Genomic DNA, 72,089 nt, shown 5'->3' with positions numbered 1-72,089 from the left:
GGGTTGGGAGGCTCGTACTCTGATATCATTGATACAACACAGAGGTGACACACAATATTATATAGCAGTTCACATTGTGCCATTCAGTTCATTGACTGTTTTCACCCAAAATCAAATCCCCTTGAGGCACACATCGGATTTCTCCATCCTCCCGCATCACCCACCAAGTGCACCCAGGTCCTCGAGCAAAAACAATCCCACGAATGGGTTTGCCTTTGCCAGAGGCAGGAAGAACCCAGACTGTTTTGCCCAGCATACTTTTTGTGTGCACTACAGGGACTCTATCCCCTTCCACAGTATGTAGGATTTCTGACTGGGCAGGGCCAGCTCGGTTGGCAGATCCCCTCGTGTTGACTAACCACGTGGCTTTTGCTAAATGTGTATCCCAGTGCTTGAATGTCCCACCCCCCATTGCTCTCAGTGTGGTTTTTAACAGTCCATTGTACCTTTCAATTTTCCCAGAGGCTGGTGCGTGATAGGGGATGTGATACACCCACTCAATGCCGTGCTCTTTGGCCCAGGTGTCTATGAGGCTATTTCGGAAATGAGTCCCATTGTCTGACTCAATCCTCTCTGGGGTGCCATGTCGCCACAGGACTTGTTTCTCAAGACCCAGGATAGTGTTCCGGGCAGTGGCATGGGGGACAGGATATGTTTCCAGCCAGCCAGTCGTTGTTTCTACCATTGTAAGCACATGGCGCTTGCCTTGGCGGGTCTGTGGGAGTGTGATATAGTCAATTTGCCAGGCCTCCCCATATTTATATTTCAGCCATCGTCCCCCATACCACAGAGGCTTTACCCGCTTCGCTTGCTTGATTGCAGCGCATGTGTCACATTCGTGGATAACCTGTGCAATAATACCCATGGTCAAGTCCACCCCTCGATCACGAGCCCACCTGTATGTTGCATCTCTCCCTTGATGGCCTGAGGTGTCATGGGCCCACCGAGCTAGAAATAGTTCACCCTTATGCTGCCAGTCCAGATCCACCTCAGCCACTTCAATCTTGGCAGCCCGATCTACCTGCTGGTTGTTTCGATGTTCTTCAGTGGCCCGACTCTTGGGGACGTGAGCATCCACATGCCGTACCTTTACAACCAGTTTCTCTACCCGGGCAGCAATATCTTGCCACAATGTGGCAGCCCAGATGGGTTTGCCTCTGCGCTGCCAGTTGCTTTGCTTCCATTGCTGCAGCCAGCCCCACAGGGCATTTGCCACCATCCAGGAGTCAGTATAGAGATAGAGCACTGGCCACTTTTCCCGTTCAGCGATGTCTAAGGCCAGCTGGATGGCCTTTACCTCTGCAAACTGGCTCGATTCACCTTCTCCTTCAGCAGTTTCTGCTACTTGTCGTGTAGGACTCCATACAGCAGCCTTCCATCTCCGGTGCTTTCCCACAAGGCGACAGGACCCATCAGTGAACAGGGCATATTGCTTCTCATCTTCTGGCAGTTTGTTATACAGTGGGGCTTCTTCAGCACGTGTCACCTCCTCCTCTGGTGATAATCCAAAATCTTTGCCTTCTGGCCAGTCCATAATCACTTCCAAGATTCCTGGGCGACTGGGGTTTCCTACTCGAGCCCGCTGGGTGATCAGTGCAACCCATTTACTCCACGTAGCATCAGTTGCATGGTGTGTAGAGGGGATGTTTCCTTTGAACATCCAGCCCAGCACTGGCAGTCGGGGTGCCAGGAGCAACTGTGCTTCAGTACCAACCACTTCTGAAGCAGCTCGAACCCCTTCATATGCTGCCAATATCTCTTTTTCAGTTGGAGTATAGCGGGCTTCAGACCCTCTGTATCCCCGACTCCAAAACCCTAGGGGTCGACCCCGGGTCTCCCCAGGTGCTTTCTGCCAGAGACTCCAGGTAGGGCCATTCTCCCCGGCTGCAGTGTAGAGCACATTTTTTACATCTTGTCCTGCCCGGACTGGCCCAAGAGCTACTGCATGGACTATTTCTCGTTTAATCTGTTCAAAGGCTTGTCGTTGCTCAGGGCCCCATTTGAAATCATTCTTTTTCCGGGTCACTTGATAGAGAGGGCTCACGATCAGACTGTAATTTGGAATATGCATTCTCCAAAAACCCACAACGCCCAAGAAAGCTTGTGTTTCCTTTTTGCTAGTTGGTGGAGACATGGCTGCTATTTTGTTGATCACATCCATTGGAATCTGACGACGACCGTCTTGCCATTTAATTCCTAAGAACTGGATTTCTCGTGCAGGTCCCTTCACCTTACTTTGTTTTATGGCAAAACCAGCTTTCAGAAGGATTTGGACTATTTTCTCACCTTTCTCAAAAACTTCTTCTGCTGTGCTGCCCCACACAATGATGTCATCAATGTATTGAAGGTGTTCTGGAGCTTCTCCCTGTTCCAGTACAGTCTGAATCAGTCCATGGCAAATGGTAGGACTGTGTTTCCACCCCTGGGGCAGTCGATTCCAGGTGTACTGGACGCCCCTCCATGTGAAAGCAAACTGTGGCCTGCACTCTGCTGCCAGAGGGATTGAGAAGAATGCATTAGCAATATCAATTGTGGCATACCACTTGGCCGCCTTTGACTCCAGTTCGTATTGAAGTTCTAGCATGTCTGGCACAGCAGCACTCAATGGTGGAGTGACTTCATTCAGGCCACGATAGTCTACTGTTAGTCTCCACTCTCCATTAGACTTCCGGACTGGCCATATGGGACTGTTAAAGGGTGAGTGGGTCTTACTGATGACTCCTTGGCTCCTCAGTTGGTGAATGAGTTTATGGATGGGGATCAGAGAGTCTCTGTTGGTGCGATATTGCCGCCGGTGCACTGTTGTGGTGGCGATTGGCACCTGTTGTTCTTTGACCTTCAGCAACCCCACCACAGAAGGGTCCTTTGAGAGACCGGGCAAGGTAGACAGCTGTTCAGTTTCCTCCGTCTCCAAGGCAGCTACACCAAAAGCCCACTTGTAACCTTTTGGGTCCTTGAAATACCCTCTCCTGAGGTAGTCTATACCAAGGATGCACGGAGCCTCTGGGCCAGTCACAATGGGGTGCTTCTGCCACTCATTGCCAGTTAGGCTCACTTCGGCCTCCAATACAGTTAGCTCTTGGGATCCCCCTGTCACTCCAGCAATGCTGATGGGTTCTGCCCCTATATAGTTTGATGGCATTAAGGTGCACTGTGCGCCGGTGTCCACTAAAGCTTTATACTCCTGTGGGTCGGACGTGCCAGGCCATCGGATCCACACAGTCCAGTAAGCCCGGTTATCCCTTTCCTCCACCCGGCTGGAGGCAGGGCCCCTCTAGTCCTGATCATGGCAGTCACAACTCACTTCCTGTAAATGTGAATCAGGAGTCCCTCTATTACACTTAGAAATAAAATCTGCGCTTCTACTCCTCTGTCTGGGGACTTGCTCGCTGGAAACTGGAGCAGCAGCTTTCCTGGAAGAGCCTCCCTGAGTGACTGTTCTTCCTTGCAGTTCATGTACTCGTGCCTGTAGGGTCGAAGTAGGCTTGCCATCCCACCTCATCATGTCCTCTCCGTGGTCACGCAGGTAGAACCATAGGGTGGCCCGTGGTGTGTATCCCCTTCTTTGAGCCAAAGGACGCTTATTCCTAACAGCTGAGACACTGCTCTGTCGAGGTGGGGAGTAGGACAGATCTTCTTTGAGTTGCTGGACCTCTTGGGATAGTTTCTCCACAGCAGAGACAAGCGAGGAAGAGATATTTGTGTCATAATCCCGGAGCCTATCTATCACCTCTGCCACCGTTGGTGTCTCGTCATCTTTCCAGGACATCACTGCCAATGAGTTTGCATGCGAAGATGGTGCGCTCCGTACAAACTTCCGCCACATGGGTCGTGTGCACTCGGCTTCATCTGGATCTTTGGATGACCGTTGATCATCCAGGTCACCATAAATCACCTCAAACACAGCTAATTCCCTGAGATACTGGATGCCTTTCTCCATAGTTGTCCATTTTCCTGGGCGATATGTAACATCTTCTTTAAAGGGATACCTTTCCTTCACTCCAGACAGGAGTCGCCTCCAGAGGCTGAGGGCTTGTGGTTTTTTTCCAATTGCTTTGTCAACGCCCCCTTCCCCAGAAAGGGATCCCAATTGTTTGGCTTCTTTTCCCTCTAGTTCCAGGCTACTGGCCCCATTATCCCAGCATCGGAGCAGCCAGGTGACAATGTGCTCACCTGAACGACGGCTATAATCTTTTCGCATATCTCGCAACTCGCTTAAGGACAGGGATCGGGTGGTCTCTATTTCATTTATTACTTCTCCCTCCTCTCCCCGCGATGGCCCTGGTTCTTCATCATCCCGTTCTAAACGAGTTGATGTCCGCTTCCAATATTTCGTCTTATGTATGGGGGCAACTGATACTGGTACGGGTTTATTTTCTGAGCTAGCTCCGGTACTTGTTGTGGGGGTTTGAGTGGCTGCAGTGCCTGTTGTCAGGGCTGGATTGTCTACAGTGCCAGTCACTTTGCATTTCAATCCAGAGACATTCTCTTCCCCCTGGGGGCACTGAATACTGTTGAGCAGGGCTCGGTATGCATGGGCCAGACCCCAGCACGTTGCAGTTATCTGTGTCTCTCTGGAGTTCCCAGCGTAACAACATACTTTTTCCAAATATTCTACTAGTTTTTAGGATTCTGCACTTGCTCGGGGGTGAAACTCCAAAACACTGGGGGTGCCCACTGCCCTAGGTATTTGCCCATGCTATCCCACATGCCCTGCCACTCGTAACTATCAAGCCTCGGGGCAGATTTCTGAGTGATATTCTTAAGTTGCTTAGTCAAAACCAAAACAACATGCCCAAAAACTAACAATGACTGCACCTTAACCACCCAAGGATGTTCAAGATACAAAAACGTTGTTGTAACAAAGGCACAGACATCATAGAACAAAGTTGCAAAGGTATTATTCTGTATTTCCTCCATATAAAATCTCTCAGAGGAGGAGGTATAATTGCTAATTGCCTCAACAAGGTGGTATCCGAAGTACAGTAACGGTTTCAGCAAAAACCCCAAATACCAGGTAAAGCTGAAAACGAGTGTTTGTATAACAAATCTCGTAGGCAAAACATTACTAATCACAGCAGAACACAGCAGACTCAAACAACCAACACCGATTTTTAACACCCACTGCAAAAAGGACAACATGGTGCTGTGACCAGCAGCTGTTGTTATCTCCAACCCTCGTGCCCCACGTTGGGCGCCAAAAAGACTGTCGTGGTTTAGCGGCAGCTCAGCCCCACACAGTCGCTCGCTCACTCCCCCACCGGTAGATGGGGGAGAGAATCAGAAGGGTAACGCTCGTGGGTTGGGATAAGAACAGTTTAATAATGAAAATTAAAAGAAACAACAGTAGAAATGCAATGTGAAGGAGAACAATGAGAGGCGCAAAGCCCCGGGGGAGGGGGGAAGGGAGGGGAGAGGGGGAACGAACCGCCGGAACAAACCGCACGCGCCGCAGCCGCTCGCCGCCCGCCGACCCGACGCCGCGCCGCCCGCGCGCTGCCACTGCCCCCCCTCAATATACTGGTCATGGTGTCACATGGTATGGAATGAACCTGCCATTGGCCAGTCGGGGTCAGCCGCCCCCACCATGGCCCTGCCCCTCCCAGCCCCCCCTGCCACGCCACGCGGCAGAGCGCGGGAAGCTGGAAAGGTAGCTGACCCCCACAGTGAGGAGAATTAACCCCTTCTCAGCCAAAACCAGCACAACATGTCATTCCCCTTGCCATTCCTCCACGGTTCCTGCCAGCTTCAGCATTCAGAAGCAAATCGTTAATGCTTCCTTTGGTTGTGTCCTCAAACACAACTGCTGACACTTCTGCAGATCTCTAACTACTACCGGCAGCAGATAAATGAGACAGCCAGGCAGCCCTGTCCTTAAAGCATACAGTAATGAGGACTGTCACTGACTGGCTTCTAATACAGGAAACTTTAAGCAGCTGTAGTCTTGCTAGAGAAGAAATTCAGCACCAGGAACATTAAAGCAGGCAACCCCCCACCATGTTTTTTAAGTCTGAATATAAAAACAAAGAAATAGCAAATTAGCCAACTCGCCCTTTTAAAAATGTCAAAAATTATTTTTAAAGCTTAAAAAATAAGTTAATGTTTAAACGTCATGGGAAACTGGGATTACTTTAGGAAGGTAACCAAACAACAGAACCTGAAGTACATAAAAATATCAAAACATTAATTTGAGATTTTACAATGAAATCCAAGACAGACAAACAGCCAGGTACTTCAGGCTGCCCCTCTGCTAGGGAAGCAGCAGCTTTGTCACCTCAGTGCAGTGACAGAAGCCTCATTTTTATGAGGTGGCCACCACTCCTCAGTCAAATACTGTCTTTGGGAGAGCTGAAAAAAAGCACCAAGCAAGCCCCAGGCAGCTATCAGCCCTACCACATCTCAGGGGATTTTATACAAAACAATGACAGATTTCATGCTGGAAAACACATACACCCCAATTATTCTTTCTGACTTTTTAGAGTCATTCTGACATGACTAATAATTTCCAGATATAGAAAAAAGCCCTTGATCCTGCTCTGGCTCAGAAGAGCTTTGAATTGCAAAATCCTTCACCAGACCATAAAATTATAGCAGAGGTTTGCTCTTGCTCAGGGAGTTGATTTCAGAGGACCCATATCTGGGTATTAAGTAGCAGAAACTTTTGGCAGATGATCAGTGGGAAACTAAACTGAAAGCCTCATAACGTACAGATTTCCCATTCATTAAAGACCAAAGTACCTTGCCCTTCCACACACAAGGTACAATGCCTGTTTCATTATTCACCCAAAAAATCTGAACCTGAGCTGCAAACTGCCACTGTTTGCTTCTTGCCAATAAACAACCAACTTCTCTGTAGTGGGAAGTAGCATTTAACAGACTCAAAAATATAACAAAGGTACATAATTACACCCCGAAAACACATTGGTTGCACAAGCCACTGCTCCTAGTTACTAGTTTCCCCTTTCTGGACCTCTGATTAACTTGAACCAGCGATTCAAGCCTGGCGTGCCCTGAGCAGCCACTGGAGTTGGGTGCAACTATACCCTTTCTGGACATGCATGAGTGCCAACCCCACACCAGGGTCCGCTACAGGCGCTCCCCTCAGCTGAAGCCGTAAGCCGCTTTAACTGAAAACTCTGGTTTTGAGAGTTCTCTCAGGAATGTTTTTTAGAGACCACACAGCCATCCCATCGAGGTCCAGAGCACACTGCAGTACATCCAGCCAGCGCCCGCAATCAGCTGAGGGAGGCATGCACTTCACAGCTCAGGCTGCAGGTCAGGTTTGGTCACTGTTGCAATGGGGTGGGTGCACAATCGCCCGTACAGAACCAAAGGTAACACAAGGTGCGTGCTTGCCACCGTCCAAGTGGAAACATTTATGATAGGCTGGACCCCGATACACATCTCAGGTTGTTCCAGTCTGGGTTCAGGGCAGCTGTGTTATTCACTACAGCCAGCATCCTTCAAACCAAGACACCTCTCCAAGTCATCAGTTATAATGATATTCTTACCTATTTTCCCAGAAGTATTAAAATGAGAAACACCCACAATTTCCCTCACAGACATAACAGATTTGAGCACGTCAGACATTATCAACAGATTACTACCATAGTTTTACTGTCACCAGATTAGGTGGGAGAACTTTTTTTCCCCCTCAAACTGAGCTCTCCCTGATTAGTACCTACCTTTTTCAAATGCTGGTCTTCTGTAAAAATCATGGGACTATTAAAGTTGAAAGGTATTGTCTGGAGGTCTGTTATTCGACTTCTGCTCAAACTGGGGTCAGCTATGAGATCAGTCAAGGTTACTCAGAGCTTTATCCGGTAAGGTACTGAAAACCTCCAAGGATGGAGACCGCTCAGCCTCTATGGGCAGCCTGTCTTCTTGGTGAAAAAGTTCTTTATGCTCAGTCTGAACCTCTCATTTCAACTTTTGTCCTTTGTCTCTCACCATGCACTACTGTGGAGGTCCTGGTTCTGCCTTCTCACTGACTTCCTTCCAGGTACAGGAAGGCTGCTCTTTCCCTCTTTCTCCCCACAAGCTTTCCCTTTTCCAGGCTGAATAAGACCACCTACCTCAACCTCTCCTCACAGGGGAAGTGCTCCTGCCCCCAGACCTCCTTGGTTACCCTCCTTTGGGCTTGCTCCAGTTGATCAACATCTTTCTTGTACGAGGGGGGCTCAAAACTGGATGCGGTTTATCTATACAGGGTCTCCCAAGTGCAGAGAAAAGGAAGGACGTTAATCACTTCCCTTGGTCTACCAAGCTCCTGTCAGTACAGCCCAGGGTGCTGTTGGCTGCCTTTGCTGCCAGGGCACATTTCTGGCTCATGTCCAGCTCACTGTCCATCAAGAACCCAGGTCCTGTTTGGCCAAACAGTCCCTGCCTGTGTTGTTGCAGGGGAGTCTTCCTTCCCAGGTACAGGGCTTTGCGTTTGTTCTTGTTAAATTCTGTAAGCCTCCTGTTGACCCATTCCTCCAGCCTGTCAGGGTCCCTCTGGATGGCAGCTCCACCCCCAAGTATATTGACTGGTCCCCCCAACTTGGCGTCACCTCCAAACATGATGAGAGTGCACTCAGTTGTCTCTTTCAGGTTACTGGCAAAATGTTTAACACGACAGGTTCCAAGCTAAACCCCTGTAGCACTCTCCTTGTCGCTGTACCATACCTGGAGGCCAGCCCATCACCCTCCAAGACCAACTACTACCCTCTGAATCCACCTCCCTGGTCAGTGTTTTACCCATGTGGTTCTCTACCCAGACCATCAGGTCCTACCTTTGCTATAAAAACATGGTGGGATAAGGCAGTGAAAGCCTTGCTGAGTTGAGATGAAAACACATCACTGCCCTCCCCTCATGCAAAAACTCAGTCATTTTATCATAGAATGCAATCATGCTGGTCAGGTGTCACTGACCCCTGTAAATCAGTACACTCATGAGGACCATTTCCAGCCACTTCTCTTTTATGTCCCCAGAAACATGTTCCTGGAGGACTCACTGTGTGATTTTCCAGGGACAGAAGCAAGCCTGACTCCCTGCAGTTCCCTGGGCCTTGCTTGAAGACAGGTGCAACACTTGCTTCCCCCCAGTCACCAGGAATTCCCCTGACCTCCACTAAAGACGGTCATCAAAGATGACCAGGCAGCCTTGCAAGGACATCAGCTGGTTCTCTCACCGTCTTGGACAGAGCCTGCCAGGTCCTTTGCATGTGTTCAGGTAGAGTTCTCTGAAGTAATTCCTGCCTCGATCCTCAATCACTGCTGCTGGCTCTTCTCATCATCAGAAGTTTTCACTAATCACATGAGCCTGGGAAACCCTGTTGGTCAAGACTGAGGCAATGAAGGTACTGGGTAGCTCAGCCATACCTGCATCTGCTGTTGCTAAATTGCTCATCCCATTCAGGAAGAGTCTCCTATTCTCCTTGTTCAGGAAGTCATACATAACTCTTGAAAGGCAAAATCAGAGAGGAATCCTCTGCAGCATTTTAATCAGTAAATAGTCTGGAGAAATAGGTCAGATTCAGTCCTAGTAATACGAAGAATTCAAATAGTAGTTGCCAAGCGACTGCTCTGATGCTTCATGTGGGAAACAGGTGTTTGCACATCCAGAGCCCTCCAAAGACACTAGAAATAACACTACTGGGAAGAAGTCATCGCACAGCAGCTCCTGGCGGCAACAATGAAGCCCAGACCTCAGGACTTGGCAGTGACAGATGCCTCCCCACACACCTTACCTTACACAAAACCAACAAAACATAGTATTAGACTCTGGCAGATATTGATAGCAAATTAAGTTGGCTATTGTAATGAGGATTTGGATGATCTCAAGCTGGATGTTCAAGTGACAGATAAACAGGAGAGGTCTTACTGCCTTTTAGTTAGAAAAAATGATCATGAAGTTAGGATGACGAGTTCATAAAAGCACCTAGAGTAGAGAGGTGAGCAGTGTCAGTGTGCAACTAGCACATCAGGTATCCACAAGACAAGAAAAAAGTACCAAAACATTCAGAATTTACAAGCGATTCTCCTTCCTATTTCTCAGAAACACAACTGGCTGAATGGATATTTAAAAAATGGGATTATGGAAGAACAAAGTTACAGCAAGCATGCAGTACTTCACAAAACCTTGGAAAGGTAGCCCTCAGAATGACCAAAAGTCAGCCTTTCAAATGAGAGGGATGCCCGTGTAAGTACCAGTTCACACTGCCAGTATGGTACTTTATACTTGCATTACAGCACTTGTTTTGTAAATAATAAAAATTATCTCCAGACACAGAATGGCTTGGTCTCACAACGAAAGAGGACAGAATGCCTTTTACAGTGAGAAAAAGCCCAGCAGTTCAGGAGTATGACATTCTTCTGAGGCAACGAAGGATGGGTAGATTTTACAGTTTACATGAGAACACATGAACTTTTACTGTTTAAAAGCCACAGCGGGTGTTGCCTGAAAGTTGCAGTAGGAAGGAGAAAAGCATTAGAACTTTGTTTCACTTTCAAAGGTCAGCAGCACATTCGAGAGATTTCCCCGCTCCTCAGGGACACGCTAGGACTGGTGCCCAGACAAGAGGGACTACGTTTTTCTCATGCTAACAGTAATCCTCATTTAGATGTACACTTTAGCTGAGCATAAAGTGTTTAAGCATAACTTTCTGACTGCAAATTGTACACAACACTACCGATATAAAAATTACTTGTTTTGCCTCCTGCATTTGTACTATATTTTAATTAACCTGTATGTAATGTTTTAGATTGCAAGCATCCTTCCTGCTTTTCACATGAATTTCTTCAGAACCACTATTTATAAGTCATCGTTTTTTCCCCAGCTACTGACCACCCAGATTTTACAGAGTTCATAGATCAAAATACTCCGAAATAGCACTTGGCACATGGCCCCGTTTAATTATAGATCAACGGCTTTGTTGCAGTTCTTGTAGTCCGTTCCTGCCCTGATTGTAAGAATAAGAATGTGAACTCTGTACAAGGGTCTTGGTAAAAGCAGCACTTCGAAGCCCTTTAAATACAAGCCTATGCCTACCCGCAGTGACATCTTGCGGTTGTCAATAAAACAGTTCCCTGCGCATTTCACATTTACAGCTGAATTGGCTGCAGACCCACCCCAGGGCCAGAGCAATTTGGTGGCATCACCCCTCCACCAGCCCCGAGCCGCAGGGAAGCTGCAGGGGAGCAGTGGGCGAGCACCGAGGGGCTGCTACAGCTTCGGTTGACCTTTCCATGGCCATAGTGAGCAGGTTTCTTTAGCCATTCCCCCTCCTTATACCTCCACCTTTACTTCACTCCACATGGTTCTTACCACTTTTTATCCCACCTTTCATCCCGTGCTTAGAGGGGGATTCCCTACGCAAGACCACTGCTTTATAAATAAATATTCACAACAAATAGATAACCCACCATTTTCTCCTAGCAGATCCTTCTACAGAAGTACTTGTCTTCCCTATTCAGCTTTTTAAAGTGAGGAAAAACCTGTCTTACGTTTGCATGGTGGACTGGATATACGGTCCCAGATAGGTCTCAAAACACTACTTTATAAAATATTTCTAAAGCATGTAAGCTATTCATATCACTGAAGTAAATTTTTTTACATTTTCATAAGAAACGTGAGATGCATTCAGAAGAGTATTTGTACTGTACTATTGCTTTTTAGCAGCCCAGTTCAAGTGAAATGAAAACGGCTTCTAGTAAGCACTAACTCACGCCGAGGACTAAGAGAAAAGGAACTAAGAGGTTTTATCGTTGCCTCTACTTGCATTTTTGGTGCCTGTACTTCACTATGGTACCTTCTCCCTCACTACAATAATTTCTTGTCAGAAGCATTTTTTTAAAAAATGAAGTAATTCATGAAGTGCTAGTATCACTACAGATTAGTGAGCACTAAGTACTGTGTATCTTAATACGGTTCATAGGATCCGGTTTAAAAAGTAGCTTAACAGACTAGTTATTTGTTTTCCAGCAACAAGGTGATGCCTTTAGTTCTGCGTACTACTTGCTGGCTGACTCAGGAACATTACTAATAATATTACATGCATTAATGCAGTTTAGCTTTTGTGTGGGACATCATCTGACCTTTATATTTAATCCACAAAAATCAAAGTGTCCAAAATAACTGCAGTCTTAGAACTCTAGTAGTACACCTACAGAAAGCAAGCATGGCACACACTCACAATGCTGTTTCTGGGTATTACACTCTCCTTGTTTAATCCATTGCCTTTTCCACACCTGCTGCTTCTCATTTAAGGCTCTCTATCTTCCCAGCTAAAGGCTACTAAGACAGTCCTAACCTCCCTCATTTCTGCACCTGACCTGTTGCATGCATTCAGGCTAGAACATAGGAAAGTACCAAGGCTATTTTCTTCCTCCTTCCCTTTTTTTATCACTCCTTGGTGATTTTTCCCATTTCCTACTGTTCCTCACACAGCCTGAACAAAAGCCTAGAAAGATCAAGAAAGTGGCCTAGGCAGCCACAAAGTTTTAAGAAGATAATTTCATTCCGTTCAACCAGGTGTTCTTGTGGTGAGAGCTCTATGAGAATATCTGAATATCGAGACCACTCACAAGTTTTCCAGCCTTACAACACGTGCCACACAACACAAGGATTAAGATTTCAAATATACTTAACCCCAGTTAAAACCCAGAGCCTGCTTCAAGCCTGCAATTTTAACTTAGCTTTCTAATAGAACCAGGTAAATACAGCTTGTCTGCCGACTTAGGAAGTGGTAAGCACTGTATTTCCCATTCAGGATGCTCTAATCAAGAGCCATAGAATCATTTAGGTTGGAAAAGACCCTTCAATCAGCCTGTCCAACCATAAACCTAGCACCGTCAACTTCACCACTAAACCATGTCCTTAAGTGCCACATCTACTCATCTTCTAAATACCTCCAGGGATAGAGACTCAACCGCTTCCCTGGGCAGCCTGTTCCAGCGCTTGACAACCCTTTCGTTGAAGAAACTTTTCCTGGTATCCAATCTAAACCTACCCAGCCGATCTTAACAATTTCAAGCCTTCAGGTTTTGGTAAAGACTGCTACCCTGCAGCACGTCAGCTGAGCAACCCGGGAAACACCACTGTGCCTCTGCATTTCTAGCCTGAGTGTTTCTTTTGTCATCGTTTTGGAACATGATGGTAATTAACTTCCAAAATCTATGCCTAACTCAAGTGAACAAATGCATTCCCTTCCCAGCAGATTCCTGAGCTTTTCCAGGCAACAAACTTCTAAATACTAAATGCAGATAAGTTTTGGCAGTGCTTGGGCTGTGGTGACTGACTTCAACAATATTCTGTTTGGAATAAGCCCATTAAAGCTTTGCGATGAGATTACATGACAAGGCCAGTCAACGATGGTTACAGCTGCACCACGGGTGAGACGCTGTCACATAAAGTGATGTCAGAAGAGTGTTAGCTAATATTTTTGTTTTAATCCAGACTTGAACTTTATCAATGATGACTAACCACAAGGCCATGCATAAATCAGCTTTCCTTGGCGTAAGTGGGTGTTAACTCCTTCCGAATATATTTTGCTTTATTGACCCTTTCACAACAGCTCATCTCATTACATGCTTCTACGCTGGGCTAGCCAGGTTCACATACGGCATTTATCTGATCGCCTCTTGCCCGACAGCCTCAGTGCTGAGGGCTTCTACAGGGCCAACAATACCAGTCAGCGTAACGAGGAGGTGGCGGAGGAGCCTTCTGCAGGAAGAGGGAGGGCACTGGCCAGGGTGCACTGCACAGTGCGTCCTGCACACTGCAAGACACTGCAACTTACATTATTAGAAAAATGAAAGGAAAACAACTTTGACAGGAAAATCCACCTCATATTCCCACACAGCCCTCCAGTTTTTACAACACTAGGTTACAGTTTTAACCTGCAGCAGAAGGCTGACCGGATGCAGACACGGTTCAGGCAGATGCCCAGTGCAACAGGCTGGAAACACACCAAGCAAATAGTCCTACCTTCGGTTTTTTCTGTACAATCAAGGTAAGTTTTTAGTTATCCATATCAGCAGCTTTAATTCCCCTGAATAGGCCACATCACAAAAAAGAGCAGATTTTAGAGAAGGTGATCTAATACTCCTGGAAATTCTCCTCTTCGCCTGTATATCTTAGTTAGCATGGAGTATTGATGCAGAAGAGTTCCTAGGTCAGAGAAAGGTAGTGCATGAACCAGAGCAGACATAAGGAAATACCAGTGTACTTACATGGAAGTAATTCTTCCCTGATTCTGGACCGCCCATAATACTTCACCAGCTACATAAAAGGGCTTTTGCCTATGAGCAGGTCAAGCCCCCTCACCCAGGGGAGTGGCAGGCTCTGTGGTGTGAGATTCCAGGAAGAGGTGAGTTATTTTGTGCTTTGAAACAGAGATCCAGACCCTGCTCTGAGCTCTAGGAGGAGCAGGAGGTCATTTGTGGATACATTTTAAGTACCACAAGTTCCTGGACTATGAATTTAAGTGATTTATGGAGGTGGCCTTGAACTGAAGTAACTACAAACATAAGTGACAAATCTTTAAGCGCTTCTTCTGCCAGGTAGAGTCATAAGAAACTTTCAGGTTGTCAGCTAAACTGCTATCCTACAATAAGGTGGCAGTAGTAAATTCACAAATAATCCAAGGCATATAGATCAGGGCTACAACTTTTGATAAGACTGACAAAGTCCCTACTTTGCAAGCTCCACACCAGGGACAGAAGCACCATTTTTCATCATTACCTTCAGGTACAATTAGAAAAGCAAATAATTGAAATACCTGAAGCTGTTTCGAAGTCACGAGCAGCTGGATCACCATTACTAGCCAAAACCCCATATTACTTTTCTAATCACTTACTTCAAGTCTGAAGATAGGATCAAAATGCCTACATTTAACAGCTCCTTAAGATGCCATATATAAACCAGTCTCAAAAAGAGACTATAACATTACATGAAGATTTCCCTGCACATCCTCTCCAGCAGAAACCTTAAAAGCACATGCACAGGAATATACCTATTTAATAAGCTTAAAGCAGACTACTATAGCAGCAGGCGGCGGTCCCGCTTCTCTAACTTGTTTATAAAGTTTACCATGTTTACAATGTGACTTAACAGAATGGAGTAGGTTGCTTAGCATTAACCACCTCAAAGTTACTCTGCCTTCCATACAAGGAAAAGCAACGCTGTGGTGCTCTCCACCTTCTCTATGAATTAAGAGTTACATATTGAAAGATCTACCTATGTAAGTCTATGATTTTAAAACCAATCTATCATGACTGAAAGATTAAAAAACAAGAAAAAGGAAAAGAATTATGAAACAAAGATATTTGCACCTCACAAATTTAGTCTCAACGCAGATGCTGTCATTTGTTGTCTTAACTCATTCTAATACCATACCGTTAGTGACTTAACTCCAGAGCGCTTTACATATTTAAGAAAACATGTGGTGTTTGCTACAGGCAGCAATTTCTTACATTTGCCTTGAAAAGTGTAATCCATCTCCCAAATGTACTTGCACTGCAACTTCTTGTTTGAATCTTCTACACATCACTTGTAAGTAGCTTTTCATCAACAAATAACTTTAAATAAAAGGGAGTGAAGTGGGGGAAGCTACCCACTCTCTCAAAACAGCATTGCACAACCTAATGTAAGTTACGTTAAAAAACTTAAATTCTTCTGCAATGCATGGCACTAGTGTTACTTCCAGGTTTTATGCTGTGCTGCTGTAAAAGTAGTTGAAACTTGTTTAAGCACTGTTTTCTCAGCAGACACTTACAGATTGATAGCAGAGCACCTGACAGTAAGCATAGTCTGAACGCACAAGAGTTGCTGATAGGACCACTGACTCCATACTTCAGGTTAAAATGAACAACAGCTTTTATCATCTATCATAATTTAAAGTGAAATGGCATTTCTTTACTTCCACGCTTGAAAAAAGGTCACGCAGATGTGCATACCTGTCTCCTAACTAGGTCCCATCACCTCCTTCTTCCCCCCACCCCCAAGAAATTCAGGTTTTGGAAGAGTCAGAAAGAGGCAATGTGCTTACCCTCAATAATGGTTAGATCATCTTTAATTCTAGCACCTGAAGTTATACAAGGGTTTGCTTAATAATCAAGTTTCAAAGAACTGCTGGACACATTCAGTAAGGTGACAACTGTGCAATACCACTCAGTATTTCAATATCAGGGAACATACTCTTGAATTGTTTAAACACAATCCACAGAACTCAAAATTAAACAGCCATCCACAGTTTAACTAAACAATCAGTTAAAAGTCTTACAGTTTTATAATTCACATAATGGTCAGTCTTTAGTACGGGATACTGAGATTCATTAGAACACAACACTAGATTTTACTCTATGGGTGTGTTGGGCAGGCACGTAATTGACCATTCTTGGGTACAACTGAAAGAGTAAGGACAAGTTTACCACAGTTTGGCAAATCCCATATTTTGTCAGTTAAAAGTGAACTGTGAGAATTAAATACTCATCTTTACATATACACAAGTTATGCTGTGAAAGCATATTTGCTTACAAACATATAAAAATACTTGTTAACTAGTTTGATAAGAAAATAATGTATAAAAGTATATAGCAAAAACATTTAATCATTTCTGACAATGGAAAGATCAAATTCATTTTTATATCACATGAAACAAAAACAGCTACAGTTTTAGTTTTCCTTAATCCCTTACCCAGAAATACAAAGGAAGACACAATTTGTTTCTAAACAAATGATGTGAAATTTCTTAATAAGCTGAAATGCCTCAATCCAGAATGAGCTGAGGTATTTGGCCATATCCTAAGAGTAGTAGTAATCATCCTGTAGCTGTTCTGGATTCATAAAATAAATACAGTAGACTGTTTTGGCCACTGAAATAAAACTGCAGCATAAGTGAGAGATGAAAATTTTTGCTGACAATGAAATTCAGTGTAGGTTTCTTAAGGCTAGCTGAGTACTCAAGTCTAATTTAACTGAGGGCAAAAAAGCCAATCCACCCTGTTTTTAAAAGGTATCCTCTATACTTCAGTATAGGTTTTTGTAATAGCTAATGAAATGTCAGAAGTAAAAATAAATTAATTCACAAGAGACAACTTATGCATGACTTCAACACCTTGTCCTACACGGTTTGGTTTCATCTCCTTTGCGAATAAAACTCCACAAGGTGCAAGCTCTTAAGGGAGAGAAGGAAGGAACTGTGGTATTAAAGAAGCAGCCTTAGTGTTTTGTTTTGAAGTCTGCCCCAGGATGACCGAGTCTTCTTCAAGAACTATTCTGCCAGCTTCTTGGACTAAGGCTATTCTGGTGACCACTTTTAGGACATGCACATATAAGGCTAGACCAATACCAGAAATAATGTAAAACGATGGAAAGAAAAAAAATAATCTGGCAGTTGATAGCTTGGCTCTTGGGATTCTCAGAAAATAACACAATGGCAGCCTTTCTTGTCTTTTTCTTTCCGCGCTGGCTCTGGTGAAGGAGGACACTCTTGTTCTTGAAATTTCCTGGAAATAGATATTTCAAATTAAATCCACAGAATAATTTTCAGTTAAATAAAAATAAATATTTAAAATTATTAAAGTGTTCTCACACTTTTGTAGAGGATGGACTTGCTTTTGACACTCAAACTACTGATTAAATGAGTGATGGTATTTCTTAAAAAACAACAGAAGGCAAACCCCCAAAAAACTAATTTTTACAGAAGGTCAATCTCAGATTTAGTTTACCAGGCTTACTTACTGGGTGATCAGTAAAACCTGTGATATTCAGGTGAAGAAATTCTCTTTCAAATACATATTACATTTATGTAAACATTCTTCCTAATATACAGGAATATTTTATTGTGGACACCATTGGTCAAAGTTTACAGGTAACAGCAGGCAGAATTTTCTCAGTGATTTCGCATTACATTTCAATACATTTGCTGTACCTATCCATTAATGTAGGAACATTAATTATCTGGTCTCAAGTTATCATACCTTATAACTCTGACAAGTTCATGAAAAGCTTGGTCTACATTCAATCTGATTTTTGCTGAGGCTTCCATGTATGTTACTTTAAGTTGTCGTGCTAGCTGCTGACCTTCCTCTTGTGTCACCTGAAACAGACATCAATCATTAAGTTCAAGGCTTCTGCAGGCACGTTCATATCAGTAGACACTCCAAATACACGTTAAGGGTCTATTTTTCTCAAGCAATAATACTTATTTGGCCACAGAATACTTTCCACGCTGTCCACATAATACAACTGGGAAGCCAATCCACATAATACATCTTTTCAAATGCAAGTGAAAACTTCAAAAAGAAGTTTCTGCAATAGACAAAGATTGACACTCTAGAGCATTTCCCTCACTGCAGCTGCCTCTTCTTCATTTCTGCACAAGACCAAGTTTTCCTTCATAGGAAGATGAGAGTCCCTCACTCCTCAAAACAAGAGCTTTAGTCAAAATCTGCTGGATACTAACAGAGCTGTGAATACTATTGCTAAAAATCACCCTCTCCCTGTCCCAGCTAAACTTAGAGGGGGGGGGGGGGGGAAATCAGATGACTACTTTTAAAACAAGAACTGATGTTTAGCTTCTGAATTGTTTATATAAAGTAATTTAAAAAAATCTTTATGACACAGCAAAATATTAATACAGCCAGTTTTAAACATAGCTTAAATGACCAATCTAACAAAAAAAAAAAAAGCCTTCAGGCTACCCAGAGATATGAAAGAAACCCTGTCTACCTCTTGACTCCTGAGACAGAGGAGAGGGAGATGAAGAGGAAATAGTGAGCGTCATGAAGAGTTGGTATAAAATTTGAAGTGAAGAAGCAGAAGGCAGGAAGCTAGTGGACCATTATAGGAAGGAGGAATAAAGTTGGTCACAGGGCACAACCAGGGAGATCACTGCATATTTTTGGATGAAGTAGAAAGCAGCGAGGTCAGACAACAGCAGGCCACCCTGAACAGTGCGAGGCATGCAAGGCTTCAAAGGGAAGGTCACTCACAGGGCCAGGGAGGAAAGGGCAGCTTTCAGTGATAAAAGGAAATACAGCAGATCTTGCCAAGACAATGGCTAGTGGAAGAAATGTCAAAGGATCAACATTTTTCTGTGAAAGCAGTGTAAACCAGCATGTAGAGGACTGATACGATATTGGGGGGGTGGAGGGGAGAGCATTTCTTCTTACTTTAGTTTTGAAAAGGCATTCAGGTATTCACTTAGATTAATAAGCTACACAGAAATGGAAACAGAAACGGAAAAGCATCATTGGGAGCGTTCACCACAGGGCAAGATACAAAAGTACTTTTTAGCTTGCAAAATACTTTCCTAACAGCTACACACATGGTTTGACAGCCTTCACACACGGTGTCTCAACAGTCGATTCATCTGTCCTTAGCACCTGCCACTGGTATTATATTCGTATGTCTACTGCTGAATTGAGGGCCATTCCCACTAAATCCTCATGAAGCTCTACATGGAGCTCCCAGCACCTTGCACCATTAGCTGGAGTAACTCAGGATGCATCTGCTGATCTCAAACACTCACGGAAACTCTATGTTTGGAACAAACTCACTTCTACCTTTCACCCCCAGATGCTGAAATACCCTTATTCCAAAGCTTGAGAGGGCTACATTTTAAGAAATATTCATAGCTGTTTTCTGGCACATTGATAACATTGCAGAATCCCCCCAAACTCTTTATACATCTCTGCCTCACTCACCAGACAAAAGTTAAGAGTACAGATATGGCAGCTTTTTCAAAACTAACCCCCTTTACTTTTCTTCATCCCTTCAGAGCCTACTGTAGGCCCAGAAAGTGAGAGGCTAAAATCTAATAAAAATAAGTAACTGTGAAGGAATGTACAGTCCTGAGGAGAAACTGAACCCAGTCTTTAAACATATATGGTTACTATTTTCTTCATTATTGTACCTCTAATGTGCTTTAGATACAACTAAAACTAACACTGTAATAAAGTTAAGCTACGCTTCCCCAGTTTTCTGCATTTAAAATACTATAGATATAACAAATGCAATAAGGGCTTTAATGTTCTAAGACCTGTAATTGCTTAATTCCAAAACAATCTTTCTGTCAGTCTTACGAGTATCTTTTCAAGCAGTTTGTGGTCAGTTTTAGCTACCTCAAAGTCAGTTTAAAAGAAATATTTGGGTTTGGGCACACTACAGAAGCATTTGCAGTGCCCAAGCTGTAAATTAGAGGCCGGAACATACCAGCTCCATTTTCATAGCTGAGGGAAATGTAGTAAGTACCACAGAAATACCTGAGAACAAAAATAAATTTACATTTTTTTATTCTCCCTTCTCATGTACGACAACCCTGTGTCATGACAGACACTTCAATAAGTGTAATGGGAGAGCTTATTAAATGTTACCAGCAAAATAAAAACTAAGTCCTTTTCCTTTAAAGAACACTATTTTATTTTGACAGAGTAAAAGAATTACAGATTTTCTGGCAGTAACTGTGTGCATACGCATGTGTGCATGCATTGGTTCTGCAGTTGAAAATCTCTCAGTTTTGGTAAGTTTAAGGCTGAAGACCAATGGGAATCACTTATACTTATCCTTTGTTTTAGGGTATTTTACTGCTTGTTTTCAGATATCATTCGTTCATGCTGACTGGACAGTCAGTAAAAGTTTCTCAAATTAAACACTATTACAGAATTTGTAAGTGAGCAAGTCAAACCTGGAAAAGCTTATTCCTCAACTCCATAAGTAAGTCTTCTTACTGAAACAGTTTTCATTTGAGTATCTGCACAAGAATACTGTGAACATCTCTCACATGGCCCTCCCTCTTCACTATGGTATCTCAGAACCGTTAGGTATATATTCATTCCTGGAGTTTCTATTCTTTCCTCTACCTAAAGCAACTCTACAAGGCTGCCTAACCTGACACTGCACCTGTATTTTGCCTGGATACCATGTAGACTAAAGGTCATGCTGCACTCACCTCAGCAGGTAAGTGCTTCCTCAAGTCTGAGAGGAACCCATTTCTACCTCATGGTCACCCTGCAGTGCACCCTGCACAGAAACATTGCCCACTCCTGCAGAGAGCTCCATCACTCCTAAACATGCATCTGTCATCCTGATTTTCTGCCTCACCAGCCAACCCACATGTGCTACTAGTTCACACTTACTGTGGGCTACCATAATGCTTTCCTGTAGGGGTAGTTCATTGTCCACTCATTCTATTTCCTCCGTATTCTCATATAAAAGGTCACTGTGGTACACACAAACTGTGGTTATGAAGCACTGACACATATTCAAACAGACGGACTTGCTGTATTCAAATACTGCATCAGATGCCTGATAGCTAGTTATCCATAAAGCTCAAAAATCAGGCCAGCCATGGGAAGACCTGAAGGTAAGATCCATCTGTGAGAACATCACTGTATATGGCCACAAAATCTACCACCTCAAGAAGTTATTGTCACACTTTCATACAAGTTCATGATAGTTAAGAGAAAGGCCAAAACAAAATTTTAATGATTTCAGGTAGGCCACCAGCCAGGTCCTTGCATCTGTCCACCCCTGGAACAAGCCATCTCACGCCAAGCCATTTGTGAAGCAGCAAGTCTGCAAAACCAATACATTAACTGTTTGTTTGCTAGCATCTAGGCTGATGCTGGTCAAGGTCAAAGCACGAGGCTGCTTGCCTGGGATCATCAGCTTTTCCAATCATCTGTCTGCGCATGAACTGAAGTCACATGAACCTCTTTAAAACCGTGCTTTAAAGGTATCTAGATGATCTTAGCACTAGATCACTGTATTAGTTCAGTCATGATGCAAAAGCAAGAACTAGCATTTAATGAAACCCAAGCACTTTCCTGTTGCAACTTGGAATTTCCTTGAAACCCTGCCATCTGGGGAATGATCAGACTTGACCCAGTTTAAGCTAGCAGTTATCTACAAAGTCATACATACCCTGCACTGACAAGTCTACTCCCCTGGCAGCAGTGGTTATTACTAAAACATCTGGTGCTTTACAGAATTGTCTTACTGTAGAAACATCCAGTGTTGTCCAAGTTGTACGAAATTAACTCATTTAAGAGAAAGACTGCTACACAGCGTTTACTTTATGGAAAGACCAATGAGAGATGGTGCTTCAAGTTTGGTTTCACAGTCACCAACCTGTGACTGACTGGGGACCCTGGAAACACTGGTAGCTTTATTCGTTATCATGCAAGGACATTCTAAAGATTAACACCTGCTCATCCTCTAATAACTAATTTTTCTTTGTCAACCTACCATGTAGATATGGAGGACTTCGCCTCCCATTCCACAAAGGCCACAAAATTACAAGAAGTCTGCTTAACTCTATTTACCTATATAGTTATTACCTTAACCAATAGCTATTCCAAACTTCCTTTCACCTCTCTTCTTCCAAAAACACCTGTGAGTTGGCCTATAGTATATTACAGTCACCACTATTTTAAACTACACCTTCAGTATGCTCCTAACACTTCACTGGGACCATACTATCATCATCTGTGTACTTCTGCTGTACAACCCAGTTCCTTTACTTCCTGAGAAACAGTTGCCTTCTGCCTGCTGCAGGAGGATTTAGTTATGCATCATTTGCTTCCAAATATATGGTATCATAATGATAGTACTCTGTACTGTGTTCAACTACAAAATACAGTTACTTGCATAAAGGTGTGGTCAGACCCTTAAGACATCCGAAACTTTTGTACACGTTTAGCTTTTTTCAGCTGCAGGAAGATTTGTGCGTTAATTCTATTGAGTATCATTTGTTGATCAAAACATGCACTAAAACTTTTACGCTCTCTTACGAGAGGCAGCATGTGTCCTCTGTTATTTCACTGGGTTGCCTCCTGCCTTTTAGGAAAAAAAGGCAGACGCCTAGTATAAGCAGTTTTGCTCTAAAAACTCATACCCAACTTCCTGAATGTCTATAAACACTACTTAAATTCTGAAGCTGGGAATAAAAAGTGCATTTGCCATTAAACCGGTTTGAAAGAGCACAACAACTTCTTGTAGAACTGCCAGATAAGAAAGCAGACCGCAGTGTGACACTAGCCTGACTGACCAGGTTTAGAGTAACTCAAGTGAGGTTTCACACTCCAGTAGACTGAAAATGCAAAAACACAGAGAACTAGCGCTTCTCACATTTTTGCCTGCAAAAGCGTAGGGGGAACGCCCTCACTTCCCAGTCACCCCAGCACGCCTAACCAAGGTGAGGGAGTACTCTTGCCTTTGTCCCCAGACCTCCCATTGCAACTGCCTGAGCAGCAAACCTGTAGCTGGAGCAGGATGACCTTGCTTGTTAGGCTGAAGTTTTTCCATACCTGGGGGAAATGCTGTGGCAGGACTAGCTTTCAGCCAGATCAGCAAGCTGATCCAACTCACTGGCTGGATGCCTGCCTTGAGAGTTCACATGATGGAGCAGAAATAACCCCACCAATGAAGCAGAGACTCTGGCTGGGTTTAACATCCAGCTGATAACATCTAACTGCTTGGCTGCTGCCAAAAGGCGAGGTCTCACTTTCTTCCCCCCACCCCAACTCCTCCCTGCTCTGCTCCGAACCACAGTCCCACCCCTTACCATGCTTCAAGTGCTGGCACTCAATCTTTCTGCAAGCTGATTTAACTCACACAGGTCCCAGAAAGCCATTCCAGCTCGTCTGTTTTCTCCCCATCTAGAGAGATGATTCAACTCACAAAGTGCTTCAAGTGAGAGCTAGGGCCAGCAAAGGGAAGAATGGGAATGTGAAGTCAAGAGCGAGGGCAGCCTCTCCCTTCTGAGGACTGACTCTGTCAGCTCAGCATCACCGAACCTTCAGACTGACTTGAGGACAACTGAAAGACACCACATGATAGGGAAGGGGCAAGGGAGAGTTAAGAACACCTAACTAGCTGTTTCAGCAAACCTAGAAGTGCTATTTCATCTACATTAACAAAGGCTGTCTAAGCCCCCAACTTATGAAGAAAGTAAAAAATCTACCAATTTGCATGTAAATTTTATGAGCAATAGCACCAAAAGTTATGCTTATCAGCATCTAATCAATTAGGACAATTAATGTAGCCATAAAGAGAAAAAGCAGCTTTTGGGAACACATACTTTTATTTGTGTTCAGATATAAGCAGCAAAACTGCAAAGTTAAGCAATTTGAACACGGCTACTTTGAGACTGAATGTGTACCTGCCCATCACGATCTGAAAAAATAGTAAGGAATCAGGTGTGGAGGGTCTAGCAGGAGAACAGGTGACAGGCACCTCTTCTTTTAAGGGAGAAACAGTTGCTGTGTAATAACAACAGGAAGGTGGAAGAGACAGAACATAGATCGTAACTGTTTCTAGAAATTGATCTACAGGATTATCAACGACATTTGCAGTTATCCTCTGAGAACTGGGGCTAACAGCGATGTTATTTCCCTCCCAAAGCATCTGGATGTTTGTCCTTGGACAATTACAGTTTGCAAAACAGTTCAGTTTCACCTACATGGTGTCCACAACCACATTTGTGCATGAGATAAAGTACATTATGTTCCAGGACCTGCAAGGTTAAATTTGGAAATTTTGATGGGGATATGATGGTAACTTCAGAGTGAAAGAGTTTGACTTCTGTCTCAGGGACAGGGCGATAGTTCTGTGCACGTGTAGGAATGTGAAGTTACTTCTGATGAGCTTGTGAGCTAATTCTGTGAAGGCTTCTTTTAAGACATTATATTTCAGCATAGATTTTAATGTTGTCATGACCTTAACTCAGATTCTGGGATAAGGAGGCTGTGACAATCAAGGGAGCATAACTCAACAGGAACTTTGCTGTACTAAAGGTTTCATGCAGTATTAAAGAAATCCATTCAACAACAATGTACCAATCCACTAAACTCTTTCACATTTTGAACCTATCTTGTGTTGTCCCAGCCACTGTTTTTTGACAGAAAAAAGATTTACTTAGCAAAGAACAAAACTTATGTAAGCACTTGTGGACAGAAACTAAGTCATGTCCTGGTACACAAATCTGAGAATATCTTACTGTTTAAAGCTGTGTTTTCCTTGTGAAACTCTTAAAATAATTACAGCAGTTCTAGTAATATTTAGTTTACTCTCAGCTAAAGATCAGTCGTGTTTTCTAGCAGGTTTTGTCATCTTACTGTCTCAGGAGAAAATTCTAAACTTGTGAAAAAAGTTGCTGAAGAATACAAGTTTGACACCTATTCATTTCCTGCTGAGGTAGTAAGACTACTCTTATTTTAGCTCAGTTTGATTCGTGAAAATCAGGAGTAAGTAGGAAAAACAAATTGAAAGCTCCTTCTTTAAATAATTCTAAACTAAATCTTTTAAGCTCTCTTACAACTAGAGGTGAGGTTGAAATCTACTAGTTTCAAAACTTTAATTTTAATCTATATAAATACGACAGTAGTCATGTTGCTGTACTTCCAACTTTTAAAGCTTTAAGTCACTTACGCAGAAGATTAGTGGCTAAATAGAAAACAGCAAATGGCTACTCATTTATACATAACAGCAGTGAACAGCAAAAGCAACAGCACTAAAGTCTCAGGATCATCAGAGCTAGTGCTGGAATGCACTCTGCTTGGCATAGCACGCTATGGTGAGTAACAAAACGGAGGAATTAGACACGTTCATGCCTGAGTAATCAAGTCATGACAGAAAGCTCTCAACTCTCTATGTGAATAGCTTTGGTCTCAACATAACCCCTCTGAGTCAGATGTGCTGTATGTGGAATGCCATCATGCTTCTAAGATTCAAGTACATAAAGCGAGTGCAGTTACACTTCTTGCACTGGAATTAATATGATTTTTTTTTCACTTGTTTCTTGTTCCCACTCTACTTTTGGGAGGAAAACTGAAGTTTCTAGAAGAAAGTGAGCAGTAACTAATAGCAAATGAATTACCTGTCTTTGGTGGTCCAGATCTGCTTTATTACCAACTAGAATCATAGGAAACTCATCACGATCTTTCACTCTAAGAATTTGTCGCTGAAACTTATAGATTTCTTCAAAACTGTAAAAGAATAAAGTAGAGCATCAGTGTACTAATTCATAGATTCTCAGGTTCTACAGAAGTTCAGAACTGATGAGCCACCTATTCAGACTTGCTCTGCCATGCCACACAAGCAGACAGCTGCAGGCACTCCGACAAAGAGTCCACTGTCACAGCATGGCCACCTAGAGAATTATTCAACACTCAAACTAAAAAAAATCCTCAAGTTAGGAGCATGCTATGCACTGGACTTAGGTGGGGCTGCAGAGTAAGCAAAACACTTACTGTGTCTCAACCTAGAGGGACCCGGACATCCATGTGTTGCAGAGAATCAAGCAACCATAGTCCATTCTACAAATACTGACTCTGGAGTGCAACTCTGACTAGCACATTCAAACTACAGCCTAGAGACCCCGGTGATCAGTATTTCAGCTGGCAACCCCCACAGATACTTCTAGAGATTTTTGGGGGAAGCTATCAAAGCTGGAAAATTTTATTTCTTGAAGAACAGAGAAATGGCAGAGCTAAATGATCAGAAAGGTTTGCAGTTACTAAGTTATACAATGTACTGATGCTGTTCAGGCAGTAAGGAATATTCCAGCAGTGCTTAAGGGAAGATGAGCAAAGCAGAAAGCTTCTCCAAGGACAGTATATTAAACAAGCTAATGCTGGCCTAAACAAGGATTTTGAGGGGTCAGGGGGAAATAACTGCTTTCAAGTAAACACTGTTAAAGCTACATCACTACATGAGGGGCTTCATCAGCACAGATGTTTGCAGGCAATCGCACATCCTTTGGAGCACAGACTTCCCAGGCACTGTATTTAATTCCAGGCATATAGTCTGAAGCCATTTACACTTAGACTTGAAAACTAATATTTATAAGCAATATGATCTTCAGTAAGAAAGCTGCATTTAAAAAACAAATAACAGACATGACAATGCCAATCCACCTCATCCATACAAAGCTAACATGAGAAGAAAGGTGAATTAGAAGGTATGCCACTAAGCATAGTTGGACCTCCACTTATATGCAGTTTTAATACTCTGCTCAGAAGTCTGTAGCAACTGGAGGAAGAGAGGTGAAAGTAACCAACTAAGCCATCTCGATTTCTTCATTGACAGGCAAGGTAAGTCTTGAATCAAACGGATATCAGAACAAAAATTAAAACTCTGCTCTTCACAAGTCTTTGAAGGATTTCAGAGAGGAGAGCGATATGCAGGTTTAATGTATCAAAATCTGCTTAAAATCAAGGCAGACCCTTAGCCAAAACAGCAAATAAAAACTTAAGATTTTTTGACAAACCAAGGAGTTCACATGAAGACTTCAAAAAGATCTACAGCCCTCTGTAGCAAAAATATTTATGTTAACACAAGTGCTCAAGATGTCTTAAATCCACAGACCCAGGTCTCTGACAGAAGTGCAAGATTCTCTTTTGGACAGTACATCAAGGTGAATTTATACATTTAGCAGTCTTCTTAAGTGTAAGATGCAGATCCAATGGAAACACACCCATGCTCCATAGAATATTTATCTTAATTATCATTATAGACAGAGCTGTTAATAGGATCAGAAGTAACTTCTTAGAGCCTAGATTAAGGTAGGGGGTGGCAGGGCAGCACAAAAACCATTGACAAGTTTGTTTTGGTTTTTTGTCATTTTACTGCTCTTCTGTTGCAACTCGAAATAAGTGGAAGAACAGGTTCCTGAGCATTTCTCCTTTATTACTACGTGTCTGATAAGCTCAATGGAGGAAGATCACAGCCAAAATATGAAGTGATTGTCTGTATATACACAGCAGTTCCCTACTTTTACAATGATCAGGAGCTACCTGACAAAGCTCTGTGAGCTTTGTAGCCTGTAGTTTAAATTTCTGTCACTTCCAGAAAGCCAGTGTTCCGGACTGTAATGAAGTGCTTGAATAAAGTTGTCTTTTTTTGTGTATGCTTTGAAGCCATCTATTACAAGAGACAGATACTTTCAATAAGTGATGGGTTTAAAATGGGTTTTCATCAGTGCTGAAGGAGTGTCATGCCACAGAATCTAAGAGTGAACATGGACTTAATATTTCTGTTTGAGATTATTTCAACAAAGGATAAACAACAATTTAATATTAACTGTAAGTTGTTTGTCTTCATAACTGGATATCAGGCTTACCTTCCTCTATCAGTGACTGAGAAAACAAGCAGAAAACCCTCCCCTGTCCTCATGTACTGTTCACGCATGGCTCCAAATTCTTCTTGTCCTGCTGTATCCAGAACTGAACATAAGCAAAACATTGATTACTACAGTTTATGTTCTTAGAGTATAGAGTAAGAAAAAAAAATTATTCCTAACTGGATATTGTGAGAACCTCTCCTGTACATCATAACTAAGCAGAAATCACTTTTCACATATATTATTGGATCTTTGCTAAGATTCCCAAGTTCTAAGGCTGACTGAACAATTCAAGACCTACCAAACAAACTGAACAGAGTTTGGTGCACTTTCGCTAATTCAAGACCAGCAGAAACAGCTGGAAAATACTTAGAGAAACTTGGAGATGGGGGTTGGGAGGGCTGCTGTTTGTCCTTAAAGAACTCACTGACAAGGGAGAACTGAAACTTTTAAAGCAAAGCATTTATATTGCACTTGGGAGAGGCAGCACACAACAGCCAAGCAATGTGTTTCTCATTCCACCATGTCACCCAGGTAACTGCCAGGAGTTACATAAATTCTCTGAGTTTTGCAGGCAATAAGGCTTTGGGAATAATTCTTTTTAAAAAGTTCAATTTACTTTGAAGAGACACTTACACATACATAGGCATAAGCACTTCAAATCCCAGGTATCTCATTAATAAAACAAAGCTCGCTAGCTTTTATCAGCCGCACACTTACATAAAACACACATGCTGCACAGTTGTTCACCTGCATTACATTTTATGCATGCAGATGTTAACACAGACACCGACAGCTACACGCTGTTAGTACTATGCTTTAGCTAGGCTACTTACTGTCCAAGCGCGCAGCTCTTTCATCTATCACACATTGCTTGGTGTAGGAGTCTTCAATCGTTGGATCATAATCCGTAACAAAATAGGACTGCAGAAAATAAAACAAGTTTGTGCGTAAGACAAGCACATACAGGACACTCATCGAGTAAGGTGCTAAAACTGTATGGTTCACAGTTCAGGGAAGATGAGCAGGTTTTACCTGTGTACAACCGTTTGCCACTTTATCCAAAAAGATAGCAGGTAATGGCTTTCTTATTCCTAGTAAACTCTCGTAAATTGTATAAATTACTAGCAGAGTCACTGGATTTACTGGATTCCTACAGAACTTCTAGCATTTTTCTAGAAAGTTCTGGTAACTCCTAGAACTTCCCAGCAGGAATCCCCAGAAACTTTTAGTTTCTAGCATCTTTAAGGTCTCTAGTAACTGCTAAGTTTCTCTGAACTTCTGGTAGTGTTTACGAGTTTTTTGGAATTCTCAAGTTTCCAGATTTCCTCCCCCGCTCCCAGAGCCAGTAATTTCTAGGAAGTGCCAGGGTTTTCCCAGCTGTTTCAAAAATTCTCTAGCAGTTTTATAACCATTTCTAGCAACAGCTCCACACAGCACAAGTGGCACTTAGTTTGTACGTGGAATAAAGTTTAGTGGATCATCCTTGTTCCCAGGATTCCACTCCTGGTTTTAATGGCTAAGGACACACACCCTCCAAAAAGACACCTCCTGAAAGCAGAATAAGCCATGAAATGCCTGTGTCACCCACTGCCTAAGCACGAGACTCCACCAGATACTGCCAGTCTATTACTTTTCACCCGAACCACAGAGCAAAACACATTCTGGTACACCTTTCTAGAGAGTGGGTGACCTGGTATTGACTACTGGGGTAACAATACTATCTGAAGGCGACAAGTTTAGACTTAAAGGATTAATTTTTAGCTTGCATGCAGTCATAGCGAAGTTATCTTCACCCAAAACTAAAGTACATAATAAATCTGAACACTGATCAAATTCCTCCCCCTCTGCTTGATGCAGTGGGCGCTGGGGATGTGTACTACCCTGACTGTTCAGAAATGAAGCACATCAGGCATGCATGTACCCAGATGAATGCCACGGGAAGTGAAGGAGTACTGCCTGCATATATTATTCAGCTCTGTAAGCCAGTAAGGAAATAACAGTTTAAAGCATTCCATATTGGCTCCTAGGAAGCGAAAAACAGGGGGTCTTGTTCTTGCATTAAGGAGATATCACCAAAAATAGGGTGCATTTCCTTATGTCAAAACTAATAGTTCTCTCTTAAGCGTTTTTCCCATCACACAAATTCAAAGATACCAACAAGGCACTGCCCCGTTCCTCTAAACTTACCAAAGTCAAGTTAACAGATGTCATGGTAGGGAAAACAAAGGAAAAGGGGGGGGGGGAAGAAATAACAAATTACAGTACTAACCCACTAACCTTCTTCAGATACATCACTCATCAGTGCAGAATACAGTTAACTCCGTTCTTGCAGATACAGTTTTATTAGTGTGGTTGCTCTTGTCCAATTTCAATTGGGAGCTGCCCACAAGGGCTGGCTGCACTACTTGGTCCTGACTTAACCCAGCTGGCTCCCACCATTTGGGGGAGGTCCATGCCAGGTTTCTGGTTTAACAGCATGGACGTGGTTTCCCCAGCAGAGCTCATCGACTGAGCTGCAGCTGCCTTATTGGGAGGAACACATCACAGTTGTAATAAGCTTTGCCAGCTGTGTGTACTATATATAACCTATGCTCATATACCACAACCTCACCATCATGCAGTTGGCTACTGGAAGAGTACGTACAGGTTGCTGTTGATCTACTCATTTAGATCTGGCACCATACCGAGAAACTCCTGACCCCTAGAGTAGAGACACAGAACAGCTCTGCACACCTCCTTTGCATTTTAAGTAGACATCAGTAAGCTGTCCTCTCAGGATACACCTACACAGTAGGCTCAGTCGCTCTGCATCAATGGCACCACTTGGTAACCAGCTACCTTAACATAGCAGTAACATTAAAACAACCACGCCACTCTCTGAGAAGGATAAAATCCTAGCATAAAATTCTGTCCCACCAGAGATAACTGCGACACATGAGAAGCTATAATTCACCTTTTTCTCAGAGTGTTCTGTGTAAGTCAAGTTGCTCATTTCTGGATAAGAAATGGTTTCTCCTTTGTTTCAGAACATTTATCTAGGCTAAGCAATCTTCCCCCTCCAGCCTTCCCCAAAACCCCACTCACCCCCCAAAAAAACCAAATCAAAACCAAACGCCTCTACCCCACCAAAAAAATTCAAACAAACCAACAGGCATGTGACCCTAAATGGAGCACAGAAACTTCCACGTTTTCCAGCAGAAGAGTGCTTATCTGCACCCAAGAGAACATCTCACCATGGAACAAGCCCCCAGAAGTTGCCTCTTTACCTTGCTTCTCTGAAGGCTTAAAGTGGAAAAACCACAGCGTTCAGAACTGTTCTTTTCTTTTGCCTGTATCCACGACTCAGAAGGTATTATCCAGGAATAAAAGAACAGACTTTCTGAGGAATTAATTTATTCATAAGTTCTAAATTAGCACTCAAGTTCTCTGTGGCCTTTAACAATCTTTGAAAGATGGAAGAGAAATTCACTTATGTGAACATACAAATAAGTAAATAAAACCATTTAGAGAATCTGACTTCAGAAGGTAAGATCACAAGGAAGGGTATTTAAGTCCTATGTTTCATTAAGGAGACAAAGTGGTATTTATATAAAAACATTAGGTGACTAAAACGTGGTATCACTATCAGTATATCTAGAAATTCAGGGTTCTGATTTGGAAGATAAGGCACGCACACACTCTGAAGTTACTCCCTATCTATCTCAGGCTTCAACTTTACTTCTGCAGGATAGAGAAATGAAAAGATACTGTCTGACCCTTTACATCTATAAAGCGGTAAACTATGCCAAGTTTTAAATAAAAGGGAGAATGGGGAATCAATTTATTTCACTCTCATGAATCAGTATCAGTAGAACACCTAAAGCAGCAAATTTATATCCAACAAGGGTAATATTTTTCACTGACAGAGGTCAGAAAAAGAGAAAAACATCATAATCTCAGAGGGATTCTTCATGTTTTCTTTATTATCTGTCCAAGGGCCAAGAACTGCAGTGGGTTTTGTGTAATCTCTAGGGCATTTCTGTGATTTCCCTCTACCCTTTTTTGTTTCTTTTTTTTTTTTTTTAAAAAAAAAAAACAACACAAAAAAGGAAACTACACACAAATTGAGAGCACCAGACTAGGTACAGAGACATGGAACACAGTTCTTCCCTCAAAAAAGGGAACAAGACTAAGTTGCCCTGATCCAGCATCAGCCACATCTCAAATTTGGAATGAGCAGATGCCAGAGCTTCCCCCATTTAACAAGCTTCTTCCGAACTATTTCTTCGCTCCCATGGAGTTGCCCTGCCAAATCTGCAGTCACAGCCACTAGAGGAGAGGTTTGCGAGGCAATTAGCATTGTGGTTTACCTCCAGGCACTGGACAAAACTAATGTGCCTGAAATAACTGCTAAATTTGAAGGAGTCTTCCCAAATTGCACTGGGACTATTTGCCCCAAGGAGCACATCGACCGCAGCTTGGGGGCCTTATTCAGTCAGGGTTGATTTACAAAAATTAGGTGCAGCAGACACAGTGTTTATCAATCTGAGCAGAAACGGACCTTACTGCTGCTGTACAGTCAGTGTTTGAAGAATTAAGGGAAAGCAGAGTACGTCCTGAAATACTCCACGAGGCTGTACCTTGACTTCTGAATGCCATCCTGGGACAGTGGAAAGGCACCCGCAGACCCAGCAAGCCCAAGAACACACATCAGTGTAAGTCGCTTTGTAGACGTCAAGGAGTTTGTGGCAGAATCGCTTAGAAGACTGAAAGGACTGCAATTCCAGCAGATGCAAACCACTGCCAGCCTCCTGGTTTTAAACTGACACCGAGTCCAGACAAATTACAGAAGCACGCATATGCTTAGCACAACAATGCTGTCTGATGCCACAGTTTTTTCAATACCCAGGCCTGCCTAGTGCTGTCTCCTTTATGAAAGCTGTATGTGCAAGCCCTAACACTTCAAAGCAGTTGTCCTGCTAAACAACAAAATACTAGAAAGCTTCAGCAGGTGTCTTGGATGCCAGCTGGTACAAAACACACTGGACCACTCTCTGGGGTGATCGATTACAGACCAGCTTGTCAGATCCACTCTTCTAAGAGCAGTGGAGTTTCTATGATGAATTGGAGGAGCTAAGCCTCATTCAGTTGGCTCCACCACAGCCAGACACTGCCTGCAGGAAATAATAAGAAACTAAATTTCTTCTATGAAGATAGTAACTCGAAAATGCCCATGTTACACCATCCCTTAATCACTAGCAAAATCAAGGCTCTTTCTACCCACCTCCTAGAAGGGAAATGAGAAGCTAAGCCCAGTAGTCTCATCAACCATTCAATTTACCCAAATTATTACGCAATAAGTTTTCTAGGTTTCCTCTTTCTAAGACTGCTGAGGCAATTAAGGCCAGAGACGGGAAAGCCTGCCAAGGATGCAAACCCTTTTGCAGAGGAGGAAAGAAAAACCCAAAACAAAAAAAAAAAAACCAAAACCAACATAAAACCCCATCCCTGCACCACCTGTATCACTTGCAGCTGGGCAACGCACCACCACAATCCCTTCCTATACACACACTTATCTTAAAATCTATTCCAAACACAATCTCCTGACCTTTGCAGGAGTTTCTACTTGCAGTGCTCAAGAACAATGACACTACTATACTGAATACTGCTCTAACAGTCTTTCTCCATTTAAGGTAATAGTAATCCCTAAATCATTGTTGTAATCACTCAAGTCTTTTGGCAAGGACAACACGTGAAAAATCAGCTTTCAGTGTATCATCTTCCCCCTTGGTTATGCTGCCTTTAATACACCTAAGGGAATTCCTCCATTAGCTGGACTCACAAGCTGAAGAGTCCTGCTACATAAATAAATAAAAACAACTACTTAAGTGAAGACATCTTACATGGAAAGATGGAGAACCCCTGTGAAGTTTCACAGCTCTTAGGCAGCTTTTCTTATTTACTCTTCATAAGGTCATCAACAGTCCACAAGCCAGAAAAACACTGGATTACATTTAAGTTTTAAGGCGAGAGAGAAGGCAGGCTCTATCAACAGGGAGCTGCTATAAGCTGCAGTCCAGAGGATGGTTGCATAGCGTGCTTCCTTTTATCTTTACACAAAGCTTGAAGGGCACACAACAAAAAGCTGCCCAGCACAGTGAAAGCACACCACAAGTTAAAATGAGTGGTACCTGCCAAAATATATATTCATCCTTGCTGTGCCTACAATCTCCATTTATATTTACTAAGTATACACTCAATGTTTCAAAGAGTCACTAGTTGCTTATTTAAATTTTTTCCACATGTTTAAATTTTTGGTTTCAACCCCGTGAAGGCAAGGAAATAGAAGGGTTTCCACCCTCCAGCTGAAGTTACAGACCAGCTCTGGATTTAAATAACATCTACAATTTCAGCATTGCAAATAGCCCCAAAAATCCTTCCTGGCTATAATTTGTAAGTCAGAACTTAAAACAAACATGTCGGTGAATGCTACACACCAAAGCTTCAGCTGTAGACTGGAGTACTTTCCCAAATACCTGAAATACACGATCCCAAGACATCTCCCAGGCTGTAAGTGGTACTTGACAGAGTAATTCTTTTGGCAGTTTCTCCTTTGACTACCACTAACATAATCTCTTTTCTAGTTTCCTCCTCATTTCCTCTGCACTTCACCAGTAACATTTGTCTGCTTCTGTACCACTTGATGGATGTGAAGTCCAGTTCAGGATCTGTAGTGGCACGTCTTCACACCATGAGCATAGAACAAGTAACGGTATCAGCTACAGCCCTATCACACACCACATTGATCAGAAATACTTAATGCAGAAAAAGACAGAAGCCTGGCCAAGTTCTCTTTTATTTACCTTTCTTCATTTAAATTAGTATCTCTGACATTTGTTCCAAGTTATAGACAAAGTCAGTGCCAGCATTTAAGACCAAAACTATAGTACCCTGGCCAGCTATGAGGACTATACGTAAACACCTTTTTGAGGTACTTGGCATCACGGTAAAAGCTTTCTCAGACCATGAGTTAAGACCTAAATGACGGACTGCATAAATCAGTTTGTAACCTTCAGCTCTTTTACCTAAGAGTAGTGACATGGCAGCCAAGTCCACATGACCAGTGTCACATTGTGCCTCCAGGTTCCTCCCGGTTGCACAGGAGATTAAAGACCATTTTGAGGAGCTTTAATCTACATTTCTGTCCCTGTCCCTAAAGGAACACAAACAGGTTCAATGGCACCACAGACATGCTCCTGGAGGACAGACGGCAGTAGCCTGCCACCTCGCTCAAGCACTATGCTGGCCCAGATACAGAACTAACCAGCCCAGCAGAACTGGTAATTAAGCAAAGCAGCTGCTAGGACCTCAACACCTGAAGAGATTAACTGAAGAACCCCCTTTCACACAACAAAAGGAGGCTTCCCAAGTAATTTCTTTAGAAATATTTGAGTTGGCTGGCTAGAAAACAAGGAAAACATGCAGGAAAAAACCTGAACTGACTTCTGGAAGCAAACACTTAAACCCAGACTGCATTCCAGAATAAAGGAATGGACACAGCAAAACATACAAGTATTTTACAGAGCCCCATGTACTTGGGTCATGGGGGCGGGGGGGGAAGAACCACACCAAAAAACCCCAAAACCCCCAACCAACCAACCAACGTACACCACTGATTAGATAGCCTTTGACAAGCTTGTTACATACTTAAGATGTACCTCCACAAGAGCAGGTGGTTCACTAGGACCTGGTGTTTCCAGTGCCAGAAAGACTGCAGGAGCTACCGACAGCAAGCCAGCACCGTTCTAAACAGAAGTGCTTGAGATAGCATTGAGCTTGCTTTGCTCGCATGAACAGTCACACTTTGTAGAACGAGGGGAAGTATTTTGGTGTTGAACACTGGGGAGAGTGGGGGACCAAAGATCTAGAATTATGCTGATAAAGACCAGACTGCAGAGATAACCAATAAGACACTGAATCATACTACAGAAGGCCAGGTGTATCCTCCTCCAATTATCCCATATTCATAGGAATCTTTAAGAGTTACATTCTTTTAATTACACAAACAGTAAGAGCACCTGTTCCTTTCTTCAGAAAAATACAAATTAAAAGGTAGTCAGTGCTTGTAAGCAATCAGTGATGCTTCCCTCAATTTATACTACTTCCTGCTGTTCTAACGTATACTGCCAGCACTGTTACAGCTATCCAGGGAAACAAGTACCATTTGGAACTACAATCACTGCAATTATCCAGTGATGTGAAACCCTTGATAATTTCACGAACAGTGAAAACCAAGACACAAAGGAAGAAGAGGATTAAAGTGAAGTTATGGTGAAAGGAAAATGCCGTGATCCATATACAAGCTAAACCCTTTGGAAATTAATACACAAGTTGAAGTGTCTTTTTATCTGTTCCTGACGAACTAGCATTATATATACATATAATACTGGTATTTATGATTAAGTATATGCTTCATCAAATCTGAATGGTTCCGTTCAAAAAGAAAATTGTAACAGAATGCAAAGTTCTTGAATAACCCATGGCGCTCAGAGTGCATCCATTAGATTATCCCCAACACATAATCTGAAGACAGAAGAGATACACATCTTAAATTCTGCATAAGATATGGTGGGTTACGAAAATAAACATCTGACTTGGTTAAGTATAGATAAGTCTTCTTAACTTTTTATGCAATGCAAGGATTGTCAAGAGCTTGTGCTTGGTCTGGAAACACTAAACAAAGCATGAGTTAGTCCTATTACATGGCCACAAATTATTCTCTCTCTCCCTCTCTGCCCTTCCATATACAGTGATCACTGAATGAGCACATCAGAAAACAAAAACTAGTAAGAAATCTGTGTTCAGTACATAGGCATATTTATTGCACGTAGCCAAATATAACAGCTCTTTTCTTTATTGGCTTCATTGTGGTCACTACCCAAAGCACCTAAAAAACAAAACAAACTTTGCTTCCCTCACAGGTGTCGGGGAAAAATGAGCTAGGATGGGGGGAAGCATGGGGAGAAGGGGTATAGAGGGTAAAGCGTTCTCAGTCTGAAGACTAATACGTATATCGGAATTCTGCCTACATGTCTTTAATTTTCGTATTTCCTAAATGAACACTTGAACTTCATATCCATAAACACACTCCTTTCCAGTGATTTTTCTCTAGATAGCCTTCCACAGATTTAATCCACAGTTCAGCAGGACTGACTTGCGTTAGGGATTTAACAGCCACATTGGTTCTGGAGCATCAACTTATTGTGCAGGTCACACAGTGGACTACGACTCAAGAAGAAGAAAGACTGAAATCAAACTGACTTTTGTGCTCTGAAAGGGAACATCTATCAGCTCTTTATACCTTTCAACACTCCTAAAAACCTGCCTGTTAGTTTTTGGCCCTCCCCTAATTGCTACTTACAACCCCACCTTGACTGCAGCAGCAAAGGAAAGAACCTCCCTTCTTTTCTCCCTCAAACCTGGCACTCAAGGCATGACCTGCAAAACAGCTCAAGCTTACAGGTAGAAACCTGGAGAGTTTTTAACTCCTGAACAGTTTATTACAAAATTCTGTGAAAAATCTAAGAATCTACCCAGAGACAGAGATTCGCTGGGGGAAAAGAAAGCGTCTGTGAAACAAAACTAAGGCAGCCTCTCAGTGCATGTTCAAATCATAGATGTTTAAGGAATAAACTATTACAACTACTTCATCTGCAAATATTACATGCCTTTTTGCTAGCATCCTGCCAAGCTTAAACATACTGGTAGGGTAACTCTTGTAAAGCATTAATGCAGCCTCAACATTTGAATTATGGACAGAGTGGGTGGTGGTTACATGCATATAACAAGAATACCAATGAGAGTGGGTTTTTTTTAAATACGTATTTTGAAATGCATGTGAACATATTTTTAAATATGATCTTCCTTAAAAACAGCAGACATACTTTTTTTTTTTAAACAGCTTTCCCATTTTGAACTCAAACTGAATCTGCACTGCGCTTACGTCTTCGTTCAGTTACTAGCTTACAGCTCTCCACACTGTACATCAGCTCAGTATTAGCAGCTCACCAACCTGTGAACATTCGCCTCCCACTTATAATTATCATCAAATTTCTCAAAATTAAACCACACCAAACACCAAGTACACTCACACAGAGACCTGTAGTAGGCAATACATGCATTAAACATTGGCCTCTTGAATACTTCCTGGTGATGCAGTTTTCATTGTTCAAGATCAGAGAATGTACACTTTCACTGTCTGTTAAGACTTCTTTGTAATGCCTTAAATTAATGCCTTTTAATGCCAGTAAGCACCTACAAAGTTCTTTGAAGGCAGCTATGCAATTTCTCAAGTTGAAACATGTCTGACTACAAAATGTACTCTACACTGCAAGCATAGACAAGTCTTTATTTGATTTAATTTCATTTTTGCTTCACAGTAAATGTGTGCAAGAGCTGTGAACACAGCAAGTACTTCATCTTCCTGATCTTGGCCACTTGCAATTCAAGGAATGTTTAAAATATTAGCTTCATACTATCTTTTAATCCATAAAATGTTATCAAGTTCAGGCAGTTTTCAACGTAACAGCTCACACAAGCTCTTCAGGACAAACTCAGTTTTTACCTGAAGAAGCCCATTGTATCTTTTAAAAAGCGCGTATCTGATTTTAGAGTATGTGTATAACCAGATAACGAGGAATATAGCTGTAAGTGAAAAGAAAGTAAGGTTACTTAAAAAAAATCCCCTGGTGAGGCACAAGAAAAAATACTGAAATACCTTTTCTCAAATGTATGAGATCATCAAAACATCTCAAGATATAGGGTGTATTTATAAATCAAGGCTCTTACATTACAAGTACAGTAACAGGGTAAGACTTAATCAATTAAAACAGCTCTTCAGTAACTTAAACCTAACTAAAACAGTCAGCAACAGACTCCAGGTTAGAGGCTATAAGGAGACCCACCTTTAGGGCATTTACAGTCTCTTAAGAAAGAAGCCACTTCACAACTCCTTGAGGAACATACTGGAAGAACTGAAATGCAGAATCGAAAAGTTAATACCATGGCAAAAAGAAAAACAAAAAACCACTCTTGAAGAGAGTGCAGGTACTAGTGTCAAATCAGGACCTTTAAAATAGGTTCATATTGCAAACAAATTGCTCATTAATTGGACTTTTCAGATTGTCTAACCTAGGTTATGAACATTTGGCCCCACGCAATTACATTAATGCAGTAAGAAGCTTTACTAGCCCAAACAAGCCAGTAAAACAAAGCCTCACGTCAACAACTCTAGTGCATTTTAGCAAGGTTAACTCCTACACTTCATGTGTTAAGTACCTGAAAATGTTTGAGTCCTGGGACTCCACAGCAAGCTGAGGTAAGCAATTACTGAAGTTAATGCCTTTCTTATTATTAAAGTAATAAGAGCTGTATTAGGTAGTAAAAACCTTTTCCTACTACTACATTTCAGTTTTCTGCAATGCCAGGCACTATTGTCAGTTGTGTAGGTTTGTAATAGCTCGGAAGCAGATGCTGACTTGGACCACAGTTCAGCAGAAAGATCCAAGTAGAAAACCTGAGGAAGGTAAATTCTTCACTTCTGCCTCTTAAAAGATTTGTTTAACACAGATATACAGCCAGGTTAGCTAGTCCATTAAACCCAGAGCCTACAGTTTTCTAGAATGATTTCTAGGATTAAAAATTATTTGCAGGATATTATTTCACAATACAATCAAACTACATTAGCAACTTCCTGCCAGTGGAAGAGGGAGGTTTTGTCACCCCCACTCCAGACCTCGTCTGCAGTATGATCAGGAGAACAGACAGTTCAGATTGCTAACTAAAAGCTTAGAGAGTCCCCCACCCAAACATCAGTCAACTGCAACAACCTTTAAATGTCCAGACACTTCAGGAAAGCTCACAGCATATCTTTTAGTAAAGATGCCTTTTCCCACAACTCATACATATATTTTATATAATGTGTTTATTAATTTATATATTAAAAAGTGCCAAACAGGGACTGAACCAAAAGAGTGAAAGCATCTAGAAGTTTTCATCATACCACTTGTTCTGTTAGAGAAGAGAGACAGAATCATTAACACATTGTAATTACAAGTTAAGATGATCCTTCGGAGCCCGTAACACACCTCATTTATACTATGAGATCACTGTAGTCATAGATAGCAATACACTAGTTCCTGTCCTATTTTTGTTTTTTTTTATTACTGCAGTTAATACCATGGAATTTTTGAACACCAGCCTGGATAATATCCAACATGAAAACATTCAGCTTCATTAGTGAAGTCTGGAGTACTTCATTTTTCGAAGATTTATTGACTGATCATTAGAAGCTAATCATTTAGGGAAAAGCTACAAAATAGCACTTACATCTAATAAGAACTATCATGTCAGAAGGTAAGCACAGTTATAATAGCTTTATTTGCCCAAATTATGTATTTGTTCAACTCCAACCTTTTGGCCTGAGACTAGACTGTCTAGACTCATTTTACAGACTACAGACAATTACTATAATCTTTAAGTTTTCAAAGTACCATAACCAGAAGTGCCAAGAACACTCAAATGGCAGCTGGGATATTTAGCCATTTTCATTAGCAAGGCTATTTATTACTAACCTTCCCCCCAAATCCTTGTCCAGCTAAGAAAAATACACAAAGCAGTTATCTCTTTGAGTCATGAAAATTTTAAATCATAATGAAACAATTAGTTGCCTACCTGTGAAATAATGGCAAAAATCAGTTAACATGAAAACATACTGGGCAACTTCCCCTTTGAAATGGGTCTCTGAACAGCTTGCAGGTGTCAAGCTATCAACAAAAAGTTAATGCTAAAAAAAGCTACAATGGCGATTACATGCTAAATACACACTTTTAATACAGGAGGTTCTTAAGTTCTCGCACCTCAACAGACACGGCATGAAACCCGTACCAAAAAACCAGGCTGATCAACTCAACGCGTGCGAGCCTCATGCCGCAGCCCTGCCAGCTGCGGCAGCTCAGCAGCCGGAGTACCCACTGTGCCCCAACACCAGGTACTTCTGCACAGCCGTATCACTCACCACACTGTATTCTAAGACAACAACATGCTTTCCACCTCCTGAAACCATTTCTCAGAAGTTTGTGGCTAAACAGTAAAACCTCAGACGGGGAGAATTTGTACTGGTCAACAAGTGTTTTTTTCCACGTGACCTGTACTTTCAGAATTAGCAGCTCCTGGCAGGGCCAGCACACAGGCTCCCCCAGGGACCAGGAAGGAGAACAGAGAACCTCTGTGCCAGTCACTCCCGAGTCCAGCAATAAGCTCCATAGCCTTAATGTTCCCTCTGTGAAGAGAAGCTTTTCAAGAGATTGACATTTCAGTGTCAGTTTTTTAACCCAGACTCATTGAGAAGTACTCATAACCTTATTTTGGTATTTAGAAGCAGACAACAAAAAGCTTAAGAGCATTTTTTGTCTTGTCTCCAACCTAAGGTGTCAGGCTAACTACCTAATTGTGAAAAGAAGGGAAGGGGATCTTCTTCCTAGGTAAAGCAGGCTGTGTAAACCCTTTTGTGCTAGGCACAGTGTGTTCAGATCTTCCTGGCACACAAGCAGTCCCTTTGTTTTGTTCAGCTGCTTGGGCATGGCATTTGACACATCTGATTCTGACCGGGGGTGGGGAGGGAAGACCAGACTTGGTCACTGTCAACCAAACTTAGCAGAGCACTGTGAGAAGTTACCCCACTCCTGAAGCAAGACAAAGAAATCCTACCCCATCCCAGCAGAGAGATACCTGACACAGATTTCAGTGATGCAGGCTGACCTGAAATCATTAAGAGGTCGATCCCTGTCGAAAAGCACAAGTATTTTAAACAGAGGTTAGTCTCATGGATGTAGATACTACTGCTTTGTAAGTACTTGTTCAAATTAATACGTGTATTTTCAAAAACTCCAGGTTTCTGTAAGAACAAAAGATTAGAAATCCAAGATATGGAGCTCAAGGAACGTGCAGCATGGACTCGTGTAACTGATACAAAGCTTCAGCTGGACAAACCACTTTGAAAAAAGTAATACTGAGTATTTTCCATCAGATACCAGCAGAATATAATGCTCTTTACAGCCTAATCAGCACTTACAGAAAAGTTAAATCTTAATGTCCTTGGAGAATGTCTTCATAATCTCTCTTACTACCACCAGCAGCAGATTTCAAGATCAAAGGGTATTACTCCCTCACATCTGACAAGTGTAATTCAGACTGGTTTTCTCATCAAGTGGTAAGTTGCAGTACAGTGTATGAGGATTGTTTACAATAGGAAACATAGCATTACATTTCTGACCTTTCAGAAGCAAAGCCGCATGCATTGGAACTTTTACATTAGAGACAATAAGCTTAAGTTCCTGGAAGGAATACAAGAGGTATTAGAGAAATTTTTATCCTAAATAGAAGAAAAACAACAAGCAAAAAACCCAAACCACCAGATTCATGGTTGTGACAGCTTAGAATTTACTATTCCATATTTTGTGCCAGTGTCCCACAAGTCAACCCAAACATACAGTCCTGCAGTAGGTTCAGCCCGTGTTTTATTTCTCTTTGAGGTCTGTGCCCATGCCTGTACTACACTTACATCTACACCTCAGTGGCATCACTTTTAAACTTCACTTTTAAACGAGCAGATTTGTAGACTAACCCCTGAAGTTTACATACAACCTAACATTTTCTGTGCACCTCACCCCCAATCCATACTTCCTTATGCTTAGCTCCAGAGTATCAAACCAGGCAGTACCTATTTTACCCAAATTATTTTTACAGCATACACAGAGTGGCATCAACATCAGAATCGCATGACAAACAAGGGGGAGATGCTTTCCTGGTGTAGGACACACAGGTGGCCCTCCCTTTTGTTTCACCAAGCAAGGGGCTGCACACAGACACACCCCAGCAGCGTGGCAGTCACGAAGCCAAATCATTCACAAGAACATTTACAGAACCAAGTTTTTTGAGTGGCCTTATCCTCCCAGTTAAGGAACACTTCAAAAGCACAACGTGACCGATATTGCTGCAACTTACATATGGGGAAACATGTACAGACTCAAATTCCAGGAACCAGAAACCATTGAGTGGTTTTACAGTTGCTAATCCTGATATGCGAGCAAGATTTCATAGTGCAAAACTGGTTACAAATACTGTCTTGGTAAAATTAGCGTGGTAGCTGATCTACAGGGAAGAGATCCTAAAGCCCCAGTAAGCACAATTCAAATGCTCTTAAGAAATGCCAGAATATTCAGCCCCAGCAACTTTTAAATCTAAAGTCAAAAGAGTGTCAAATGGAAACATGCTTACATTCTCAAATTTTATTAAAAATGCTTTTACATTCAGTATTCAGTCTACTTATTTAGGCAAGCCTCAATTTCCATCTAAAAAAAGCATATTTACCAGCAAAACATTTGCTTATACTAAAACCAACCACAGTGTTTCTTCCCCTTTGTCTCTGCACCTGCAGGTATAGTAGCGCACTTAGTCAGCATCACCCCGAATCACAGGGCAGGGAAACATGTAGGAAACTCAGAGGGAGCTTACTTTTTACTTGGAATTATCATAGACACTGAGTGGAATAGAAGAAGATAGAGATAACCGACATTACTTAACATCTATGGCATTCACAATGTTAGATGAATATTTCACAGGACCTTTGAGCTAGAGGACCAAAACAGGTGTTAATCCTGTCTTTTATACTTCTAGAGAATTTATTATCTTAACAACAAGGACTGTTTTACCTCAGTGAAAATATAATTACCTCCAAACCAAGTGCTGTTATAACAAAGGAAAAAAAAAGCGCATCTCCTATAAGGCACCATCCTCATTCAATTAATAGAACCCAGTGACAGAATACAATAAAGACTAGCATTAGCAGACTTGTTCTCATGTTAAGATCTGCTTCACACTGTACAATGCCACAAACTACAGTTTTATGTGCAAATACCTACTTTCACATTATGAAAAGCCACATCTATTACAAACCACATCAAGAAACTGCAAGCAAACATTCAGCTGAGATGCTACACAAGCAATCACCACACGCAGTCAACAAATGTTTTCACCGTATGGCCATTTATGGTAGCAGTAAAGAAGGCAAACGAAATACTGGAGCAGTTTTACACCAAGCAGCATCACTTCCCATGGTGAAGCTGATTCTAACTAACAGATAAAAAAACATGATATGCATTAAACGCTACATCCATAGACAATCCCTCGTTGTTTGAGGAATTAACAGTTTGAGCCAGAAGCATTTGCTAGAGCCACACAGACCTTAGGATCACTGGAAGGCAAGGTCTAGTATTTTCTTCTCTAATATCCTGTTCAGCCATATGTTAGAGCAGGTTCCAGAACAGCTCTCTACCCAGAGTTTGTGAGTGAGGTTTCTCCAAGGGGAGGGAGAGCTTAAATATCAAACTGAGCGCAAACACTATAGACACTATAGTCTCATTCAGAGGCACACAAACTACTAAAAGGAAACAGTGCTTTATTTCTTTTAAGAGCTGGATGCTCAGGCAAAACTTCAGCTCTCCATTAAAGAGCTTTTCTCATGAAACTATGGGTGTTGCTTTAGCGAAATGCCCTGTCCCAGCTAGAAGAGGACAGAAGCACGCCCTATTTACCTACAACAGACATCAGCTCAATTCAGTTAGGCAAAATATTTTTCTTCTTGTCCTTTTACAACATTGTGGCTTTCTATGCTTATTTAAATCTGTTTGAGCCCAGTCTTCTGTCGGAATTTCTTATTAAGAGGAACACAGCTGAACCTTCAGAGGCACCCACCTATGTCCGTGCAAAACTTTAATGAAGTGAAATTTGATAAAGAGCTGTCCTTAGAGTCAATTATTCATTCCCTCTCCTGCTACTGCTGTTGTGAATAAAACACAATCTTGTATTTTAGCAGGCTTCCAAGTTTTGTGATTCTCCTATACCATACTCATGTTGCCCAGTCATCCCATCCTCAAGACTGGCAGGCTTTTGGAGTTTTAAGCCTGTTGGAAGTGTGAACTTCAAAATTAAGGGTTCACATTCAGATACTGCAGTTTAGTAACAGCATATAGTCAAGATTTGGTCTGGGGGTTTCCAGCAAGGTGATTTCCCTTCTGTCCCCTCTGTGCTCTCATTCTTACAAAGAATTTACATAAATTCTCAAATAAACTTGTTTTCTAAACTTACGAGCCGCTGTCAGCCTGCAGAGCAACCAGATCACATGATTTACTTCATTTGCATTAGAAGATACATGCCACCCTCTCTATTTACTATTCCTTTATAGACATCAGTTGAGGAGAAAAGCATCACTATCTGGAAAACACAGGTGCACATCATACGAATACAGGTTATGAAAAGCATTAGTAAACATTATCTAAACCATGTACAAATATGATCAAAGTGAGGAAGGACAAGGGCTGATGAAAAATAACTCAATCGTGCTAGTTGTATTTATCCACTTAAGACAAGTTAGCTCCACTACCTGCGGCGCGCTCTCTCCGATTTTATGATTACTAACTTGTAGGAAATCTTCACTGAAGTAAGCTACCTTCTTGAGGACAGATTCTGTCAACAGCCACTGCCACAAAAGCAACTTAGTGATTTGTTCATTACTAAGATATTTTGCCTTAAAAAAAAGTCACTTCTACCAATATTCTTAGAGCAGACAAAATGCTCAGAAAAGAGGATACTAGTATGAATCCAACAAACAGCACAGAAAGTATTAGATTTCTACACAGGCTAGTAGCTACTTACAAGGAAGACCCTTTTTGTTTATCATCTTAATGTGACAAAATGAACTTACACTATCAAATGTCATGATCAGCTACACTATGCTAGTACACTGTCTTTCAACTTGACAGGTCCCATAAGAATTTCCAGGAGGAAAGCTGTTACTCCCGAAGTGTAACTTGGCTCTTCTTAGCTGCTTTCAGACCCCTTCAAGACAATCCATGCATTCCCCACCTTGCTTCTGGAGGCCATAACCCAAGCAGAGGCCGATGCTACAGTGCAGAAGGCACAGCAACAGAAGAACTAGCTATCCTATGCGAAGTGCAAGAAGAAAGAAGGCAAACCAAGAGTTTCTGTAGCATGGACTAGAGCAATTATAAAATCCCCAAACAAAAACATTAGAAACAAATTCAAGTTCTCCTCTCTCCAAGCAAGCTCACATAGACAAAAAACTGAACTGCTAATAAATAAATTTCCTGAGCCCAATTCATAACATGTACAGAAGTATACTAAACTAGCTAAATTCATTGCATGCAGCAGCCCTCTAGCACTGTAACAGGTTAGCAGCACCTGAAAAAGCAGCTTTATCATACATCTAGTGGGGAAGACAGCTTAGAACACCTTGTCCTGAAGGAAAGAACATACTCTCTCACCTAAAAGCACTCATTTTCATTAAGAAAATCTACCCAGTAACTTCTAAATTCGAACTGTAAAGTGCAATATTCTTCCCTGATCTGACAAGCACACACAGTCAAGTATGACTTTAAATAAATCGACCATATTGTTATTTTTATTGTTTCTTGAGCAAAGAACTTACACTTTGTTTAAAGGTATAAAGAGGCAGCAGTACAGTGAATGCCATCTTAAAAATGTGTGAGCAGTGTGCAAAGACCTTCAATTTGTTTACTTTCAGAAGAAGGTTTTAGAATGCACAGGGTTTGATCAGAGGGGTTTTTTTGGTTGTTTTTTTTTTTAAAAAAAAAAAAACAACCCTACTGCTATTTCCGCTCCCCTATTCTACTGAGTAGTGATCTTGTGGTAAAGGCATTCAGTGAAGAGAAAACAGAGCGTGGAATGCACAGGCAGCCAGCCTTCTGCACCCTAAACCACAGGAAAGCACATTAGTTTCTCTCATTTTTATAGATTAGAAACAGGTTCTTCAACTTCATCATACTTAGAATAATGGGCTATTCGGTGTTGTTTAGATTTCCACTAATCACAGGTGAAGTCTCTGGGCAGGCAGTACATCAGTAAGACAAGCAGAAACCCTTCAGAAGACCTATATTCTTGCTGGTTAACTCGTACGTAGCCAAGTGTGAACATAACCTCTGAACGCAGCATTACCACCATGCAGCTGTCAGCTTTTAACAAGCAGCAAAGCTAGTGTTATTTACAAGGGCAGGGTGGGTGCTACCAATTAAAGGCAAGTAGTTTCTCTTCTGAGCTTTCTTCCAGCATTAGAAAGTATTCTAATGTAAATCGTAAGTCTTCTAGACTCATTTCCTGTGCATGTGTCAAAATCAACCTTTCATAATAACCAAAACTTAAAGCTGATTAGATAGGCCCTATGCATTAGGAATGTGCTGAATAGAATCAAGACCGCACTGATGTGATGTGTTGGGTTTGTTTGTTTTGTTTCAGATTTGTTTTAAGAAAGAAAGCAGAGTTACAACAAAGTCTTCTACAAATATATTTTGGCCCTGACAGCCAACATGCTTCAGGTTTAGGAAACAGTTGTCAGATCCTGAGGATAAAACGTAAGCACCAATCTAGGGGTATCTTCCTATGAATCGCTATGGTAGCCCACTGCCAGGGGAGCAAGCTGCCACCGGTTTGCGACAGAAGCTTACAAAAAGTCAGTGCTCCAGCTCGGAGGTGTTCACTCAGCAGTAACAGAACTAGCATACACACAGGGTTTTGCCCAGGAGAATCAAGTACCAAGAGTTTGCTAACCACATCTCACCTACTTTATGGACTTAGGAGAGGCCAGAGGTATCATAATCCATTCAAGGAAGAAGTTACAGAAAGATGATACCTAGTTGAATAGTCTTAAGCAATCACATTAGCATCTCATAACAACACTGGGGAAAAGCTGAGATAATTTTAAATTTCTCAGGCCACTTGACTGGCATGGAAGTACTCATGTACAAAACAGCTAGCTAAATTACACACAATGCAGTAATTTTTAAGTTTTAACATAAACTGTTCAGCTTTACAGAACTCAGTCTCAATTATCTAGTCTGAAGCAAGTGGCTACAGCTTAAATTATTCATCTTCTGCAGTCACCCTGAACAAATTCTTCCAGATCACCACCTTCCCTCTCACAGGGAGGCAACCAGCACCTTTTCCAGAAGACCATTTCGAGAGATGCAGAGCTTCTATTTTCTTCACAATATTTGTAAATTGAAAAATGCAGAAAACACTATTTCAAGGTGCCTTTTTAGCTCTTAAGCTAGAAAAATCCCAAACTCTTAAACCTTGAGTAAAATCCCTAACTCAGTGGGATTTTAAGACCCCAAGTCACAATTCCTCTGAACAGACATCCAGTCAGCACAGATCATATTATTTTCTAATTCTGCTCAAAGCGAACAATTCTATTATCGGTTTCCTTTTTTGGGAGAAGAGTTCTAGTGTGTCAGTTGAAATATTCAAGTCCTCCCACAAAACAAGTCAAAGCAGCTATGGAGGAGGGGAAGCCACTATTAAAAAATGTGTGGAATGTAACCTACTTGGAAGAAGGCAGAAAATAATGGGACATGGAAGTCTACTACTTCAGATCTGAGGCTCTTTTCCCATACAGTCCCACCAACATAGACACTGGGCAATTTCAAGTTTACAAATAGCACATTTCATCAACCTTTGTAGGATGTACACAACTAAAAATCAGTTTCATGGACAGAAAAAAATTATCAAATCCTTCAGACACCTGATACACACTACATCCATTTTAATGGGTACAAAAACTTCCAGATGGCAAAAGGAAAAATTGTCTTTAATGACCTCAAAAGCTGAACTTTGTTTTTTAAGTTAAAAAAAGTTGAGATGTATGCATCAATAGATTCGATTGTACCTTTCCAGCAAAACAGAAACAAAGCAGAAACTCCAAAGGAGACAAAACACTTTCTGTAGTTAATAGATTTAGGCCACAGATGCAGAAATTCAGAAATTTTTCAGACTTTAAACATCCTTGTTAAAAGTGAAACACTCGATTTAAAAATGTCTTCTCACACAAAGTACTACTCTCGGAAGTAATACCCAAGGGGATCAAAGAGCTAACCCACTGACAGGCAATAAACTAACTTTGAGCCTTAGCGGTCTGAGATGCACAGGCGCCTACTGTAGCTAGACTAGTCAGAAGACCACAATAGTTTGAAGCCTCAGAGCTGCCTTGACATTTCTAGCTGAACCTGAAGGAAATCAAACCTCTTGCTCCATTAGCTCATCTGACACAGCCTGAAGTCAGAGACTTCAGCTGAACACCCTCTGATCAGATAACTTACTCATCAGTATTATACACAGGAGGCATTTTGCAAGTCTTGTGTTTACTCTACATGATAAGAGCAACCACTGTTAAGTCTCATTCTCCATCTTGAGCAGAGCTGGAACAGGTTAACTTCCCCCCTGTTGCACAAGGCTTCATGCAGTTGTGCACACATCGTCTTCAGTGGTTAACCCACCACAGAAGTTGCTGCTTGTCCCATCCCTCCCCCACACGCTCTGCCTGCGCCCGGATCTCAGCATAACTGCATTGGTCCACATTAGCTACAGAGAATTTTACCTGGGTTTTTGCAATCCTTTTTATAGCATCACCCCCAGTGCCTGAAGTGATGCAACAGAGCAAGTTACAAACTGCATAACTGCTAAAAGCAGAAGCATCTTAAATTTTCTTTACTGCTTAAGACCTGTTTTCATGTAACATTTAAGGCTAAAATCATGTTCAAGAAGTTACAGTAAGCAGCCCAATTCCCCTTCCAATTATTTCTTTCAGAGAGTGCCTGCAGATGATTAATCCTCCAATGAACCAGGTATGAAATAGAGCTTAAATGTTTAGTTATTGCAGCAATCAAACAAGAAGAGAACCTGAAGGTTTTGTACTTTAGCAGTTGGCAGTATCACTTGTATAACATAAAACATCGCACCGAAAGCTAGAGAAATAGTTCAGCCATACACAAGCCTGTACAGTGGTTTTGTATACCTTTTCCCCTAGTTTATGGGAAGAGACTTTGGGACTTAAAGCTAGAAGCACAATCATCTGAACCAAAGCTAAGCAGTCAACAGCACTGTTGACTGGTGACAACCTGTAAGAGGCAGCATTAAAAGGAACAAGGCAGGACATTCAAAGTGGTCCATCCATTGGATGCCACAGGCAGAACACTTCATTTCTAGAAAAAAAAAAAAGAAAAAAATCACCACACAAAGATCCTACCCCTACAGAGACAGAAATAAGATATTTCCAGAGTTTAAAACTTCTCGCTTTAAAACTCTCAGACTGTAGGGCAAGACACATTTGGCTTAACCGATAAAGTTGCTTTACCCTGCTTGTGTGCTAAGAAGGATTTCGGCTTCACAGGTTTACTTTCTAACTCTTTCAAATTTGAGGGTCTGGAAGTTGTTTAGCATGGCATACAACCTACCAACAAAGTCTCCCAAATTCACTCTAGCACTGCAGGAGTGCTGCTGAGCACAGGAGGATATCATCTCCACCAGTGGTATTTTAAGACCTCAAGCAAGATCTCAGGTTGAGAACTCCCAGTAAGGTGAGAACCTGGTTCACAGGGAGGAGGGACTTCAGTTAAAGGAAAGTCAAAGTAGGGGAAATCAAAAAGATACAGCACATATTTGTGTCTCAGAAATCTCAATCGCGACATGAGGTCAAGATTCAGATAGCTTTGTCTGGAGTCCGGGGGAGGCAGGAGAGATGCAAGGATACTATTTTTCTGCAGGACTTTGAAGACAAACCACTAGAAAAAAAATCCTAAAAAGCAACTGAAATTGCAAGACAAAATTAAAATACAATTGCGTTCTTCGTATTGCTGGGTCATGCAAAGCCAGAACCCTTTTAAATACAACACCATTACTTTTTTTGGGGGGGGTGTGTGTGTGTGTGTGTGTGCGCGCGTTAGACTGCTTGGTGTGATCTAGTAGAGGAAAACATTGCATGCATTTATAACAAGATCTCTTTTCTTAAGTAGTAGAGCTGGTAGCACACACACAAGTATATTATCAACAACTACTTTTTACACATGATTATAAGAGAGCTTCACAAAGGAGAGACAAACAGATATACTATTAGGAAAAACATTTACAAGCCCCCTACCTCAAGCGGTGCATGCTACTGTAATCCCATTTACCTTACTTACATAGAATTAAGGCTAGTACAGAAGAAGTTCAGCAGATCACTTTTCTATCCAAAGATGCCAGATTTTTCACACAGATATACTACTGGCATCCTACCATTTAATGGTCTACTTACCACAGAAGAAGCAAAATATTCAGAGTTGCTTGCAGGTTTATAGATTTATATCTGCTTAAATGAGGAATGCTGAAGATGCCCTGTGGTATGAGTTAAGCAAGTCATTTTTGTCAGAAAAACTCAAAATGGTAATTGCAGTGCTTTTACAATTTCACTTTTTCCTAACAAATATAACTAGTGACTCAACAAACTGTATCACTACAGTTACAAAATACTCAGAACAGGACTGGAAAAAACAATCTTCCTGTAAGTTTTGGGGAAGCTCAGTTTATTTTCTGGCTTAAAAGGCTTGAGGAAAGTGGCATAGATGGTAGTTATGAATGTGTACCTAAGGTTAATCTGCCGAGAAATAACACTTCTCATATGTCTTCTGCATAAAGATCTTTGCAGAATACTTTGGTTATTAGCGTTACACTAATTTTTTTTTTTGCCTGAACTGTAGCATTTTTATCTGTCAGTGCCAACATCTAGTTAATTATTATGCACGCTGGTCCTAGCAGCTAGTACTTTATGCTATCTTTAATAGCACCCTTTTGCATACATTCCTACCATCTGAGCTCACTCCTCTCTAGATTCTCCAGAAACTACAATTTACTTTCTGGACACAACTGAGAAGCTGATGCAGGTCTGGTTAAACAAGCACGACTGCCAGATGAAGTTGTTTGCAGAGCCACACAGTGAACCAGACAGGGTAACTGATCCCGGGTAAAAACGTTCCCTGGTTATTTTTAACTCTGAGTACTTGCAGAGTTTCAGTGAACTGGATGGAGTAAATAGGCATAGTGGTAAATTGCTGTGGTGGCACGGAGACCTGTTGAGCATTTGTCCCTACTGGTAGTACTAACTTATCCAATTAAACCCTCAGTTACAGCAAAGCCCTGTTCTTCATGCTTGAAAAGTTAAAACATTTCTTTAGCCTTGTGCTGTCCCTTCTAAAAAGCAAATAAACAATTACCTTGCCCTCACTTTCAAGGCCTTCCAGTTTCTCCAGCTGCACCAGCACACTGCTCCAACCTGCCACAGCTTCAGCATAGCCCTCATGGCCACACACAGAGCCCTTGCCTTCCATCAAGGTTTTGGGAAGCTCCACGCTGGAACTGTACCTCCTCCTTTTTGGACCTTTGTGAGCTTTTGTGTGAGCACATTTGGGTTGTTTTTTTTTTTTTTTTTACAAAAATCACCACAGAAAATGATCCAAAAGGATCTCCATCTCCAACAGGTACAGCTTACAGCACTTCCCACCTAACTACTGAAGCGCACCACAGTTGTCCTCAGTAACCCGCACCCAGCTCAGCTTGGAGGCTCGGTGTATACCTGAGGACAGCTAAAGTGCAAGTTCTCCAGCCTTTCCCTTTCCAATGGCTGATAAGAAACCCTGACCTCGCTTTAATGACGGGCACCATTGCGCACAATGCTTGATTAGTCGCAAGATCAGATACTTCAAACATGAATATGTGACCTTTAACTTAACCACGAACAGCCAGTGCGCTGCATTCCAGCCAGCCCTCTTAGAAGCAACTAGTAAAAGCAAGCAACCTATGTTAGAAAGTGGCTGTAATCTCATGGAAGTTCCATCTAGAAGCAGTGATGCATATCAGGCAGTTTATACACTGGGATGTGACTAGCTTAAGTATGTGCATGGTATGTCCTCATCAGAGAATAAGTAAGAAAAGGCAAAGCAAACAGATTAAGAAAACATCCTTTTTGTCTGCTATCTACTTCAAGTAATTAAGTTATAAAGAGAGGAAAGAAATATTTTCTTTTGTATTACCTGTTCCCATGGAGTGCCTTACAGGCTATCCTGGACCCAAGCTGCAATCACTCAAGCTGTGAGACAGAACATAAAAAATGGCAAAGAACAGAAGGTAAAAAGGAGCCAAGAGGAAAATTTGTTTACAGTCACAGGGCATAACTCTCTTAGTAAAGAAAGATACAGTTCAAGACAAATAAGGTAGGGCTTCACTCACTGCTCAGATAGAAATAATTCACCCAAGATCCAATTCACCTCTGTCAATTTGCACTAACAGGGTACTGCTACTATCTGTCAGCATTTCAAGACCCAACTCCAGCAACTTTGCAAGGAAAACCATTTGCCAGGCAACCATTGCCTAACTGTATTATTTACAACTACACTTTTCAATGTGGAGCACGTTCGGTTTACCCCTTTCAGTAAAAATTTGTCTCGGTTGACCAAAGTTACATCCAGAAATCTTTGGGCATGTTTTATGCAAAACAACTGGAAAAAGTAAAAAAAAAAAAAGAGGGCAATTATAGGGGTGATTTAATTTTTAATTCAATTTTTAATACTTCTTGAAATAGAACACATTCGTAATAATTTACCTGGATGTTACATTTTCCTTTAACAGTGCTTATAGCCATAACTGAAGACAAGACTACCAAATCAGTGCAGTTAAGACACCTGAATAGTCAGAACCAACAGTTAAATTATCCACTTGTGTCCTACCAGTCTAGACCTGAAGAGTGACTCATTTAGGAAGGTCTGCAAAAAACCTACCTTCCTACCAGCTAGCAGGAAGACTGTTACATTTCACTTCATGAAGCTGGGTATATCAAGAAGCTCGGTCACATTTCAGTGCTGGTAGTGCTTTCAGTAAATGCCGACAGGTTGTGTAAGGTATACAAACACGAGCCATTCTGGTCCTTCAAAGTTCTCTCAACATAAGGGCTCTACTTATAAAAGTTACCCTCTACCACCTCTACTGCATACTGGAATTCATAGTTTCAGCCAAAACCAGAAGCAGGAGCCTCTCCCTCTAGCACAGGAAGGAGGAACAGGGCTATGGGCCAGCGGCTGCCTATTCATCCCTAACAGTGCAAAGGGCACGGCAGCCAGTAATCTGGGAAGCTGTGCCAGTACTCCTTGTGCAAGTGGCAGTAGGAGACAACCTGATAAACCAAAAGGTATGTCAATATTTACTTGCTATATAAGCAACTGCTGCTAGGGGTTAACACATGGAAAGGTGCTTTCTGACTGCAGTATGGTTTAAGTTATCCCAAAGGAATTTCACTTTGGGAAAGGATTTTAAATTCCTCAATACCAGAATGATCAGTATCTCAAAGTTTAAGCACTACTCCAAATTTATGCCAGCTTTTGAACCCAGCTCAGTTCTACCCTATATGTACATTCATAAATGGCATTGCTGCTGGCAATTTATGATGCATTATACCATTGCCAGCTATACCAGAACACTAACATGCAAACCAATGCTCCCTTCTTGCCTGCAAGTCAAGCCTGAAGTCACTTACTACATTTCCCAGGCTGTAGGGCTACAACTAACCAGAGTGAGACATACCTGTTGTTTGGTAGCAGTACTTTTGAAAGCAAGGAGCCAAGCAGTTCAAGTTTCAAAAGAAATGCAACAAGCAGCCCTTATTATTCCAGGTGACTGCATCACAAGTGCTTTGTTTCGATTAGGATTTTTATTTCCTACCTTTAACCTCAATAGATGTCAACAATCAGTTGCTTGCTCTCCAGAACTGTATTCTATCACCTTGTGTTACACTGTACTACTACTTACCATAAGAAGGCCCCACACTTTATCAAAATGTAAGCATACCAGTCCTAGCATAGCCCTGCATGAATCTGCAGCCTGGAATTCATGGCATTTTATTCCTTTGATATTCTTATGCACTTACTTGAGGACCTTTTTTTTTTTTTTTGATGGTCAGCAACAGTTAATCAGAATACCCAGAAACTGCAGGGGGATTTGCAGATCCCCCAAGTCTAGCATACAGAAGTAGTATACCGAGACACCGGGGTCTGTCAAACATTTAGCATGCTGGCTCAAACACCAGCTGCATTTTCAGTTGTTGCTTTTCAATCTGCTTACTACTCTATTTTAGAGCTTTACCATAAAATTCAGAACAAGCTATTTTCTTGCCCAACAGCTATATCAGAGATAAAAGATATGCTGAGATAACGCACCTGTAGCTTTATTGCTAGTTAATGAGAACTAATAGTTTTATCAAAGTAGCAGCTTGGAAAAGGAAAGGGAAAAAAAAGTCTGAACAGCTGCTCACCACCCATCTGCAAGTCATATATGCTTGCTTTTAGACAAGTGTCTGATATTAACATTAAAGACACAACAAATCTACATCAGACTTGTTTTACTCACTAGTTAGTACAACAGTAAGCTCAGCTCCAATCAGAACTTGTTACCGGGAGTTTAAGAGCAGTCTGAAAAACATTTTTACAAGCTTAATTCTTACTGTCAAATTTGTAATACAGCATGAACTAATTAAACAAAAAAACCCAAACACAGAACCCCTACATACATTTTGTATCACATTAAGCGTTTTAGCAGTCTCAAACACATTCATGTGTAACCGTAGTTAACATTAAGCTGATTGACAAACTTAAGCTCAACTCACCCACACTGAATTACATCCAGTCAACACCATCTCATGGTTCTAGTGACATTTATTAACTAATACATTCTTGTAAGTCACCAAAGTCTGCGTACACAAAATTATACATCATTGACAGAAAACAAAAGCTACAGTTTTATTAAGAGGAAAACAGTATGACAAATAATTAACAACTCTGATCAAAAGCATCCACTGTCTTGCAGAGCAGATTTGAAAGAATAAAATATTAGTGGTTTTCTTGCTGTATACTGCTAAAGCTAAGTATACATTGTTCAGTTTAACAGAAAAAAAAAAAGCATAAAAAAATGGCAACTGCAGGATAAAAAAAAAATGTAGAGGGTGATTAGGTATTTGCTAGGCTGTATTCCCTTTGAGCAAGGAAACCTGAATATTACAAAGGGCTGGGTTAGAAGGGAATGTGGGGTATTTTGTGACAGACCTCTGCATGACAGCTGGAGAAAAGCTATTGTGGCAACAGCTGTGTGCTCTGCACAGCTCACACTCCCAAATATATCAGCCTGCTAAGAGGCCAGTTAACTGGCTGCAATGCTTTTTAAAAGTTTTCTGCCTCTTGGGATGTGAGCATCATGTTTAAGTAAGAGAAGGAATACTTTGTTCTACCACATACAGTTTTACAGGATACTGCGGTATAATGTTGAACTATCATCCACTGCTGCTTTTCCTAAAGTTTATGGTTGCAATAGATCCCATCAACTCTCCTCTAGAATTAAAACGTCTTCACTTCCTGTCTTAACAGTGCACAGACTCAACAGCAGTAAGTTCATATATCATATCCTGATTTAAAGGAAATGATTTGATATTTCCAGGATGAAATCCTGACCCACCAACAGCAATATTGAGCAGTGTTTATCTCCCCAGAGGAAGAATTTTGAGGAACACCAGTCATCTAACCACTGAAAGCTTTGATCTGCTAATTTGTACTCTAAAGTTTCTCCAAGTTGTTAGATGAGCTTCTGAAAAGTGAACTCAAGATCACAGGCAATTATACACAAGTGACCAGTTACATCTCATGCACCATTCCTACTGCACAATGATGCTGAACCCAGTACATGCAGGAACTTTGATTGTATGACATGGGTTTGCTCACTCAGCCTCCTTACAAAACGTTGTTATTTCAGCTCAAACTGAGGCACAACAATCTTCAGGAACTGATACTCTTGCACACAGGACACTGTGCACAGAAGAACTTCACGTGCTGATCACTACCACAACAAGAGTCCAACCTCAGCCATTACTACTGTTATAAGAACGAATGCTATTTGTTTCACCACCAATACCTAAACAAGGCTGGAAAAGACGGATGCACTGTGCACAAATCCCAGAAAGCTGGCAAAAGAAAGAAGATGAACTGGTTCTTCCTGCATCCTTGGCTCTGCTTGTTTTCATTTATTTAATCTGAAATGAAAGAAGAGTTCTCCCATTTTCAAATATGAATCCTCTGTAGTTTTTCAAAGATACGGCATAAATCACAGCACATGCTTTCCCATGACATCCTATCACCCCAGTAGTCTTGCCTACTGGAAAATAATCAGCAGTGCTGAAGTGGACGCAAGAGTAACTGTACTTAAGTACCGATCTACTGAAAATGAAATACAGGATTATAGGAAAGCAAGATCAAGTGTGGAAATACTTGCTAATATCAGAAGAAATCTTCCTTTTTAAGCTTCAAAACTGAGCTGGTAACAGCCACATTTTGAAGACAAGCAATAAAGAAGCAAAAGAGAATTGAAATCCTTCACTGACATCAAGATTTGTCATGTAGCAAGAGCTACTACTGATCCATGTCTAGCAAGGGCAGCTACGAGTTTGTCACTTAATCCTAAGAAATTCCAAAAATGAAGCACATGACTTGCTTGTAATCAATTTTAAAACAATTTGCAGCAGTTTCTATGCAGTCATAAAAGACAAACAATGTATTCGGCAATACACTTGCCATACAGAAACTCAGAAGTGGCTGCGTGGCATCGCACACGCTCGATAACATCACAAGCTTTAAGAGCTCAGGAAGATACTGTGGTATATAAATAATACACCAAGCCTCATCTCTTATTGTCTGTAACTACACTACAACTACACGGAAACAATATAAAGCTTTTCTCTAAGGCACCTGAGGTTCTGTTCAGAAAGTCCTTATTTCCCAGGTATTTCTAATTGTTTTCAGAAGGTTGAATTTTCTTCTAAACCACACTTTGTGGTGGCAAGATTTTATCTCAAGATGAAACAGCTGAGAGAGCAAAAATATGTAGGTAATTTAATACAAACTGACAATAAGTTGTTTTGAAAAATTCACCTGTAACATGTCAGCTCAATGCTACAGTGCTGTTCCACTCTTTCAAAGTGAGCTATTCCTTTTTCTGCTATTAATTTGCAGAGATTCTTATATGTGACAAAGCAGACACAGGTTCCTCTTTTACAGATATTCCCTGGAAGACAAGTGTCAGTCACAGCACTTGAGCCAAAACTTTTCTTTCTTCAGGGGTGTAGCTCAAGCTTTTACTTCAAAGGATGAATATATACCAGCACTCAAATATTGAAATAATCCAGTACTCAGGAGAACCTTACTGTTATTAAAATAAATGGACATATCATGACATTAAATGTGAGCTTCACTTTTTTTCTTCTCTCTTTATATCTTCAATAGAAATTAAAGAATTTTTTTTTATCTTTTGAGAAGTTCTAATTATCCAAAAGCCTTTAACATGACCAGGGACTCCAGAGATCCATTTGGCAATGTTTTCCAAGACAGCAGCATCTCAGAACTGAGCATAAGTCACATCCAGCTGCACACATTACTGTCACACCAGTTTAGGTTTCCACAGGAAGACGCAGGCAATACCACCTAAAGCAGTAGTACCACATTTGAGTGAATGGCACTCTAAACCAGCTTCAGTCAACCACAATTATTAATTATAGGCATATAAAAGCAATGAGGAATTTAATCCACACAGACCAAGAGAACTGCAATTGTTCTAGCCCCATCACCTTCAAACAGCCCAGCCAGTCAGCATCTTACCAGTATCTGACTAGCTACCTACACGTCCGACAAACGAGGCACCTGTGCCACAGACTGACATTCCACCTCAAACACACCGTTCAAACTAATTTCCAAAGAACTACTTCTCCTAAAGCATCAATTATTTTAATATCCTGTACAATACCAGATCTTCTAAGCATTCAGTATCTGGGACTTACCCAGATTTCGAAACTGCTGTTTTCTATGTAGTTAATTAGTCTATGCTACAGAGCTTAAACTCTCGGCAGAATATTACAGCTAACGAACACATGGGCGCATGCCTTAGTGAAGAAAATAGGAAGTAAAAACATAAATCTATTTGCTATCAGATCGTCTGTTCTAACATAACAATTTTGGAGAATATCATTTCCCCAAGCATTGAAGACAAGCTTGCTGTCAAACGGTCTACCTTAAGGGTTGGTAGAATATTAAAGAGCCTCTTCTCGGTGGAATTGAAGGAAACAAAACAAAAAGTCATTCTCTCTGCTCGTCTGCTACCAGCAATACAAGCAAGCAGAACGCAACTATTTTTCTCCTTCCACCATAAACAGAAAGAGGTAGGTCAATAACGCTCCTGTGACAGCAGCAGAAACACTAAACGCAACAGGGCAGAAAATGGAAATAAATAAAGGGGGTATGGCTGAATTAGTGGTGGGGCAGGAAAAAGGGCTCCTCCTCACAAGGCTGATACGCACACTTTACATCACCTATTCTGTGATGTTTTTTACTAGAAAAACGCATAGGAAAAAAAGTTGGATTATCCAGAAGTTGAAGCATCAGCAGCCAGAGCTCGGGGGGCGGCGGCCGATCAGCACTAGCACAGCACGTCCCCTCCTCTCTGGGGGACTCCCGGACCTTTCTCCCCCTCGCGGGCCCGGCACAAGAGGCGCAGGCTCGGCCCCGCAGCGGCTATGTGGGAGCCGGACTCCAAGCACCCCTGCTCCCGCGGCTGCCCGCCGCCGGGCAGAGCGCGGGGCCGGACCCCACCCGCGCCGCCGGGAGCCCACCGGTCCCACACCCCTGGCCGCCCCGCGGTCCCGGCGGGGCGCAACCCCACCCCAGCGCCGCCGGCCCCCGTCGGAGGCGCCCGTCGGGCCGGGGGCGGCTTCCGCCCCTTCCCGCCCTCCAGAACCTTCCCGGGGGCTCGCACCGCCCCGAGCGCCGCGCCCCAACCGCCGCCCCGGGCCCCTCAAGGTCACGCCGCCGCCTCCCCGCCCCTGGCTTCCCGCTTCCCCGCCCGGCAGCGCGGCGAGACCCGCCGCCGCCACCAGCCCGCGGCGCCTCCGGGAGCTGCCGCCCGCCGCGCCGGCCCCGGCCCCCCCGCGCTGCGCGCCGGGCAGCGCCCAGGCCCCGGCGCCGCGGCCGGGTGGAGCGGCTCCCGCCTCACCTGGATGAACTGGATGGTGAGCGCCGACTTGCCCACGCCGCCGCCGCCCACCACCACCAGCCGGTACTTCTCCTGCCCCGGGCCGTCCCTGCAGCCCGCGGCCATGGGGGAGCCGAGCGGAGCCGATCGCGGCAGCGCCGCCGCCGGGTCCGGCGCCTGCCTCCCTCCTCTTCCTCCTCCCTCCTCCTCGGCCCGCCGGGGCTGAGCAGCCACAGGCCCCGCCGCCCCTACGCGCCGCCGACAGCGCCGAGCCGAGCTCAGCCGAGCCGAGCCGAGCCGAGCGAGCACCGCCCGCCCCCGCAGCCAGGGCGCCGCGGCTACAAATGGCCGCCGGGGGCGGGGCCCGCCGCATCAGCATGGTAATGACAGCGTCTATATGCACGAGGGGGCGGGGCCTGCCGCTCCGGCCCGGCGGCAGCGGGACCCCTCGGGGAGCCGGGCCGAGCCCAGCGGGGCAGCAGCCCGGTACCCTGATCCAGCTCCTCGGCACCACAGCTCTCCGTTGGGGTCCCTGGGTCACCCCTCCGCTCCGCGCTCTCCCTCCAAACAGCGCTGCAGAGGCAAAGACTGGTTTCCTCACGGGGCTGCACTGGGGCGCCCGCCCTCCCGCCGCGGGGTGCTTCCTCAGCATTAATGAACCCCTCTGAGTGCCCACGAGGTGGGGAGGGAGGTGTTAGCCCCCTGCGGACAGATGCCGAGCCAGGCACGGAGGGGGTTAAGGCCAAAGCGTCGTTAATGTCTGGCACAGTTTCACCAGGAGGGAAAGGGGGGGGAAAAAAGTCATGGAGGCTTTAGCCCTTCCGCAGTCTGCATCAGGTCTTCTTGTGACCATGCACGTGAATGGGTTTCCCGCTCATTTAGGCCATTCAGATCAAGGCCACCCTCTCCTCCCGAGTGGTACCCAGGGTCACAGTCCCACGCTTATTCTTCTCTGTACACAGTCAGAGCACTTGGGCTGCAACCTGTGGTATAGTCACTACCTACCACTTTAAGTAGTGACCTACATATTTTGGTAATAATTTACTGTCTGACATGTTTCTGGACATCCAAAACCCTATGCGGCCACTGCACATACTACAAAGAAGCAGAACTTCTGCTAGTAGACCCACTTTCAGGTAAATCCTTCTTCTCTTCCCCTCCTTCCCTTCTTTTAGAAGACAAATATAGCAGTAAAATCATATCATTTGTACATATATAAACATACGTACAAGCCTTTTGCCAGCACAGAACTGTCAGTTGTGATCGCATTCCTGAATGGCGTAGCCACGCCAACAAGTCTGTGTAGACACACTCCTCCAACCTGGAAAAAAAACAAAAAGAGAAGGAGCGACCACGTATGGAAGCTTTGTTGAAGGGACTTGCCCAGTACAACACTGAAGCTGTGTGGGGAGGCAGGGACAGCAATCCAGGTAGGCTTCTATTATTCACCCAAGAAACCCAGACTTTCTGCATTTGACACACTTTGGCACTGCAACAAATGAGGCGAGGGTCCCACAGGCAGGAGCCTCCTTCCCTGCACAGACCTGGTTAGTTAGCTGTCTGCCTGACAGTGACTAACAGAGAAATAACGTCTTGTGGAGCTAATTAAGAACTAGCATGATACCGTATATACACAGGGAATAAATCAATGGTGTACCCGTAAACTTGATCCTACCATTTCCTAATTTGTCATGCTGAACATTGCAGTTCTTGCACTGGATTTCTCTGCTTAAAAAAAAGCAAAACTGTAAAAACAAAAACAACATAATAAATAACATCTTTCAACGCTTGTTCTGGTTCAGTGGAAGGGAGGAGCGTTTGACACAGAGGAAACAAACTGATACCTCATGAATTAATGGGGTAACTGTATGAGAGGGAAACGAGGGAAACCCTTCGCCACTGGGATTCACAGCTGCATTTTGGAAGAGAAATGGCAGGCCCCCTTGGTTTGATATTCTTCCATAGTGATAAGCCGCTTTTTCACATCCGTTTCTGTATTGCCCTGGCTGATCAGAAATAAGGAACAACTCCCACAGGACAGAATACATAGTCTAAGATTTTCCAGTTTGGAAAAAAAGATAAGGGAGTGGGAGATATAACAAAGGTCTGTAAAGTCCTAAGCAGCACAGAGATGTTGAACAAAGTCTCAAAGTAGGAGAACTAAGGGACACCCAGCGATAGCATGAAGAAACAAGTTTGAACAAAAAAAGATATTGTTTTCCACAGACACAATCATGGAACTGTGGAAGTCACTGCCACAAGGGGCTGTGGAAAACAAAACTGCATCTGAGTGACAAAAGGATAGACAAAGTCACAGAGCATAAAGCAGCTACTAAGCACAGCGATCAGGGACACAGGTTTGCGTCGGGAAGTTTCTAAAACACTGGCAGTGTCGAGGCAGGTTAGTTATTAGAAACGAGATACTTTCCACGAGTCCTGGTTCTGGTGCTCTCACCTACGAATCACTTACTGGCCACTGTCAGGGTCAGGAACCTGTGTGAGTATTAAGCCAGCAGACAAGCCCTCTCTCCTAATTCTTAGTTACATTCTCTAGCTTAAGAAATACCAAAGTGCAGACTATGATGAAGTGAAAACAGAAATTGAACTGCAGCTGGCTTATTGAGTATTAGGTGTTTTTTTAATAAAAATACAGTTACAATCTCTGAGTTGGCTATTAGTACAGTAACTAGTAAACTGCACTGTCAGGAATGGCACTGACATGAAAAGCAGATTTTAAGCGAGTTTTAAGAACATGCTAATCTCTGTGCAAACTATTGCAACAGGATATCTGATTTCTTGGTTTAGAGATACATAGAAAGCCACACATTTTTATTTTCCCTTATCTTTTTTTAGGTTTCCATAATCTTTTGAATACCTATCCTCACTGAATATTTATGTATCCTTTTAAATAGCCATTCTCACTGATGTGGCTATCCAATCTTGTGAATTCTACAAGAAAATCTTGTTGTTTTTTTTAAACAACATTGACAGATATGTTAAGGGATTAAAACAATTAACACAACTATCCATTACTTTTAAAAAGATTCTATTGCAAAAAACTATAACTGTCAAATTCTTTGTGTTTGTTACAAACATTTGTGTTCATTTTGGTAATGAAATCCAGTTTCACAGATAGAGTGATATTCTTGCAAAGCACAAGGTAATGATGACAGAAAAACAAGAGATGGCCAGCAATTAATGAACAGCATTTTTTATGTAGTTTTATAGATGTATCCAAAGATCCCGGTAAGAATTTTTTTCTCTTTGTTGTGCAAACATAGGTAGAGGGAGAAAATCTCAAGTACAGAGATGTTATTGTCTAAAGCCTTGGGTGTTCGTTCAAACATCTGTGCATCATAGCAATTATATACATGAAACAGTTGTCCTGTACTCCCCGTGCTGTCAATGGATAGAAGCTAGACCCTTCAGAGGAGGGTACTGGGGCAGCCGGGGCAGAACCAGCCCTGGAAGTGCCAGTCTACTCCCTGCACTCAGCCCCAGCAGAGATCAGGAGCTCTTGCTGTGAGGCTGGTTTCAGGAGACAAGGGGTTGAATGTGAATAAGGACATGGAGATGAGGATACAACACACACTAAGTTTGATTTCAAGATCAGCTAACGTAGGAAAGGCTGTGTGGTGAGGTGCCTAAAAGGTGAAGACAAGAAACTTGTGACTGATACAAGGCAGCAGTGGAAGATGACTTGAAAGGGGTTTTGTATGACCCATGCAATCAGGAAAGCAAATTTTGCAGCACCAGTTTGAATATCCTTAGGGAGGTAGAAAACACAGGATTTCATAACAGAGAGGAAGAACTTGAAATACCAAGACCTGAGATGATGAAGACATGACCAAAGTTTTGATGAAACGCCTGGGAAGGAAAGTACGGCTTTTAGAATCATTACATAGAAAGAAGCTGCGTCATTTCAGGTCTAGCCTGAATACGCATAGTTAAAAAGAGACAAAATCAAGAATGACATCCAGATGGCAAGCTTAAATGAAAGAGCACCACAGTGCTTTATATAATGGCAGGAAAAAAAAAGATTTCAGGAAGTGCTCAGGGGAAAGATCCAGATCTTTATTTCACATTGGCAGCCTGGCAAAGATGTGGGTTTGGAAGGTTAGAAGATGTGTATGCAGTAAGTGACATATTGAAAGCTAAAAGTGCTCTGTGAGAACATAATAGCTTATTTAAAAGAAAACTTGTTCACAGGCTTATCACAGAAAAAAAGTTACAAAATCACTGGGACATGAGTCAGCATGGTAGGTAACTTTAACACTGAGTTATTCCACTAACTTAGAATTATTTGTATACCTAATGGTGGCACTTGTTTATTTACCTTGCTCAAGCAGGCCTTAAACATTCCCCAGTACTGCGTGGGTATTGTGACCTAAGGAGATCCATGAGCTGCAATTCCCACCAAGAACTCCACTGCTGACGGTAAGAAGATGGGAGGAAAGCAGGTGTCTTAAAGCTGTAAAACAAGAAGCTAGGGAGAACAACTATAAAAAATTTGCTTTTCCTTGGGATAAGAATGTAAGACCTAAATCAGAATAAAACAGGCAGTAATTGTTCCATATATAAAAGATGTGAACTATTTGTCACACTTCTCTCTTAGTTTCTGGGTAATCATTATAAGCCATTTCTCCTCAGACACATTTACTGGTTTCTATCTGAGTAAGAAATAAAACTATTTTCAACCAAGTAGCTACAGCTTTTTATAAACGTTCATCTATTTTTGTATCTACCTATTCCAGTAATGTAGTCTGTAGTAAACACTTCAAAATGTGCCATTTTCTCTGAGGTTGAAATTGGTTTACAAAGGAAAAATAATATGTCCTTATATTTTTTGCTGTCATTTTTAAGATGGGCTTGTCAATTTTTATTAATTATTATGATTACTTTAGCAATTCAGATGTGTTTAAACCCAGTAGTAATTACAAAACAATAACATCCCAAGAGAAAAGAGTAAAATAAACTGTGTAGCTATAGGATTTTTAGACAAGATTGTTTAAGTTTATGATGATGTATGTTTTCCCTTACACACACATAACTGCACTGAGCAATTGAACATGTGGGTGAATTTATTTTTATTTTAGAAAACGCACCAGCGTCAGTTCTGTAGTGAGCACGTCAGGTTTTGCACACCAAGGCATTCAGGCAATCCTCTAGCAAAGCAAGCAATCCAATCATGATTTTTTTTCTCATATATTTAGACGTTATGTATTTATTTATAGATATAGGTCATGATAGTGCTAAGATAAAAGAGAAGCAGAAAAGAAACCCAAACTAGTACATTTTAGACCTTCCCCACAGATGTTAAAAAAGTGAGAGCAAGCCCAAAAGAAAATTTCCCCACAAGTCACCTCTAAATTACTGCTTGCAAGAAGACCCTTACTCTATTGGAAAGGAGACTGAACCTTTTCTAGTCTCTTCCCAGATAAAGTGAGTAACTAGGGGTACAACCGCTGGTTGTGATACACAGCAGGAGCAAGCTCGGGGCAGATGGCATTTCCTTGCTGTTCAGCTCGAGGGCCCTCAAGAGCAGAGTGACCATGTCCATGCTGTACCGTGAAACGTGGTGCCTTCAATCTCTTACACTGCAGACCTCTTTCTGTCTACTGTGGTCACCGCTGGCATGTCTTCCTCACAGTCGGGGACCACACCAGAGCGTTCCCCAGAGGCTGGCGAGCCCCACTTGTGCCCTCAGCTGCTCTTTGTGCTGCTTGCAGAGAGCTGCCCAAGACTGTCACAGGGGTCATCATGGCATCTTCTGAGACCTATCTCTGGGCCAGAGGGATGGGGCAAGGCCTGAGAGGGCTGCTGCAGAGCCCTGCAGCTCCTGACTTGCTGCAGTGAACCCGTGGGTGGCGAGTTCAGGGTTGAGAGCTGAGGTAACACCTGCAACTCTCCATCCCCATGTGCGTCTCAGTGTGCGTCCCCAAAGGCAGTACGTGCCACCTGCATGAGGGCAGTTTGGGGGACCCGCAACGTGCCAGGCTCACGATCGCACCCCAGTGAGCTGCCCCTCTTTCATGTTACACGGTGGAAGAACGCCCTGCAGCCTGATGGTGCTCGGCAGCCGAATTCACTGTGCCCACTGCCTCCACAATCTGGGGGATTTCAGATGGGAAGTAACTGGCAGAGCTGTGAAAGACAATTCCACAAACCACAGCTGGATTTCCTTGGCCAGAAAAATGAGCTCCCTTAATCAATGCACACAGCTGCTTCATGTACCACAGTATGACTGGACCCTCTGCCCCAAACAAGACACAGAAACTGGGGGATTTCTTTCTTCACCACCAAAAGGCTAAACGCTACTGGTTTCTTTTCCCCTTGTACAGGATATAAGAAGCTTCTTATTTTCCCCTAACGCTCATAAGCCTATTTGCTTTCTTACATTTACGATGTTCCCACAGAGCGATGAGAGAGAGGCAGGATAACAAAAAGATAGTTCTTGTGTAGGAAATGCCTGGATATCCAAAACAGCCCCTGACCCTCAAGCTGGGAAGAGCCAGATTTTCACATACCTTTCAGTCATGCATGATCCTGCTGCCCCAAAATGGAAAGAGGCAGTTAGTTTTTGCCACCTGCCCCAAGAAACCTGTGTCACTCACCTTGTAAAAAATCTGAGGGTTTGTAGGCACATCTTAGCTTCTATTGCTTTCCTGGAGACAGTAAGGCAGTGCAGCCAAGACAGCTGCAATGTCAAAGCTGCATTTCCACTACTCACAAAGCTCCCACACCAGCACTGCTCTTCTAGATCCACTTAATTGTGACACTTACGCTTGAACAGAGAAAGAAAGGGTGAGAAATTACTTGAGGAGGTTGGACTAAATCAGCTGGGCCTGACAACATTTGTTGTCAAGTACATGGTAAGCGGTCTCAGAGGCACTGGTGGTTACCCTCAACATTTTAAGAAGGCAGGTGAGAAGTCCAGGAGCCTGAAGAGGATAAATATGTTAAAAAGGGAAAAAAGGAAGAGTAGAGTATTATGGATAAGTCACTCTAATCTCATTCTCTCGAAAAAAGTATTAAAACAAATTATTAAACTATTTGTAAATACCTGGAAGAAAACAAGGAGGTAACTGACAACCAATATGTTCTTCTCCAAGAACGAATTGTGTCAAATCAAAGTATTTCTCTCCTATGATCCATTAGCAGGCATTTGAGTAGGAGGAAGCAGTATGCATTCTGTATCTTGATTTTAGTAAAGTTTCTGATATTGTCTTTCATGATGTGCCTATAAACAGGCTAGTTCCCTGTCTTATGTTAGATGGCAGCACTAACGTGGGAGCAGGGCAGGTGGGAACACTGGACCTGGTGATTTTCCGCGGTTCACTGACAAAACTGAGGATAGTACCACACAACTATCCCGAAGACCTGACCCAGTCTAGTGTTGTTTAATATTTCAGTAATAACCTAGATGATGAAACAAGAAAGCACATGTCCTACATTTTCAGAAGCTGCATGCTGGGAGAGAAAACAAGACTTCCAAACAGCCACAAAAATTAAGAAGAGGGAATGTATTTCAGAAACAACACATGCATTGTTCCATATGTAGACAAGAATTTGTTAGTTATTTTTGATTGCAGTTAAGTATATTAGAAAAGAATGAAAAAATAAATTACTTCCTCCCTCCCTGGTGCTTTCCCTTGTTTCTTGGTATTGTGCAACACCTAAGCCTGAACTCCCTTTTTTTACTTATATACTTTCCTTGCATTTTATTCCTCTTGCTAACTTACAGTGTAATTTCCATGAAAAAGGCTTGTATTACCATTTTAGTATAACTCCTTAGTATGATGACCTACATTTCTGTTTCTGCACGTTCCCTTCTTACACTGAGATCAAAGGGGAGCTAATGATTGAGTCATTCTGGTCTTACTAAAATTCCTGTCCCTCTTTTGCACTAAGGTGGTGTGTGCTTGTGCTTCACAGCATTTCCTTAGCGAACTGCCAACTCTGCTATTTCCTATAAACTCACTTTTTGTAAGGCCACTCATAGCCTAATTTCTATTTCCCTTTACCCTTCACGACCCATTCCCATGGATTAATTCTCTGATGCGATTTTTCTAGAATTCATTGTCCCGGTATTTCTGTACCTCAGCCGGACGCAGGGAGCTGTCTGGTTAATTGTGAGAACTCTAAATCCACACAGGACCAAAATGCACTAGGAATCACTTACTGCAATGCATGACCTTGAAATAGCATAGTTCCATAGCACAGATGGAGTTTACCAGATGTCTGAGACTATGAAATGATGAGATTTCAAAGATTCAGTGCTTCAGAGTGGTTTAAACAACTGAGATTGCAGTATAGGATAGAGATACTGGAAGTATATTTAAACAAGCACACTTATACATGGATCCATGATTTTGGTGCCCACATTAGTTTACCCACCCTGCCTCTACAGTGTGCACTCACCTGAGCAATGCAGGCACATCCTGAGGACAGTGAAAGGTTTGCTCTTCATTGACATGAAATGTGGGGTTCTTCCTTGAACCATCAGAACTGGTCTGGTGGTGATAAACCCGCTGTGGTTGGCTGTCCAATGTGTGGTTCTTCAAGATGACACATTCTGACCTCTTGGTGGCAACTGAAATGACTGAAAAACTGAAAATCCATACAATATAGGATCAGCATCAAGCCAGAAGAGCTGTCCTTCAAAACACATAATCTTTTAAATTTCCAGTGCTAAAAACAGGGCAATAAGGATTCTTCACCTAGGTGGTGTCCTAAAATAGTGCTGCTGTTAGCAATGGGGTTTGTACAGCAAGGTCCTGTCTGTAGAGAGTTTCACAGATACAAAAACATCCTTTCTCTGGCTAAAAGCTGCTTGGGGACATGAATTTCTTCCAAGGAGATGTTCTTCCTGTCCCCGCACTCTTTTCCATGCATCCTATCACCAAAGTGCCATGTTTCTTCATACTTCCAAGATTCCCTGACAGTTGAAGCTTCCCCTGAAGCTAAGAGGTCAACTCTTAGCTAGTGACTATGGTTGCCTATTAAACATAACAGGGCATCTCTACTGCTAGCAAATAAAGGACAGGCTAGTCTGTCTGTGTTTTCAAATGTCACAGCTTACCGAAATCACTGCTATGGCTTAGTGAAACACTGTTTTCTCAGCCTACAACAATTTGCCTCAGCACTGTCATTTCATCATATAAGGGTTAGTTGTGGGTGAACAGGAGTAGGTTCAGAAGTTCATTTTATTTGGGCATGAGAATTGAGATGCCAATGTAAAAATCCTGTAAGATGTGTCTTTTTCTTCTGGCTACCATCCTTCCCATTCTTTCTTCCCATTTTGCGGGCAACTCCTTGTTGGCAAACTCCCCCTCTACTGACTTCCTCTGCTGGTCTTGTCCTCAGATTCCTCCACCAGATCTGTCAGCCTCGTGGTTTCATCACACAATGAACAATGAAGTCAACTCTCTTTCCACCTTCTTCCCATCATTAATAGGCCAAGGGGCTCCTTCTCAGGATACAGGGTATTCTGAGGTACTGCTGAACACCAGCTTAAAGACCTGGACGGGTATTTTTCCAAAACTCAACAGACATACACTACCCAGGTGAAATTGTTGTCTTCTGCCTTGCCCCAATTTAGACACGGGGAAATAGGAGTGGAAGAAGAATTGCTGGATATGAGAAAATAGGCTGTTTCAGAGTTTCATCAATTCCTCTCTCTCTTCTTTTCCTCCTGCCCCAATCTACATACCCTGAGGAAACCCTATGTGCATAGCAAAATACTCTACATTCAGAATACCTTCTGTTTGGCTCCAGAGGCACTTGAGCTTTTGGTACAAAGGTGATGTTAAGACTTTGCCAAGTCTATCATATTTGGACCAGTGAGGCCTATTGCCAAGAAGAAAAGTACTTGTTCAAATATGTGAAATTAGTTTGTACTGAGATTTCAGCTGAGGAATTAACATTTAATTTTTCATATTTGTACAAGTTGTTTTTTTCCCACCTATTTAAAAAAACAGTATTAGTGGATCACACCAGTGAATTCTGTACCAACATGTCATAAGACCCAGTTTCTGTCACATGGAAATTACCATCTAAATAGACAGAAGAAATATTATCCTGTTCGCAGACAGGGCATGCAAGCACAAACAGGCTAAGGAATATGCCTGAGGATACACAGAAAGCCTACATCAGTCAAGGGAAGCCATATTGGGGAAAAAACAACACAAGCCTTTTACTTACTCCTTCTCCAGACACTCTGTATCTTCCTTTAAATCAGCCTATTAATTCACCAGCAGCAGCACCACAGGTGAAGAAGCTGTTGAAATGGATTCTCTTTTTGTTGCCATTTTTTATGTATATGAGAACAAGGGACTGAAGCCAATATGAATCAATGAGATCAGTATATCTGCTGTAGGAATTAATTATTTTTAAATATATATCTTTTTAAAAATTATATTATGCTTGTTTATGCTCTTACATCACTGAAAAACAGCATCTATCTGAAAAGTGAAAATGTACCTACCATTTGAAGAAAGGGGAAATTAAGGTAAAAACAAACAGGCCAGCTTGATAACAAGTGCATGATAAACAGACATTTTACTGAAAAGGAGACTTTTCAGATATTTCCATGACATGTTGTTGCCACTTGAAAAGTGGTGCCTTCTGGTGCTGTCTCAGAATATCTGGCAGAACATGCTGTATGTAATCAGATGCTATTTTTTCAATGTATAAATTTTTAAATTCTGTCTTCTCTGATAAGCATCGTGCAAGACAAATGTTCTACTTGCTAAATAATTTCTTTCAGAAAAATCGAACAAACACATCTCTAGGATTTTCTGTTACTAGCAACTCCGACTCCCATTTTTAAAAGTCCATAAAACAATAAAGCAAAATTTTAAAGGTGCTTTGGCTCACTATCAAATCTTCTATTAAAGGAAAAGATATGGAAAAAAAAAGTACTAATCACACAAAATAATAATAGAACAAATTATAATAATCATTAAATTTACTATTAAATCTAAATGTATTTCTCTATTAGTTACATAGAATAAATAGTCACATTGAGGAGCTTACACTGTGAGCCCACTGAAATGTGGATATTCACCACTCACTGAATTTACTCCTGTGATTAAAATAGCACTTTCCTTTACTACCTTGTAGTAAATGAATGCTAATCAGTAATATTCCAGCAAACTCTTACCCAACTAAATAATTTCTTCGTTTTCCAGGTGGAACTTGTGCGTGGACGTTTTCCAAAAGCACTGGCAAGGCTGGGGCCTAATTTTAACCAGCAATGTTTTAAAAAGCAAAGGACAAAAAGAAAAGTGGTGAAAATGAAAATTGGCAGAGACAATGCTAAATAACACATTCAGCGGTGGTCAGAGCATTTGTAAGATATCTGACCCTGAAGTCAACACATCTTCCCTGGCCATGGCAGAGCTTGCACAGGAAACCAGCAACTTTTTCTCACATTATCATGTCGGTGGAGAGCCGTGTAGGGAAGTGCAGAAAGCGACCTGCAGTTTTCCTGGGTTCTGGCATCAAGTCTAGTGCATTAGATTTGCACTTCTTCCAAACAGTGTATAAGATGCAAGCAAATATTTGCACACTTGGCTCCCCACAAATGAAAACATTTAAGTTCTCATTTGAGCACTGCCTGCTAACAAGGAATGCAGTGAAATAGGAGTGGATCAGGAGATTAAATTCACCCATGCTGAGGTCCCTACAACTGCGATATGCACTGCTGTATCATTTTGGACAAGATACAGTCTGGTTCCCTGGACCAAAAAACCGTCCATGAGCTTTGAAGCTCTGCCCTTCCTGCAAGTTGTCTTTCCATTTGCCATATCTCACCCCAGCCATCCTTTCTGGTACAAGACCTGCCATGCACAAGCTTTTTGCTTCTGATCATATCCCTGCCTCACTCGTTCCTTGTCCTGTTCCAGGTGACACCATAGGCCTGCTGTCCAGACCTCTTTCCAGCACCGAGTTTGGTCACAGATGGAGGCAGAATGAAAGGCTTCA

At 42.2% G+C, this 72,089-nt stretch overlaps 1 protein-coding gene across 8 annotated transcripts; it reads right to left on the bottom strand.

The window, feature by feature from the left end:
* Positions 1 to 16,037: 16,037 nt before the first annotated feature.
* On the bottom strand, positions 16,038 to 68,572 carry RRAS2 (RAS related 2). Of its 8 annotated transcripts, none has more exons than XM_075094732.1 (9): positions 68,523 to 68,572; positions 66,716 to 66,885; positions 64,438 to 64,572; positions 61,331 to 61,422; positions 28,946 to 29,033; positions 28,110 to 28,212; positions 25,866 to 25,974; positions 17,965 to 18,083; positions 16,038 to 17,490 (listed from the first exon to the last, which is right to left on the bottom strand). In XM_075094732.1, the coding sequence occupies exons 6-9, from the start codon at positions 28,175 to 28,177 to the stop codon at positions 17,403 to 17,405; spliced, it is 384 nt and encodes a 127-aa protein (XP_074950833.1). In that variant the 5' UTR covers positions 28,178 to 28,212; positions 28,946 to 29,033; positions 61,331 to 61,422; positions 64,438 to 64,572; positions 66,716 to 66,885; positions 68,523 to 68,572; the 3' UTR covers positions 16,038 to 17,402. The 8 variants fall into 8 exon arrangements, with proteins under 8 accessions (XP_074950833.1, XP_074950836.1, XP_074950837.1 ...); XM_075094735.1 differs by lacking the exons at positions 61,331 to 61,422; positions 64,438 to 64,572; positions 66,716 to 66,885; positions 68,523 to 68,572 and adding exons at positions 39,056 to 39,124; positions 51,313 to 51,392; positions 53,084 to 53,139; positions 60,123 to 60,453; XM_075094736.1 differs by lacking the exons at positions 61,331 to 61,422; positions 64,438 to 64,572; positions 66,716 to 66,885; positions 68,523 to 68,572 and adding exons at positions 39,056 to 39,124; positions 53,084 to 53,139; positions 60,123 to 60,453.
* Between the last annotated feature and the right edge of the window lie 3,517 nt (positions 68,573 to 72,089).

Source organism: Phalacrocorax aristotelis, chromosome 5 (assembly GCF_949628215.1).
Source record: "Phalacrocorax aristotelis chromosome 5, bGulAri2.1, whole genome shotgun sequence".
Taxonomy (NCBI): domain Eukaryota; kingdom Metazoa; phylum Chordata; class Aves; order Suliformes; family Phalacrocoracidae; genus Phalacrocorax; species Phalacrocorax aristotelis.
Note: the sequence above shows the minus strand (reverse complement) of the source record. Positions and strands in the feature narration are given on the sequence as shown.

Coding starts and splice junctions, on each gene's coding strand:
- RRAS2 (XM_075094729.1), bottom strand. CDS start 60,227: ATGGCCGCGGGCTGCAGGGACGGCCCGGGGCAGGAGAAGTACCGGCTG. Junction 29,034..60,122: donor TCACCATCCAGTTCATCCAG/GTGAGGCGGGAG, acceptor TATTTTCTGCAG/TCCTATTTTGTTACGGATTA. Junction 28,213..28,945: donor AAGAGCTGCGCGCTTGGACA/GTAAGTAGCCTA, acceptor GCTTATGTTCAG/TTCTGGATACAGCAGGACAA.